This window comes from Oculina patagonica, chromosome 13 (assembly GCF_052425735.1).
Source record: "Oculina patagonica isolate OP01 chromosome 13, crgOcupat, whole genome shotgun sequence".
NCBI lineage: Eukaryota > Metazoa > Cnidaria > Anthozoa > Scleractinia > Oculinidae > Oculina > Oculina patagonica.
In genome coordinates, this window is record NC_135770.1 from 31,040,243 (window position 1) to 31,111,424 (window position 71,182).

The 71,182-nt window shown below is 37.9% G+C and overlaps 7 protein-coding genes and 1 pseudogene across 7 annotated transcripts in view; 3 read left to right on the top strand and 5 right to left on the bottom strand.

Annotated features, from left to right (window-relative positions):
- Window positions 1-979: 979 nt before the first annotated feature.
- Window positions 980-3,012, top strand: LOC144636056 (trace amine-associated receptor 1-like). Its single transcript, XM_078495199.1, has 2 exons — window positions 980-1,042; window positions 1,703-3,012. Exon 2 carries the CDS (start codon window positions 1,715-1,717, stop codon window positions 2,801-2,803), a length of 1,089 nt encoding a protein of 362 aa, XP_078351325.1. The 5' UTR covers window positions 980-1,042; window positions 1,703-1,714; the 3' UTR covers window positions 2,804-3,012.
- A 3,165-nt stretch (window positions 3,013-6,177) lies between these two features.
- On the bottom strand, window positions 6,178-19,395 carry LOC144636044 (histamine H2 receptor-like). The gene is made up of 3 exons (XM_078495185.1): window positions 19,190-19,395; window positions 8,392-8,477; window positions 6,178-7,405 (listed from the first exon to the last, which is right to left on the bottom strand). Exons 2-3 carry the CDS (start codon window positions 8,459-8,461, stop codon window positions 6,276-6,278), a joined length of 1,200 nt encoding a protein of 399 aa, XP_078351311.1. The 5' UTR covers window positions 8,462-8,477; window positions 19,190-19,395; the 3' UTR covers window positions 6,178-6,275.
- Window positions 19,396-23,840: 4,445 nt separating this feature from the next.
- On the top strand, window positions 23,841-24,552 carry LOC144637128 (uncharacterized; annotated as a pseudogene).
- Window positions 24,553-26,993: 2,441 nt separating this feature from the next.
- Window positions 26,994-32,641, bottom strand: LOC144636034 (uncharacterized). The gene is made up of 2 exons (XM_078495176.1): window positions 32,562-32,641; window positions 26,994-28,667 (listed from the first exon to the last, which is right to left on the bottom strand). Exon 2 carries the CDS (start codon window positions 28,657-28,659, stop codon window positions 27,187-27,189), a length of 1,473 nt encoding a protein of 490 aa, XP_078351302.1. The 5' UTR covers window positions 28,660-28,667; window positions 32,562-32,641; the 3' UTR covers window positions 26,994-27,186.
- Window positions 32,642-40,396: 7,755 nt separating this feature from the next.
- Window positions 40,397-41,444, top strand: LOC144637129 (adenosine receptor A2b-like). The gene has a single exon (XM_078496276.1). It carries the CDS (start codon window positions 40,500-40,502, stop codon window positions 41,442-41,444), a length of 945 nt encoding a protein of 314 aa, XP_078352402.1. The 5' UTR covers window positions 40,397-40,499.
- Window positions 41,445-42,759: 1,315 nt separating this feature from the next.
- LOC144636030 (uncharacterized) lies at window positions 42,760-47,081 on the bottom strand. The gene is made up of 2 exons (XM_078495168.1): window positions 46,951-47,081; window positions 42,760-44,413 (listed from the first exon to the last, which is right to left on the bottom strand). Exon 2 carries the CDS (start codon window positions 44,396-44,398, stop codon window positions 42,833-42,835), a length of 1,566 nt encoding a protein of 521 aa, XP_078351294.1. The 5' UTR covers window positions 44,399-44,413; window positions 46,951-47,081; the 3' UTR covers window positions 42,760-42,832.
- A 3,978-nt stretch (window positions 47,082-51,059) lies between these two features.
- LOC144636032 (uncharacterized) lies at window positions 51,060-54,212 on the bottom strand. Its single transcript, XM_078495174.1, has 4 exons — window positions 54,098-54,212; window positions 51,859-53,415; window positions 51,327-51,723; window positions 51,060-51,103 (listed from the first exon to the last, which is right to left on the bottom strand). The coding sequence occupies exons 2-4, from the start codon at window positions 53,345-53,347 to the stop codon at window positions 51,082-51,084; spliced, it is 1,908 nt and encodes a 635-aa protein (XP_078351300.1). The 5' UTR covers window positions 53,348-53,415; window positions 54,098-54,212; the 3' UTR covers window positions 51,060-51,081.
- The window catches only part of LOC144637130 (uncharacterized), a 24,981-nt gene continuing 7,732 nt past the window's right edge, over window positions 53,934-71,182 (bottom strand). The window contains exons 8-20 of the mRNA XM_078496277.1: window positions 70,253-70,324; window positions 68,708-68,779; window positions 64,429-64,500; window positions 64,128-64,199; window positions 63,781-63,852; window positions 63,506-63,577; window positions 62,733-62,804; window positions 57,360-57,431; window positions 57,007-57,078; window positions 56,349-56,420; window positions 54,570-54,769; window positions 54,098-54,223; window positions 53,934-53,989 (exon numbers count right to left, since the gene is read on the bottom strand). Of these exons, the coding sequence (XP_078352403.1) occupies window positions 53,934-53,989; window positions 54,098-54,223; window positions 54,570-54,769; window positions 56,349-56,420; window positions 57,007-57,078; window positions 57,360-57,431; window positions 62,733-62,804; window positions 63,506-63,577; window positions 63,781-63,852; window positions 64,128-64,199; window positions 64,429-64,500; window positions 68,708-68,779; window positions 70,253-70,324 (1,102 nt within the window). The remainder of the gene's footprint in view (window positions 53,990-54,097; window positions 54,224-54,569; window positions 54,770-56,348; window positions 56,421-57,006; window positions 57,079-57,359; window positions 57,432-62,732; window positions 62,805-63,505; window positions 63,578-63,780; window positions 63,853-64,127; window positions 64,200-64,428; window positions 64,501-68,707; window positions 68,780-70,252; window positions 70,325-71,182) is intronic.

The following is a 71,182-nucleotide window of genomic DNA, read 5'->3' on the forward strand; positions in this document are numbered from 1 at the left end:
TAAATTTTCTTGTCATGGGCGAAAGATAAACTAAAATATATATTTTTGCAAATTTCCAGTTCGATAGTGTCATTCGTTTTAAAACAGAGCATTTTGAATATTTGAGTTTTCCGTCGTATGTGACTCGAGCCGCGAAAACAGCCGCCCACGCTCCGATCCGCTTGCTGGGGATCGGAGCGGGGAAGCTGAGTGCCGTGACGCTGTTTTGTTTGAAAAAAGGCCTTTCCTCCAGTGCAGAGAACATCAGAAATAGTGGTGTAGGAAAGTCTAGCTCAAGCCAAGGATAGCCGTTACAGTGAGTCCAGATGCCTGACCCGGCGGCCAACTGTGTCCGAAGGACACAGTTATGGCATCCCCTAAGCATAAAGCGGAAAGGGGCCGCGAACGGACACCGCAGACCGAACTTGAGATTTTTTTCTTTTTCCTATATATTGAAATCGCTTCTTGTGTCGTATCGTGACAGTGAAAACCAGCAATAAATATCTTTTGCCTCGTTTTTTGTTCTACAACTCGGCCAGTAATAAGTTGATTAGTGACTGTCAGTCCATTTGTAGAGGGTTGTCTGAACAATTTGGGTACCTGCGTACGTTTACCTACAAAACAAACACGATTACAGTTTGTTTTCTTTTTACTTCGCTTTTTCGTATGCGTTCTTTGATCGATTCATGTGTCATAGAACTTTATCAATCTTCCAATAAGGTAAAATCTTAGTAGACCCGGACCAAAAACTTAGTTTGCTTGGAAAATTTTTTTCTTATAGTGTTCATCAGTATAAATATTCATCATCAGCACAATAACAGCTGATTAAATTGAAGTTTACATTTGATACCTTTCACAGCTCATCATGATAAGTGGTAACCGCTTTGTTCTTCTAGTGGTGCACTGCTTCACACTCAGTCTTCGTCATTTTAGTGCTAATATTGAACTCGACAAGCTAACAATAGGATATAATTGCAAAATTTCCTCGCCAACGTATCCGCTTGAGTCGAACATATCCCTATGGAGAAGTGTTTAGAGCGAGTCTCAGTAAAAACCCTGAAAGGTAAACGTTTGGATTTAGAAACATTTTATCATTAATAGCAGGAACAGGTTTATCGCTAATTGTTATTATTATATTCAGAACATTTTCGATCAAAATAGCATATTTGTTTTAAAAAAGATGCAAATTATATTGCTCCGATTTATTGCATTTATAACGATATCTGTCTTCCAGTAGCTTAAGTTATTCAGTTTGTGTAGAACATATGCTTTGTACATGTAGTTTAAGTTGAGATAGAAGAGAGCGCCTTTTTCTTTCGTCAAAGTGCGTTAGAGTAGTGCAATGTTTTTTGATTGTTCAAAGTGTAGTTCATAAGAAATTGCGTCGGTTCTCTCTAAGCTCTCTTTTTTTGTATACTTTTTTTTACATCAACTCAAGATGTAGCTTTATAACATTTATAATCAATGATTGATGTGAAACCCTTGAATTTCAAATCAAAGGAAAGAAACTTTATATTGTGCTAACGCTTAGATCAAAATTCGAAGCGCAACTAATAATTTAAGAGGTGGTAAATGGTCCTTCAAAAATTGTTCTCTAAAATTTTATTTTGGTTATTTTTTTCTTTTTTTTTTTTTACTCTAAAATTCCCACCCCTAATTTAATTCGAATACACTTCTCGGATGTTCCAGTTACAGTACTCATGAAAATTTTTGTTCATTGCAGCTGACTATCACAATGAACGAAACAACTAATGACGGATCAGGAACTGCCTTTCAAGAAGAGGACGCGAAGCTGATCGACTTGCCTCAAGCTTGGACAATCTTCCTAATGTTTGTCATGATCCTTGTTCTAACCTTGACAGTTGTTGGAAATATCACAGTCTTGGCTGTTTTACGCTATTCAAACGTTCTTAACACGATTGTCAATTCGCATTTGCTAGTTTCGCTGTCGATAGCGGATCTTCTGGTAGCTATCCTGGTAATGCCATGTGCCCTGGATGCTGTCAACACAGGTACATGGAGATGCGGAAAAATCTGGGGCAAGATCAACGGATTTGGAAACTTTCTATTTTGCATTTCTTCAATTATACATCTGATGATGCTGTCGATTGATCGTTATCTGGCAATTTCTCGTCCACTGTTTTATCCTGTGGAAATGACCAGTAGACGAGCTATTGTCATATGTTTCGTCGCCTGGGTATATTCCGCAGTTTGGGCGTTTTTGCCATTAGTCGGTGTAAGTTCCTATGAGTGCTTCATAAGCTACATAGGCAGATGCAATGATGAGGATTGGTCCAAGTACGGCTTGAATTTTTTTTTTGCGATTTCCGTTGTGTCAGGGACATATGGGTTGGCTTTAATCGCGATGGTGTATGTTTACTGGAAGATTGCGCGTGTCATCCGAAATCAAAGCCGACGGGTAGCAAATGTTTTAGCTGGAAATGATGCAAGTTCTTCGGGCAACAACAGCATAAACTCTACTTCTAGAAGTACGGTAGCCCTGCAAAACTTAGCAAGGAAACTCAGCAGGTATAAAGGTGTAATCACGCTCTTAATAGTGATTGTAGTCTACCTGATATGCTGGTCTCCATTTTGTTTTCTACTGTTTTATGAGATTGGAACGGGAGAGAAAGTTAAGGGACCAGTAGGCTCATTGGCAATGTTGGTTGGGTTTGCCAACAGCTGTTGCAATCCTATCATTTATTCCATTAAGTACAAGAGCTTCAGAACTGCAGTCATGCGTTTGATTGGAAAGAGGACTGTCAATCTAGACAACGCATATTTTGACAGAAAGGTGGAGAGAGTTGACTTTAAAACACACTGACGGAAATTAACTGACATGAAAAGTAATTGATTGTTACAACAACAGACCTTTCACGTACAAATGGACACTTTTAGCTGAAGGAGAAAGGGTCAAACATCAGGGAATTAAAACAAAAAAGGAAATAACATGAAAATAGAGATTGAAGTTAAGGATGGATAGACATTTCTTAAGTTTTATTACCATAAAACTCAGAGCCAAGTTAAAATCTTAAATTACTATATCAAAACTCGCAAATAACCCGTTTAGCTGATGGAAACCTGTGAAATTGTCTTTCTCTTTAAATATCTCGCCCACAGTTTACACATATGGTACCGTTTGAAATATTCTTTCACCACCCATTAAAAAAAAGAGCAGGAAAAAATAAATAATATTGTTTTCTCGTTTATTACATAGGATAAAATAAAACAAAGAAACGTTATAAGCTAATTGGATTGGTCTATTATTCTTCCATTCCACACAATAGAGCTTCTGTCTCGTATTTATTTTACATTGTAAAGCATTGCATGTGTCACGAAAAGGGCGCAGAGCCAGAATATCTAAACAGTAGAACAACCAATTAATATTCATTCCAAAATTGTACCTGTCACCATAGAGCCTTGTTTACACGCACGATGAAAGTTAAGCATGACACAAGGGCGCAAAAAAGGCTCACACTTGCGATAGGCCTAAGCACCAAGAAACGTACATAGGCACAGGGCCTTCGATAAACATTCATTCTCCACTCAAAAGTGTTGTACGCATATTAATAAAAGACTATTCGTATTCTCGTATGAACTGGAACCCGCAACTCCGCAGGGACGCTAATGAGGGAGAATATCGTTAATATCCTTCGAAATCGCGTGGAATAGAGCCTGATACTTAGCCGACGAGGCCCTATAGGGAGTTAACTAAAATCAGACGATATCCCGCAAGATTGAGCAGGACAGTTATTCTATTATTTAACGAGTTTTAAACAAAGCGCATGTTACAGCTAGAAAAACTGTGGCTACGCAGCTATTTGCAAGAATTCGCAGAAAAAAAGGATTTCCTGACCATATTTAGGCATTGTAGTAAGTTGTTGAGTAATAGCACATTGCCTACTGTACGATTTTTAAAATTTTGTCAATGTCACACACGTCAGATGAATGAATGTACGAACGAATGAACGAGCGAATGAATGAATGAATGAATGAATGAAGGAAGGAATGAATGAAGGAAAGAAGGAATAAATGAATGAATGAAAGAACGAATGAATGAATGAATCAAGAGTTAATTGAAAAATGTGTGTTACGCCTAAAGGTTCTTTACTCTCTTTTATATATTTGGACTATTGTAGAATTGGGATTTTTAGGAAATTAAACTGTCAGTAAACCTTGTAGGTCCTTTCAAGCTTCCTAGCATCCATTTTGGTTCTGGATGTGGAGCATGCGCTGTGAAGTCAGCTAAGGATTGGAGGAGCTTTGATATACGTTTACGCAGAGTTCCCGGAGCCTTTTCGTCCGTTATGCACGTACGCAGTTAAAAAACTAATGACTCTACAAAAGTCAAACGCAACTAGACTCGTTTTTAGAAAAAACGGAACATTCACTGAGAAAAATTTTAATTTTTAATTACTCATTTATTTCGTAAAAACATCGATGACGTCAGTTTGCTACTGATTGTGTAGATGTTTCACGAGGAGTGAGATCGAAAAGCAAGGAACGTTACTTCGGACTTTAGTTCCACGAAAATCCATTAGGGGGTTCGGCAAACTTCGTTAAAGAGTTTTCTTCGGAAACGTTCGTATGGCCTTCGGACAACAGTCGGACAATCTTCGGAGAGTGGTCTGTTTGGGGGTCTGTCGTGTCTAGAACTGCTGCACAAAGAATGTCTGCGTAGTAGGCTACAATAAGCTGTCATGAGGACATTATCTCAGACCTTCTCTGAAAAGAAGGGCTTCTGAGAAATTTTTATACTTGCAAATTACCGTCAATAAAACTAACGCAAATACAGTTTGTTTTTTTTTTACTTCGCTTTTCTCTGATACAGTCGTTGATAAATAAATGTACAATGAATAGTTTCAAAACTTTTCTCTAATTACATGCACGTACTGATAATAAATATTATAAATAAGGAGTTACTGTGGATACGAATGAGGATAGAATTCCAAGATTATTTCTCCCAGCTGCTTGCCCGGGGTTGGGTGAGGGCTACTTCCTACAGCGGACTATACGGGGAGGCTCCGCACGAAAGGGGTTCTATTTTCGATCAGTCTCTAGGTATATATAATAAAAGGGTAGGGATTTCAAGAGTTGGATTATTCAAAAGGATAGGGGAAACTGTCATTTAGGTATTTAAAAGGGCCGTTCAAAGTATCTCGAACAGACCCACAGAGAAGTCGATTCATTTAAGCATCTCAATTTATTCAAGTAAAAAATTAAGAAAAGAGACGTATTGAATCACCTTCTGTAGCTATTAAAGGGACCACTATCGAAGGATGTGAAAGGGGTACCTTTTCTGTCAAAAATGGTATATGAAAGGATAAGGGTTTGGACCTCGGGGTGGTGCCTCCCCGTATAAAAAAATTTTTTTTTTCCCCCCCGCGGTGTTTTTTTTTTATAACCCGGTCTGCTTTGAAATAAAAATTCAGCAGCTTGAACAATGATCGCAAAAGAAGTGCTTTTATCACGTACTTAGTACTTTTTGTTGAACTTTTGCTCACCGCAAGAAAAGTGATCAAGTGTTACGTGACAAGTTCATTCTTGGCACTATAAAAATGTTTTAGCCACCGTCACTGTGTTTGAAATAGACTAGTGTTCCCACTATCGTTGTCGTGGTCACACTGTCGGTGGGGAGAGTCTTGGTACTCTTGAACTAAGCCAACGAGAACTGAATTGCTTATAGCTGTCAATAATAATTTCCAAGAAAATGGTTGCTTTTGTCACCTTATATGGGACCAACCCTTAACTCTATTTACCTCTATTTATTTTATGCAGACTGTTTTACTTCGTAAGGTTTTAAAACTCTCGCTCTGATAGTCTAGTTGGTGACTGTTTTTGATGGCCACGTATTTGTCAGTGTTTTTTTCATTTCAAGTATTATCCTTTTTTCTTTAATAAATGCTGTTTTTCTTTCTTTATTGGGATTAACCCTTAACTCTATTTACCTCTGCAGATCGTTTTACTTTGTAAAGTTTTTTTTTTTGAAACGAGACTAAAAAAAAGGCAAAAAAAAAAATTAAAAAAACTTTCTGATAGTCTAGTTGGTGACTGTTATTGAAGGCCACATATTTGTCAATTTTTTTTTTTTATTTCAAGTATTATCCTTTTGTCGTTGTTATTTTTTAACTAAATAAAATATCTTCAAGAAAAAATAAGCAGGGTTACAAATACTGCAGTGGTTCTGCCTGTTAGTTTTGCCTGTTGTTGACCTGTCGGCAGAGCTGTTGCTGCCGATAACGGACTATTACTATCACTTCAAACGTCTTGAAAAATTGCTCCCCTTCTTGAGATTTTCACAGTCTTGATTCTGTTACTTCCACTTGATGTACTCTTCTGACTTGCTCACCAACAAACGTAGACATTCGAGCATTAGACACCGAAAATTTCAGGACGAAATTGGTTTTAACAAACATGTTCATGACTGCCAGTCTAAATCTCCTGTATTTTATCGAATAGATAACAGGATTGCAACAACTATTTGCAAATCCAGCGAGCATGGCCACAGTGCTGTAAGGCCCTTTCACCTTTTCGCCTGTTCCAATCTCTATGAAAAGCAAAATGCAAAACGGAGACCAACAAATCAGGTAAACCAAAGTCACTACCATTAAGGTGACAACGCCTTTGTTTCGACTCAATTTCTTGGCCATTTTGGCTTGATTGTTTGTATTTGAAGGACAGTTGTCTCCTTTGTTGTTCGCTGGCACTTTGAGCTCGCTGCATGTAACGTCTTTGATGCGTTGAAGCTGATGTCGAATTACCCGCGCAATCTTCCAATACACGTACACCATCGAGATTAAAGCCACGCCGTATGTGCCAGAGACAACGGATATAGCAAAGGCAAAGTTCAATCCATACTTGGACCAGTCTTCCGCTCTACATCTGCCAATGTAAGCAATAAAGCACTCGTACGAACTTACACCAAATAAGGGCAAGAACGCCCACAAGGCCGAGTAGACCCATAAAACAAAACATAGTATTACAGCACGCGACTTTGTCATTTCAAGTGGATAAAACAACGGACGAGCAATTGCCAGATAGCGATCAATCGACAACATCATTAGATGCATGATAGACGAAATACAGAATAAAAAGTTTCCAAATCCGTTGAACATTCCCCAAGTTGTTCCGCATCTCCACGTTCCAGTGTTGACAGCATCTAGAGCGCATGGCATCACCAATATGGCTACAAGGAGATCCGCAATTGACAGAGAGATTAAAAAGTGCGAATTTACAATGGAGTTGAGTACGTTGGAATAACGTAGCACAACCATAACAGCAACGTTTCCAACTATTGTCAACACAAGAACGATAGTCATCATGATGATGATGAAAATTGTCCAGCTCTGAGGTAGATCGATAAGTTTGCTGTTGTCTTTGGTCTCTGTGCTCCCTTGAGTCAGCAATGTGTCGTTCATAACGTTTTCTGTCGGAGAAATAAAATAATACTTCAGTGGGATCATTGTTGTAATGTTTTTTTTTTATAAAAATTTGTTTTTTTTTTCTTTTTTTTTTTGTGTGTTAAATTTTTTTTTTTTTTATGGAAAATATCTTTTTTTTTTATTAAGAAAATATTTTTTTTTTTTTTTTTTTTTTTTTTTTTTTTTTTTTTTTCTTACTGATTTAAATATATTTTTTTTTATTTAATTAAAAATTTTTTTTCTTTTTTCTCCCCCTTTTTTTCTTTTTTTTTTTTTTAAAATTTTTGTAATTTTTTCAAATTTTTTTTCTTTGACAAATTTTTAAAATTTTCTAATTTTTTTTTAATGGTCGGAAAAATTAAAAATTAAATTTTTTTTTTTTTTTTTTTTTTTTTCTTCTTAATTATATTTCTTTTTAAAACTCCAAATAAATTTTTTCTCCCCCCCCCCAAATTTTTTTTTCTACAACATTCACCGTATCCATATATAGATTCAAATTTATGAGAATTTGAATTGCATTGAAACATTTTATTTAATATAGTTACGTTTTGTTGCCAGCCGGGAAGTGCAAACAATCTTGTTGCTATGAATAGTGAACTCACAATATATACCCATATTTCAATCGTTTAAAAATGAAGGAGCATCACCCCTTTGTGTTTGACACGAGAAAGGGCGATAAATTCAGATGTTATGCAAAGAAGAATGGTTAATCAACAGGAGGAACGACTCGGACCTGAATTTGTATTTACGAGCTAAATGCTACATAATTTTCTCACTTTATTTTATAAACGGAAACTTAAAAGGTAAATGTTTGAAATAGAACAGAAAGTTTCAATCTCCCCTAAATTTTTACGCTTTGTTTCTTCCCCTCAGTTGGGCATTAGGAAAACAGAGTAAGATCATCTTACTTTGTTTTCCTACCAATATCAGATGATAGCTAGTTACATAAACAACATTGAATTAAGCCCAATTTATGGGTATTCTAACTCACCCTTCCCAAGCGTTGGACAAAAAGTTATTGAGATCCATGATAGAAAAACGAAAAGCAAGGAGGAAATCATACTTGCGACATGTATACTGCCAACTGATTATTTAGGATATTTTTGGGTTAGCACCAGTAAATTGCAGTCGAAGTAGATGCTCAAGCCAAGGACGACTATTGAAGTTGGCGCCAAGTTGTGACACTGTGGCTAACATAAATGGCAGCTGTCAGATATCAGTGAAAAGCTATATCATATATCAGTCAGGTGGTTTTTTCTTGCTGCTAAGTTGAAACTTCCCGTTTTAGTTATGTATTTTTAATGAGCGAGTAAAAATACTTTCTCTTAAACCTGGCACTTGTACTCCCACTCACGTACGGACTAGAGTTATTTAGCGTTTAAGACACCGTGAAAGCCTTATACCTTTAGTAGTTAGTATGGACATTCATCTATAATATAAGTATAAATTCTCGCACCTAGAGAAAGGGGGTATCTAGGTTGTATTCGCTGGTGCGAAACCCGAGGGCGTATTCACCAGGTGAGTTTCGCACCATGTGAATATGGAGTTTCGCACCAGGTGCGAAACTTTAACCGGTTATTTTATATGCAAAGAGCCTGACTTCGCTTAGGCTACAGTGGGATTTGTATTTGACAAAGCAAGAAGGGTAAACATATCTCTTTGTTGCCAAATTTGCATCAAAGGCTTTCAATCTTATGCTTGTGTGCATTTTGTTTGGTCACTGCTTGCCAATATTCTAATATTCAAGTTCCTTCACTAAATACTATATTTTAAATCTTTTTAAAAGTTCCTAAAGTCCCCTTTTACGGATGTGTATTTGTAATAAAACGAAGTAGAAGTATTATCGAATTGTTTAGATTTGTTTATATTCGCTTTTTTTACGCGGGATTTAAAGCTTGCGAGAGCAGTTTTATGAATTTAAGTTTTCGACGTATTTCAAGCATATTATTATGACCCAAGTTACACAACTTCAACACCGGTGTGTCATTTGTTAGGTAAGTCGAGTACCGCCTCTGGAATGACGCCAAAAAATACTGTTTTCTCTATATTCAGCTATTTCATCAGAGGTTCTCGGAAAAAAGTGCCCACAGAAGACCGAAAGATGGTATGGGTAGAAGAGGGGTACTTGAAGGAACAGTCCTTAAGAACTCTACTGGCAAACGCAAATTTGAGTTTTTTCTGATCACACCGCGGAACTTGATCTTTTAAACTAGCTGGAATATCAAATAAGTCGTAAATTTGAGTTTTCCACCATTCGGGACAATTTATAATTATGCAATTTTCAACCAAATTTGTCAAAATTGAAGTGAATACCATAGCCACCTTTCGGTCTGTCGCGTCACTGCTTTTGCTTATTGAAGCTCGGACACAGTTTTCACTAGCTGTATACAGATAGTTCCCGACCGGCAAATAACACTGATGTATTCACGGTATATATAAGGCAAACATTGATGTCGGTTTCAATGGCCAAGCACTTACCTTAACCCCTATCCGAGCCTTTTAGCGCGGAGTTATAGCAAATTTATCAGTTATTCAGCTTACACCAATTTAGCACGCTGCTAAAATTTTGTGAAACGATCACGAAAAACCAGGTCACAGCCCCTCGGTCAAAAGCAAAACCATTGATATCTAGATTATATTCTGGTAATGTCAGTTATAAAAGCAATGATACCGAGAATCTTTTAGCAGTCAAACAGTCTTAGGAGGCAGGGTTTCAGTTAGAATTGGCCTGGTTGCACTTAACCGTGCTGAGTTGTCGGAAACGATTTTCAGTTGTTATTTATATCTGCTAGGCCTATTGACTGCATGGTGCAATTACTGCTGAGCCTTAAACAATTATTTTAAAGAGAAAGATATATATATATATATTTGCTTCATCGCAGGTTCTTTTCATACAACTGTAATTTCAATATTGGAAAAGGAATAATTATGAAGATATAAAGTTTGCAAATTACAATGTTTAAGGTAAGTTATAAGGAATATTTAGATCCTGCTGTTACTGTTTTAACTGCACTGTTTCCTTGAATGAGCGGATTGTAGTTTACAGAGCTATACTAGCGAGTAAATGGAAAACAAGGCAAAAAGTGAGGTCATTTATTTATTTTCAAAAACTGATTTTATTATGTTAAGCCCACTTTGAAAGCTCATTTTAATAATTTTCTTTCTTTCATTTTCTTTAAATATACTGCCACTTTTACAGTTATTAAGGAAATCATTTTCTTGTGTTAGTGGAGATGATTTCAAAGACTTCCTCTAAAATAGGGGTACTTGACGTAGGTCTAACGGATGTAAGGTCAAGAAGTTTGGGAGATTTTTATTATTACAAGGATATAATCACCGGACAAGATCGGAAGATTTGCAATATGCCGTTGTTGCAGAGTTCAAAAGCTCTTAAGTAATTGATGTGAAAGCTTTAGCACCTAAAGACCATTAAAGGAATCTCCAGCAGCCATTAGAAGAAATGCATTTTGAACTTGATTGTTAGGGGTTTTTTTCTAGATGCCCTTTATAGCGTACAACTGCTTTCAAAACAAAGAGCCTTCTTTAAAGCGACTGTCAGTAAATATCGAACAGTTGGTGGCGAAGGCTTAAATTTTCGTTTATAGCCATTAAATAATATTCATTATAGCAAAATAAGAAACAACTACGAAACAAACAAAGGCAACACATCAATCAGAATAATCCCTGTTTTAGTGTATGTCATGAATTAAGTAAAGATAGTCAAAATGAAAAATGAGGCATTTCACAATTATGATGTTGGATGTACACTGTACGATACGATTTTCACATATAATGCAAATTTTCATTGACTTTTTATACGAAAGCTTGGTTTATGAACGCTTTCGCTAATTGCCTTTTTCAGGTTATTCTTGTAATACTTAACTGTTTTATGTTACTTATGCGGAGCGAATTCTTTTTCGAGTGCTATTCTTTGAATGTCGTGCAATGGAAGGATCGATTATTTACGTCCAGGGCACTATGTCGTGTCAGAATCTCAGTTATCAGAATAGGTAATTGTCATGTTCTCAGTGCTCAGCATATCTTGCCAAAGGAGAACAGAACAGTTAGTAGTAGAATAAACGGATTGGTACTAGTAACCTAAGGTAAAAATTTCGTATATCGATAGTAGTAGCTATAAACTTTTCGGGCTTGGCTCTTCATCACTGGATAATTGTCCATTGTGACATTAATAAACCGATGAAGGGCCTGGAAAGTTCACTTGCATGTCTCTTTTTTTGTAAGGTTTTGAACAATTTACTCGTGACTCATCTAAATAGATTCGTACTCTCACCGCATCGCAAATGAAAAGATTGTTTTGTCGCTTTTGGCCAAACAATGCTTTGTTCTGGAAACAAGACACTGAAATACTTTACAAAATTCAATGAAAAAACACGTTTCGCCAAGAATAAAAAAAGTACTTTCGCGTTATTTGGATTTAAAAATTTGACTAAACTAAATACAAAAAGATAGTTCCGAAATAAGAATTGACGACACCGTTAAATGCAATTTTTGCTTTTCTTTTGCTGCTTCGTTTTATTGCAAAAAACCATTTGCTGAATGTATGACCAATACTTTTCGAGAATAAAATAGTATATTTTCGCGTTATTTTGCATTTAGATTTAGAAATATGACTCAATTAGAGTCGGAAGAAAGGGACTTTCTAAATTAAAACTTATGACGCGGTTGAACTGTTTTTTTTGTTGTTCTCTCCTTTTGATGCAAACGTCAAGTGGCTGAATCGATATTCAACGAATACAATTTCGATTGGCCAACCCCTTTCTCATTTTTTTTTGTTTAATGACGTAGTTAGCCAATATATAAAGCTATTCATCTAAAACATATAACTTGTGAATGTTGCACGTATAACTAGTGGCGTGTTCCGCATTGTTTGTTTTTGTGGTATTTTAATTTTCATCCATGTGTCTACTAAATATTAATATTCAAATATAATATCGTTATTTTAGTTTCTTACAATGTAATATTAATTTTTATTAGGTAGGCTAGTTAGTCACACGTAAACACGACCACTCAAGCATGAATTTGCTATTAATACTGAGATCGTGTTAATTGTTAAATAAAGGTTATATTATTATTTCAATTATTATTCTTATTATTATTAAAGGAGACGGGTGGTTATTATTATTATTATTATTATTATGGCTACTGTTCGTCTAAAGCGACGGATTTGATTTGGAATTTACACTAGGACAAAAAACCGTCTTCGAGGATCTTCAGTCTTGTAATTTCTAACGTGAAAAAAGGGCATTTGCAAACTGATACCATAGCCGATGGAAATGACCATTCCGATTGGTTTCCCGAGCAGACAGAAAATGGACCGCTCACGAAATAATTCTGTACATGTCGGATTGCTTTCCTCCGAATATGTACAAACGAAAACAGTATGAAACCTTCCTCCCTCCATTTACCTAAGTGTATTACAGTTTTGGTTAAACTTGAAGGCATAAAGTGACCTCAAAAAGCGCAAATGATGAATCAACTTTTTAAAGTGCATTTTCCGAGAATGGATGCATTTGTATCAGCAAATTTTTAAAAAGGACATAACATTAAACCTCCATTTATCTACTGTAGTCTGTAGTGTAACCTTAATAATACAACTTAAAGCTGTTGACCTCGCCTTCGGCTTGGCCAATAAACTTGCAATATTTCCGAAGTACAGGCCCCTCACTAGCTCAATAACATCTAGCTACATACCGTTTTGCGAAATGTCTGGGACATTGCGTGGTCGGCCGAATGGTACAGAGTGTTTGTTTTGCCACTACACGGATTTGTTCTTGGTACAACTAAGTTCATACATCTCTCTAGCTGGCGAGCCAGCTCCTGTCAGTTGGAGTAGTATTAAACAACGCGTATAATTATTAAATTGAAATATACTGTCCCGTTAAAAAAGTAGCTTTTAGCACGAAACCTTGTTTTATAAAATAGAGTTGCTGTACTTTAAATACTAACCTTTCATGATCAATTCATAAAAGTGATGTTCCCAAACCAGTGTAGTTACATGTATTTGCGTCCTACTTTGTGTTAGGATAAATGAAATAAATATTTTTCTAGATCTGTGCTTGCTCTCTGATGTTAAATCAAGCTGAAGCAAAATTATTTTTTATGTAAATTCTGAAAAGAGAACGTTACATCAATATAATTATGCAAATGTTCACCTTTTGCCTTTTATGATCGTTGATTACTTCCTATGAAACAAATTTATCATCAACATCTGCCCAGAGACAACTAATAATTCCACAAACGATACCGCCTAAATCTCAACTCGGCGCTGTTCAATCTTCTTTTGAAACTAACTAATGACATTTTAATGGAGATTGTTTCAGGGTGCTTCACTTTTCTTTCAAATCGTCGAAACGCTCTTTTTATCAATGAAACCCGAACTGAAACCTTATGTACCAGTGTAATCAAGACTGACGTGTGTCGTAATCAGCCCTGCAGCTCTTACTCACGGAGTCTTAATTCGCAGCATGGGCTTAATGTAACAAATATTAAAAGTGGTTTCCAAACGTCCTTGTATAAATGACGAATTGAGCAAATTTAGAAACCTGAGTTTTTATTTTGTCAGCAAATTTGGTGTACATTACATTTTTTTTGACATGATTCAGAATTAGAATAACGATCGATAATAAAAGAAAACATACAAAAAAGGGCTAACCGGTGTTTTCTTTCGGTTCTTCAGCCGGCGCTTGTCATTTTATAACCTTCGATACACTTAGGTGACGCAAAAGGAACAATTATACTACAAGACCCTTAAAGACCTTGATGTTTGTTGGACAGAACGCTAATATTTATAAACTATCGTAAAGAAGGAGCTGGCAGCAAAGGAAAAAATAACACTCTTTAACAGAAGAAAGCCGAAAAAAAAAAAAAACCCTGAAGTATTTGAAAAGGCTCCCTAATCTGAAATTTATTTGAAAAAAAAAAAACTGGTCGCGTTTAAGCTATGATGCGAGGTGTTAATTTTTTGCTGTTGAATTTCGCTCCAATTCAAACCAAATTGCAGCATATGCTTCTCCGCCATATCGGGTGATTAGTTTCAAAGGCTGAGTGCACGCAATGCATAATTTGTCATCCGTTGACATTATTCAACTTACCCGACCGTAATGGCTTTACATCTGAATGATTTCCTCAAAGTTGATAGTAATTTTTGTTTTCCTAAGTCATAATTCAGATCAACAAAGATCCTTCAAGATCACTCCAACTGGAATATAATCTTTCAATAAGCAATGTCATTGGCCACTGGGTATTATTTTATATGGAGAAAAATTAGTGTTATACTAACCAATTCATAACAATGAGCGGATTATTGATTTAACAGTAAGTAAACCAGGAAGTTAAATTAATTTTACAAAATAAAAATTGTCACAAGTTAGGAACGGCTTAATGTATATTTGGGAATTGAGTTTTAAGTATTACATGACAAATTCGCATACAAGACTAAAATCTGAGCCGTCCATGCTTGTTTACGGAAAATTAAAAGCGTCTAATCTTAGCAATTTTGATTTCCATATTCAATTTGTAAGATATACTTGAAATGCAGCCATCCCTTTTCTTTTTCGAAAACATATTTAGAAACTTGTGCTTTATACCTACAAGAAATAGCAATTCTCATATACCTAATCTTGTCACACAAAAATTCCAAGTGTCTGCCAACCAGAGATTGCCCGCGGCACACCGAAGGTGCAACAGACAAAAAAAGACAACCCGAAAAAACGGCACAACGGAAGCAGACACCGAGAGAACCCGAAAGTTGCACTTTTCGGCTTTTTGCTAGACAGACGTCAGCATCGCTGTAAACCTTTCCCAAGTTTTTTAGCTTTTTGTGTTTTGTTTTCATTTGTTTTAAGAAATTAAAATTGCATACACTGGTCTTTCTTTACTTAATACATGATTATTATTATTATTATTATTATTATTATTATTATTATTATTATTATTATTATTATTATTATTATTATTATTATCATCATCATCTGCGGTTCATCATGGCACCAATTTCAATAATAGTAAGTGTTTCAAATCTGCCAATACCCTGACCACACAGAATTCAGCCATTGTTATTAGGTTTACATTTTCCTATAGTAGATATTTTACATGAAAGAGTTTCCTTCAAAGTTCCATAAAATTGCTTTTCTTTAGCCAGGTGACTTGATAGACTCGTTTGATTCGAAATAAGTCATATTCTAAAATTTGTAGGTTGGTGGCATACGAGGTTTTTTTTTTTTAACCCTTCTTGTGCTAAAACCAACTTTTTCTCGCATTTGGAGGAGCTGTCATCGAACTACTTGTGACGTCATTAATTTGCATCTCAGCGTACGGTTGTGATAAGCTACTAATACAGATAGGATAGGACCTGTACCACAAGACTGTCCATTTGAATATAAACTGCAACTGAATTCTAACAGAGCTTACCGAGAAAAACTGATGATGAGGTTTTGGTGAGAAATTGGTGGTAAAACAAGTCAATACACCTAAAATTATCAGCCACCTCCACTTCGGTGAATAATTGTTAATAAATTTTAGTGCTCAAATGTCTGTTCTATACTGTTACTGACAACTTGAAACCTCGCTTTACGCCACTTGTGTTGTTGTATGTATATCCATTACTAGGACTGAGTTGGGTCCGCTTGGACAGCCTGAATCATCCAAAGGAAATGGTCGAGAGGGAATCCACGATGTCAGAAATAAATTGATTGTATGAATGACAAAAAAAAATGCTCACAAGTAAAAATCTGTAGACTTATGCGACCAAAAAACAAAAAACAAACAAACTAAACTAAACAAAAAAGACGTAACTCCAAACAAAAGACATGATAAAAATGAATCTGCATTAGGTTTACCCCGCGCTCATACGAAAACCGCAAAAACATGACATTTTATTATGTTTGTTTGATCACATTTGCAGACCATATTCTAATAAAAGAAAATTTAATTTTGCTTCAGCCACCCCAACAGAATAGCTCATTGAAACAAATCTGTAATATACCGAACAACATCATAATATAAGGCAGATTAGCTCTGCTTGCCTGCCTGAGGGAAAACCTATAAACATAGTTTTTTAAATTGAAAAATACAAAGCACATGAAATAAATTATCAAGGTTGTGATTATCACAACGAAGAAAAAAATAGAAAAACAAACACTACTTGGTATTTTTCATCCGAAAATACTGTCGGCTCCTTTGGATATAATGTAAAGGAAATAAACTCTTAATAAAGTTTGTTTTCCTAAAATACAAATAAAGAACATGAAATTGAAGCGAGAAAGACGTTATGTAATAATCGTGTCACGAGCGTGGGGAGATCATTGAGAAAAATGTTACGTAACTAATCGTGTCACAAGCTTGGCGAGGTCATGGGTTCGAATCTTTTCGAGACTCAGATTTTTCTTTGGCATACGCTCGTGACATGATGAATATTGCATCTTTCTCGCTTTGCTACCGAGATTAAAATACACCATTTTGCTTTATTTTTTTTTATTTTATTTGGCAAGAAATTGAATTTTTCAGGTTGCGATTATATTTACGACGTAAAAAAATCATTGCTATAAAAAAACTTGCTGGCACTTTGTTGAAGTCAGGCAAATAATTTCATTACGCATTTAATTCATAAGATACATTGTCGAAGCCTCTACCATTTAAAACGCTGTTGTGTTATGATTTTCGTGTGACGGAGATTGTTCGTTGATTGACTGATTGATATTCTGAGGGTAGTAGGCGATTACAATAGGGAACATGGGGAGCACTTTTATACTTACTTGGCTTTTTTGTGGTTGGAGAAATTGCCACAGTGGCTCTATGACACCATTATTGAACACAACAAAGCAAGTTGGGTTATACACAAGTGGTAAAGACAATTGACTCGACTTGCACTTAAAATACTAAAACGAATTGATGAAGGGAATTTTTAAGCACTTGGGCAACAATTGTAAGAGCAATTTTCGTGGGCTCTATCTAGTGAAACTGAAGCTTGAATAAAACAAAAGTACAAAAGCCAGGCCTAATGCCGAAGATGACAACAAAAGATGAGCTTGTCCTAGTGAGAGAAAAGTTCATCAACTGGGATTCACAGTTCAAAGGCGCCAATGCACTTTGTTTCTCTGACTACGACTTCTAAGACTGGCATTACAATACATTTTGAAAAAATAAGTAAAACATACATCAAAGTTCGATACATCGTTTGTATGCTGACCGACCGAAAAGGTCTTAACTGAACTTATATTTCAATCTTGAGATGAAACACAATGCACAATAAACAGCCAAATCATGAGACGTACACGGTGCGTAAAGTATACATATCTTACGAAACATCGTTTGGATGCCCCATAATACATAGTTCAAATGAACAAAGAGGTTTTAAACGCGAATCCAGTTAGTTACTAACTATGATCGAGCATCTGTTCAATCAATAACTTTTCCGGGCCATACAGATTTCACGTTGATTTTTTTTATTAAAATGACGCTGGCTCGCTTAAATTTCATTAAAACACAAAATGAAACTTTAAGGCTTCAATATTTGCCTAGATGCATTTGTTATTTGTAATTATTTGTTTAGGTTAAGGTTTGTTATCAAGGTAATTTTCGCAGATGAAATTAGAAGATGCTAGTATTTAATAATTTCCTAGCACGTAATAATTCCTTTTCTTAAGTCATCTAATCACAGAAATCCACTTAAAATCACATTTTGAATTTCGCTTGATACAACTATAATTCCTGGTTTCCTTGAATTCTTTTTTGAACACTTTGATGGATTATATTTGCTGAAATTTACAGATGAATGGAATAATTTAGTTACGTACCGTGAGTAGCCGCAGCTTGCTCACAATTTTCTTTTTAGAATTAGCTGTATATTCGACTTAGTTTTACTGGAGATGTACATCTGCAATTTTCCGGCCGCTCTCAGAAACTTGAATAACTATTGGTGATATATTCTAAGCTACTGGTTAGATATAGTATGTGGTGTACAATATCTGAATAATTATTTTGTAGCGTCCCTTATTGCATACTGTACAAGTCCTGATATGGAGTCAAGATGACTCCGAAACGTCGAGCAGTATTAGATCTTTCTTGGTTCTTCTTAATTATTTTGTGATACTGACTATCCGAATGAATAAAGAAGGTATTCATTTTAGGAAATAAGCCAAAAAAATATAAATTATCTCAGCATCGACATGATTGAACAAATTCTATACAAACGTTGGTCAAAACATTTTAGATAAATATTCATATTGTGGCGTTGCAAGCGAAATTCCACGCTGGAAAAGAAAAACAATACATACCCCTCCGAAATCTATAATGAGATATCACAGTGTAAATAAGAGTATCACATATTGATTGTATGAGGTATATATTTCAGTTTTTGTTCGTTTTTGACGTTTCCTTTTTCTTAGTTGTTGATTTTTCAAGATAAGATAAAAGACTTACCATTGGGGAGGTAACTCTCCTTTCTGGTTCCGTGTAATGAAAAGTGAATTTTTAAAGATCTTTCTTCTGCAAGAAAAATAAATCACTTTTTCCATTTCCAGAAATAGGTAATACTTTGATTAGATTCGTATCCGACGTAATACAGTTAATAACCGGATTTTCCGCCATCAGTCAGCTTATCTAAATTTGTTTTCAACCAGTAACATGCTCAATAACCGACAACAGGGCAAGAGAAATAAGCATTCGCCGCTAGCTTCTCGTCTATTTTTATTGCACATCCGACTGAATGCGTTGTTTGACATCTGAAGTAATAATAATCGGGAAATGAGATAAAAACAATGTAATTTGACACTCACCGGTAAAAAATAGATCTGTTTTCTTCTAGCAAGTTCTCTATCCTTATTTTATCCTCGCCTTCTGAGAAAGGAGTAATAAAAAGCCTTCAAGAACGGCATTTCTAGTTAGTTAGGTTAATTACCACCTCTTGAGAATTAACATCTTAATTTGCATTGCCAAATTCAATAGTCTTTGGCAAGCACAGTTTTAACGGCAGAGTGATAGTGCGCTTTTGTGACGACAAAAGAACTAGTACATCTGTCTGTCTTATTGGACTGCCAAGCAAAACTTTTGAAATGGTAAAATAGGACTACTCCAGAGAGAAAAAAAGAAAAACAATAAATAAAACAAAGCTAATAAAAAAGTGTGCAAAGATCTAAGTAAACAAAGGCAAAATAGATTTTTATTTTTTCCTTTGTTAATATTTCATGGGCTACAATGTAAACTGCTGGGTTTACCAGTAATTGTGTTTTAGCCAATAAAGTTTAGTTTAGAAATGTATAGAGCCAGAACAAACTTAAGTTATAAGTCAGCTGATTATTTTCGCACTTCTAATGTATGAAACCATTATTCCTAAGGTTGCGTTTAGTTACTGAAATTAAATTGGAATTAAAACCCACCATTTTCGTGCGATTTTATTGACTGACTTTCATCACGTCCTAGAAGGTAGGATTGAAGTAGGATGGTGTGTATTAATAAACAATAACCTCCATCTGATATATTTGACCGCGGACATTATCTGTTCCAAGAAGCGAACAGTTCTACGATAGCGAAGCACGCGCGAGGAAACCTGTGATCTTTAGAAAGCAAGGACAAATATCTCTGCATACATGTGCATATTTTCGCGAAAAACAGTGTAGTTAATTTGCTTACTATCCTTCAAATATGTTTATAAATTCCTTTTTTTCGTCGGAGTTAAAAGCCATTGCTATTTTATGTACTAGAACCTAGAATGAAAACTAAACTTGAGAATGCAGACCGCATGTCTTATTAGACATTTCAGTGCGTAGTATCGCTGTATATTTTTACGATTGTTGCAGTATGTGTAAGGCGAGTCAAAATACAAATGACAAGTTAAAATGTACATCGATACTACACCCTAAATTATTTTTTATAAGAGCTTTATCATCCAACGTTTCCTCTTCCCGAAATGCTGACTTTTCATCAATTTTTAATCTTTCGCGCGGCCGGGAAAAATGGCCGTTTTTATGCTAGAGACGTTAAAGCCGTCTGAGACGTTAAGAGGCTGTGTCTGTAATACTGGTCTGCCCGATCTGGCTTGTTAAATAGATTTCGCTCTTTTCTAGTGTGTTGCAAGACTTTCATGTACTTATACTAAAACCACAATTCACTTGACCTAGCCTGCGAATACAGCCGCCTCTCATTCGCTCCCGCTACTACGTGCGAAACGCAAAGGGAGACGTCTGCGATTCGCAGCCAGAAATTCCATACTGATGACGTAAATCTGTCCAGAATCCGGACAGGAGCGCTGATTGGTCAGCTAGTTAATTTACATAATGTATGCGAAATATAACACTTCATTACACGAACGGTAAAAAACCGGATGTTATTGCGAACTAAAAGTTGACCGGGGGAAGGATCGTGAAATAATACTGAAGCTATACCTTGGAATCCCTAGAATTCATGTATATTTGGGAAACAAAAAGAAACTGCTTTATAACCAGATGAACGACCTCAAAGATGTACAGAAAGGATGCGCCACTGCGATCGTTAAAAATAGATCAATTTTGACACCAAACTTTTATTGTTGACATATTATTAAAGGCAGCCAGCAAAACAAACAAGCAACAGATAAACCTGAACCATCCTTAACGACCCTCAACCGAAGAATAAATGCTACAGAAAGACAGAATTTGACGAACAGCAGGGAAAGTAAAAACTAACTCGGAAGAATTGTTATGATCGTTGCAGTGTACGTATTTATGGCCCAACACCTGCGAGAGTTGCGCTCATGTTCCAAAACAATGTCATTTATTGATTTCACAGCTTATTTTTCCAAATCTTACTAATGTGAAACTCGTATAGGGATTCCTAATTTTCGCGATGAAGTTGTCCGGTGTAAGTGACCCGTAAATGTGTCCTTGACTGCCTAGAAAGTGTCTGTGATCAAGCAAGTACCTTATTGTTACTTATTTTCGCGGGAACTTAATTTCGCGAAAATGGAACGGGCATATTTCGCGGCACTTAATTTTCGCGATTTGGCCAAAAATCCCTAATTAGCATAAAAAATACAATAAAAAACGTTTGAAATAAATTTTCGCGGGTCTTTAATTTCGCGATTTTTTGAAGATCGCGAAAATCGCGAAAATTAAGTCCCGCGAAAATAAGTAACAATAAGGTAATGAGCGGCTGAAAACGAAAATATAATTATGCAAGACCAAAGGTCACCAAATGCGTGTGGTGTGCGGAAATCTAATTAGTTGTTAACGTCATCAGTATGGAATTTCTGGCCGCGAATCGCAGACGTCTCTCTTCGCGTTTCGCTCTTCGTAGCGGGAGCGAATGAGAGGCGGCTGTATTCGCAGGCTACACTTGACCGGATCATTATTTTTTTTTCGAGTTTTTAGGATTTTCGGTTCACCCGAACGAGCACTTGTAACGACCACTGTCAAGGCTTAAATTTACCACAACTTTGAAAATTAGTTAAAAAGAACTAACAACTTCTGTACCAAACAAACACCACAGCCTGTTAAACTATGTCTGTTAAATTTATCACACCAACTTTCACGAACATTGAGCTCGAATCAAGCTAGCAGCAAAACATTAACGACACCCCTATCACACACCTTGATGAAACACTTGAAAACGGCTCAGATTCAAAATTTATTTTTGAAAAAGTGAGGCGGTCTACTTCAATCAAACCAACGCAGCCGAAAAGTAGATGTAATAGAAAATGTTCTCATTGAAAAAAAAAACCTTCTGGTATCGTCTTAATGAAATATTTACAGCTGTGTAAACTTGCCCAATTTCGAAGATCTTCATGTTTACAGCCATTTTGAGGGACTCGTCAGGAGTTTCATTAACTGGCCTTGCAGACATACCTAACACCATCAGAAATAAACAAAGATTACATATAAATGCATTGCAGTTCAACTGAAAGAGAATAAATCGTGTTTTAAAATGGAAGTTCGACTTACATTTCAACGATTTCTACGGGCGTAAGGTCATTCTTGTTCGAATTTCGCTTGATGATTCCACAACAAATAACAATATTTGACACGCAGACTTTGACTGAATGTAGCGTTTGAATCAGTTAAAGGTAGTAACCTCGTGCTTTCCCTTCTTTACCGGCGTACAGCGAAGTTGTTTTCACGACAAAACAGCAAGCATCAGGTAAAGACCAAACCGTATGTGTACCGTATAATGCCTCATACATGAAGTAGTGACCGACAGGCCGTTTCTTCAGCTGTTTCTTCGACGTTCAACGTTTTGCAATGGAAAATCTTTGCTGTATGCCAGTAAGGAAGGAAAAGCACGAAGTTACTGCCTTGAGCTGATTCATAGGCTACATTAAGTCGAAGTTTGTATGTCAAACATTGTTATTTCTAGTGGAATCATCGAGCGAAATTCCAATAGTAACAACCGTACGTCCGTAGCAGGGACGGCGGAGCCGGGGGGGGCTGGGGGGGCTTTAGCCCCCCCACTTTTCCCGAAAAAATAAAGACTTATTAAGAGAAGAGTCTCTTAAGCCCCCCCACTTAAAGTCACTAGTCAGCCCCCCCACCTGGAAAACTGCTCCGCCGTCCCTGCGTAACAGTCAAAATGTAAGTCGAGCTTCCATTTTTAAACACGATTTATTCTCTTTCAGTTGAACTGCACTGCATTTATATCTATTCTTTGTTTATTTCTGAAGGTGTGAGGTATGTCTGCGAGGCCAGTTGATAAAACGCCTGTTTCTGACGAGTCCCTCAAAATGGCTGCAAACATCATTGAAGATCTTCGAAATTGGGCAAGTTTACACAGCTGTAAATATTTCATTAAGACGATACCAGAAAGTTTTTTCTGTAGGAACATTTTCTATTGCATCTGCTTTTCGGCTGCGTTGGTTGATTGAAGTAGACCGCCTCAATTTTTCAAAAATAAAGTTTGAATCTGAGTCGTAAGAGCGCCTGAACTTCGACGCTTTTAACAGACAGCTTTAACGTCTCAGACGTTAAAGGCGTCTACTATAAAAACAGGACGCCGTTAACTAGTATAAAAACGGTAAATAAGAAAGATGACTTTATCGTCCCTAGCATAAAAACGGCCAATAAAGGCATTATTTGTACTTGTTTCGCGCGTTATTTGTAATCCACGAAGCTGAGTGTGGTAATAACACCGAATTTTCCTACGTTTTGATCGCGTCACGTGAAGTGTTTAGACTAATCGGGCGCGAGAAAAAAAAAAGATTGATTATAACATGAATACACACCGTCCACTTCGATGTTTGTACTTATTTTCCTTATATAAATTTGTGACGCCCAAAACAGTATGGCTCTAGAACTGTTTGGGATTGAAAACTGTTTTGCAAACAAAAATTAGACAACGAGCTGAGACCAAAATATTATCATTCGATACGGTACGGTAAAGATTCGATAAAGCATGATTTATGAGATCCGGTAAAGCATGATTTACCCAGACTCGATTCCTAGACTCGGCGTCAATATGTGGGTTGAGTTTGTCGTTGGTTCTCGTCCTTGCTCTGCTAGGTTCCGCGTTCTTCGGTTTGTCACCAAGAATGTCGTGCAAGAATGCATTGGTGGTGACTGTGAGATGGCGTGTGAAGCAAAGTCGTGTTTTCAACTGTGTAGAGGGGGAGGATGTACCATGCGGTGCCTTGGAGACGTTGAAGTATGTTACCAGTGGTGTGCCAGAGGCGGCTGTCAACTTAATTGCATTGCTCAGAAGTGCTATACATTCTGTCAGTTGGGAGACTGTATCACCTCAAATGTGCGCCCGCAAATTCAAGCTCTGCCCTATACCGTAAGATGCTTCGTAGCTACCGGATTGTGCCAACACAAGTGCTTTAAAAAGCGAAGCTGCATCTGTCGAAGATATTACGGGTCAGTCCATTCGTGTAAACAAGTTTGTGACGAAGGTGACTGCCGTCGCATGACCTGCTACATGCACTCAAGTGTGCGCCGAAGGCGAATGCAAGTCTATGGTATGCAGGTCGGAGGAATGCGTGCAAAACTGCAAAGGAGCAAGCTGTAAGATAGAATGCCGGTCAGCTAAATGCAGGCAGCTTTGCCCTGGGGGAGATTGCAGCATGAAATGCAGCTCAGCTGTAGAAACTTGCATTCAAACTTGCAACCCACTTGCTGCGCCCTGTAAACACGAATGTCAAGCAAAGAAGTGCATCCTTATTATGCTATAAAATGCGCCGATAAAAAAGCCTCCCAAGATGAGTATTGGCACAGTAAAGTCGTTAGAACATCTGAAAACTCAAGTAAGGGAACTGCGTTTGGAAAACTAATTAAGTAAGTTAATTTTGAATGGTCGAGATAGTTCATCAAAGTGCAAGCCCACATACAATTTCAAAAAAAAACATCATTTGGTCGGTCTTGCCAAATGTTTATCTATTCTTATCTATTGAAATACACATTAAGAAACACGATTGTTTAATTGCAATTGGCATCACGAAGAAGATTGACCCAATATGAGTTGGTTCAATTTTAAAGCAGAATCTGCAGGATAAGCGTAATAGTGTCACAGTGGCGTCAACTTCCAATTTAGTTACGTTATCGATATAAGATCTGTGTGTCTATATTTTTTTTTGTTTACTTTGAAGTTTACGTCTGTGATCAGTTGTGATACACAGTTGTTGTAAAGAACTTTAATCTACGCTGAAGCTTCACCGCTGTCATGAGTGTCAGTATAAGCAAGGATAGAGATAGAAATAGTTGCTGAGTATAAGCATAACCCCATTTCCTCAGGTAAACGAGTGTTTTTACTTTTTAAATGTTTCGCATCCGAACCAAAGTGCTTTGACAAATGGTGCCGACAAGTCCGCATATCGCTATTTTCAAACACGTAGAACTTTTTTAGTAAAAAAAAACTTAGTAAACCCTTAGGATACCGGTAATGTATCGAACTTTGAACTGTGAAAATTAAAACCTTATCTTTGCAGTACTTTTCTTATTTTTTGCATATTTCTGTCGTTTGACCGCGCTCGGCGCTGAAGCATCACTTCAAGGTACTAAGTAGCTCTTGTCCAGTCCATGAGCTTTCTCTTCCGCGCGCCCTTACAGGAGTTGAACCCAGGTGTGAGAAGAGAGAGTCCAAGATAATTGCAAGCGCATGCTCAGAACGTACCAGTCGACAGAAGAGGAGTGTGGCGTTCCTTGCTTTTGGTGGGGGGAGGGGGGGGGGAGGGATGGAGAACGGTGGATTAGACTGGAGTAAGGTAGCTCACACCACAGTTGAAATGTGAATTACAATCATATAACTGTCTTGTCTCATTAGTAGTTTTCATTTAATTCACGTTGCGCATTGTACGATGTGCTTTTCTAGCTATCGCGACAGTCCACCAAGATCAAAATATGTGCAGCGTGAAACTATAGATGGTTTTGCTGACAACTTTTGGTGTACAACAGAGCATTTTCTTGGAATCTTAGCTCATCTTCGTCTTCCCTCAAATTTTTTAAATAAAGATATAAGTAAATGAAGCGCAACACAGGACTATTTAATATTTCAGACGACGCTTTAATAGGTCTACTACATGAAAGGCGTTCTTGATCGCCTCGAATGCCGCAATACATGTCGCTCCAGTGTAGATTTGTTTATTTTATGTCAATATTGGTGAGGTTTTAAGGACGCCACCTTGTTTGACTTTAATGATTATAAGTTGAATAAATAATTATAATAAACCACACACATACAAATTACGGTATTATATATGTTATAAAAATATAACGAAAATATGTCATATGCAGCCCGTGGTATTCAAATACCCGAAAGAAGAATATTATGTAAAAAAAACTTAAGACTTTGTTTTTTATTGTTTTGATATATATCATTTAAAGAAAAATACGATTTCCTCTGGTAATAAATGTTGCTAATATATTTTAAAGAAATATTGCTTCTGGTAGTGTTGATTGAAATGAATAACGTCATTATGAATCCTTTAAGCTTCTTCAGAGATACATCTCGTATTTCTCATCAGTTCCTTACGATTAACTGTCTATTAAAAAAAAAAAAAAATAGTTGTAGCCTGTTCCTAATGTTTAACCTAAGACCTTCCGAGAATATCAGTTTCCTCAAGGGAGCGCCCTTGCTTCCCCCGCCCATTCCATCTTAGTGTTTAAAAAATAAATAAATACGAAGCGGAGCTATTTTTTACATTTGTGCACAGTCGAATATCGATATAGATAACAATTCAAAACCACAAACACCTGATTATAGTGCAAGCAGTAGTTCTACTCTTTTTCTCAGTATAAAAGGGGTTTCTACATAAATAGGTACATGTACGTAAGAACTTATTTTATCAATACACTCCACTACACAAAGTTTGCAAGTGGAAATCAATGCCGTAAAATGCTGGTTATAAGCCCTAGACGTTGCAGGGGCGGATACAGGGGGAGTGGATAAGGTGGATATCCATCCCCCATTTTTCAGTAAAAAAAAATCGAAATGTCACTTTATTTGAAATAGAAAGTAAGTAAAGAAAGACAAATTAGCTCTCGCTCATGTCTGGTTGTTGTTACGCCACGTTTCGCCGTCTGCCGCCACTTAGGGTTAGGGTTAGGCCCTAATGGTCTGCCATCCACCCCCACCCCCCCCCCCCTTTTGAAATCCTGGATCCGCCCCCTGCGTTGGTAAGTAGGTTTTGCTTAGGCTTATAGCCGTAAGAGTTATGTCCGGAGGGGAGGGAATAGGATGCTTGCGATTGGAATATTCTTTGTTGTTGTTGCCAGACAGATGGGCTTATAACAAGTGAAAGTTATAAGCGCGGGGAGGCGTGGGGGACTGTGGAAACATTTTTGCTATATGAACTGCTTTTTTTCTGCTTTTACAAGAACGTAATTGTACAAGATTTCGCAAGGCAAACAATTCTGCAGTTTGAAATCTGCGAATTACATGACTGATTGCAAGTCTCCACGTTGTCCGCGCATTTCATATCGCACCCTCCTCCACGACAGAACTGAGTGCAGTGTTTAGCATTACACTCCATATTGCAGTTAGCTCCTACACAATCTTGCAAACACGTATAAGACGTGCAAGACATTAAGCCACATGCTCCTTCAAGACACGTTTGTGTGCACGTGTTTGAAGTTCGGCAGTGCATTGTTCGGCAGTCTCCCTCTCTGCACATCTGATTTATAGAGTGAAAAATTCGAACATGTATCCATCCATGAAAAGCACAACTTCGCTTTGGAGGGCAGGTCTGATGACATTCACGTGTCAACATTGAACAACGCACTCTCCTGGAGATTGCCTCAAGTTTTGGACCTCCGGCCGATATGACGCAACTCCCTGAGTCGCAGTAACGTTTGCATTGCTTAGCATTGCATCCCAGAATGCAGTTACCACCAGGACACCATTGGAAGCATTCTTTGACGTTTGACAAACAGCTCATACTGCAATCTCCTCCTCTGCACGTTTGAAGACAGGTTTCTGCTTCGCATTCCATCTTGCATCTTCCAGCAACACATTCTTGGATGCAAAGTTTTGAGTTGCAAAGGTATTTGACGCATTTACCGCCGGTGCAGATCTGCGTGCATCTTAGGGCAGCCTTGCAATCAAACTCACAGTTTCCTCCTGGACAAACCTGAAGCATTGAGCCGTGATGGGTGTGTTTGTATTTCATGTCGCAATTTCCTTCGGAACATTTCTGAACACAAGTGCTCCTACCATCCTTCTCGTTACAGTGTTTAACGTATCGAGGAGCACGATGTACCGCCTCTAGATCTCTAGCAACCTTCATGCTATACATGCACTCTCCTCCATCGCACGACCGTTTGCATGTTTCTGCATGGCAAATCATTGTACATTTTCCACCCTTACATGTCTGTGTACATGTCTTTACGCCGAAAGGACAACGCATAGTACATTTTCCCGCTTCACAATTCTGAATGCAACTTTCTGCTTTGTTCGAACAAATCATGTTACAGCCACCCATGAAGCAGTTTTGTTGACAATTTTTCCCGCCACAGTCGACCAAATGACAGCTTCCTCGTACGCAACTTTGACTGCAACTCTCTGACTTGCAAAGCATGACATTACAACGGCCAGCCAAGCAACGCTGTTCGCAAGAGACTGGTGCGTGACACTGTAAGCGGCAACTCGCACTGTTACAAGTTTGCTGACAAAACTGATATTGCCCGCTTTTACGGCAGATGATGTCATGATAGCCCACCTCTCGGTACTGATAACAAGAGTCCTTGTAGATTAAGTTGCATTGCGTAGTTTTAAAAGGCCGGAGTCCACCTCCCACTCGCTGAAACACGAAGGCAAGGAAAAACGGAATGCTGAAACTGAACATCTTTTTTCCTAAAATTAAGATGTAGTATGTCAACGGTTAGAAAAATATATAGGTACTTGCCAGCGCCACGCAATACTAGAAGTTTTCTTAATTGCACGTTGTTTACCTTACAGAAGACATTGTTGAAAAGACTCATTAAGAGTTTGCAATTTCGCAACTATCTTAATTAACTACTCCGAAGGCTTAGCCACTTTCAGCTCATCGTAGCCTTTTTACTGACCGATATCTAACAGTAGATGTAAAACAACGAAAAAAAGATTAGTTGAAAAGCAGTAATCTGCACGGATCTAAATTGATGTTTACATCGATCTGTGGTAAACTTGTGTGTTGTATGTTTATTCAAGATACCGAGATAACTAGGTTACTCGATTGACCCAAGGCCTTGAAAATCACATAAGCCCCTGCACTTACCTATCTTCCCATCTTCAAACTCAATGAATGGCGAGAGAGGAATTATACTGCAAAGTAGTTGTTACTGCAGCAAAATTGACGCACCACGAAGTGAAGTTAGATCTACCACTCTGATACTGTGTAACTTTGCTTTTTTTACTATAAACAGCCTGAAAAAATAACAGGTTTCTTTTAAAATATCGCCTTTCACCTCTTTATCTCGTGCGTGCGGGAGTCTATTTATTTTCATATCAACATTTATAGCCATTTAGGTTATTCTTTTATGAATGAACTTATAATTACCGGATATGTCGGCTTTTTTAAAAAGCAAAAACTAACAATTTGGTATAAATAAAATTAGCAACTGGAGCGAATGGCTAAAAGCTCATCTACACCAAAGTATCTTTTCTGAACTTGCTGCCACATCGAAATCTAAGTGGAATGTTACGTTAAAATGTTAATATGAATAAATAATTTGTATAAAGTGAATTAATTTAAGTTAGGTGATTCGAAAAAGTCGATGCAATTTTTAAAGGTCGGTGCCATATTAAATTGCATGGTAACAAAGATTTTCAAAATGAATGATGCCATATCTGCTCAAGTTCAGGACTGGACTACAGTCTCGAACAAAACGGTTTAGAAATGTTTTGGTAATGTACGCCAATTTTGGTACTACAGCTCATTTTTGTCAATCCCCCTTCCCCTATTTCAATGTTGTCAATGTTGTTGTGTTATGAAAACAAAGGCTGGTGAATTGCAAACCCCATTAAAAAAATTAATTCATTCAGTGGGGGGGGGGGGGGGGAGTAATAACGTGTTTTAACAAGCTTTCAAGTCAATACATTCGCGAAGAATCTGTAAAATGCGTTTGTCTCAACTGGTATTGTCCGAGATTGTAGGTCGAAACTGTGCTCTAATTTTTAGATGAAATTAGGCCTAGAAAAGGCTATTATTCGACCCAAGTTAGATTCACTGTTAGGTAAGGGATAGGGTCGAGTTATTATAGATGTGACAGTTTGGAAAGTCACCTCATGTTAATAATTTTTCGGGGGTTTGGTAGATCAACGTGGTGGTGTTATGGCGGGAGAGGGATCTTAGCATGCCAGAGGTTCCGTGTTCGATCCTGGGTGGTAAAAAGCATTTTTTTTTTTTTTTTTTTAAATGGAGAAGAATTCGATTAAAAACTGTAAACATTTCTGTTTCAAAAAATAGCATAGACCGTTATAAACGGAAAGAAAACGTGCTTATTAGGCGACACCAGTTTGAGCTGAGGGGAGTAAAATGGAATTAGCGGTCAGTACTGTGCAAACAGTGACTTAAATTTATGTTAGAGAGAGCATCGTTGACGATCGACATAGCAACTGAACGAAACAAATTCAGCGAAAGCAACTGTTAAAACAACCAAAACTGACTACGATAGCTGATGCGAACGTTTGTAAATGTAAACATAATTGACAGGACAGGTTTAGCAGAGGTCTTGGGACTCCCCAGACAGAACGTTCACGTCATAATTACTCTCATAACAGGTCCTTTAATGTCAAAATATTTCTCTGGGAGATTTTATCTTAACTTTACAAAGAGCAAAATGAAAATTAATTAAGCTATTGCACGCTAACAAGAGATAACCTTAAAGCCACTCAGGCAACAATTTCATTAAAATTCGTTTATCTTGAAACCGCATTGTTTATTACGAACTATCTAGAATAGTTTTGATTCAAAATTCCACGTCTATGAGGGGGCAGGTTGGTATGGGGGGGATTATCTTTGGAAGGAGTTGATTTTCTGCGTCTGAGATTAAATTGGGAAAGTTGGGGGGGGGGGGGGGATTTTCGGGTGGGAAGGGTCAAGAGTTACTTCCGAAATTTCCCGATTTTTTTTCTTTGCAGTCTTCCAAGTTTGCATGTATTGTCCTGCCCGCGAAAGCATTTGTTGTAGTGATATCCTTGTTTTCGATACCTGTGTATTCCCTGATATGGCGGCAAAGAAATGTGCTTAATACTTATGTGAGCTTTGCATGTGCAAAACCAGCCTGGCAAAAAGAACATTAAACACATCCAGCTACAGACCAGTGGCGAAGCCCAAGGAATGCTCATCAATAGAGAAAACTAAGCGATTAATTAAGCAAGGGGAAACCAAAAAAGGAGAAGGGGGGGGAAGGGGTAGGGAACAGGGCTCCCTCTGGTAGGTATACAAATCTACCACTGGTGCAATGACGTCATCGAGTGTCTTTAGCCCATCTCGGTTTGATGGTAATAATTTCTCGCCTCTGGGAATGGGCATCCACATTTCCCTGCCAAATCTCGAGGGAAATGCTACTGGCAACCTCGTACCCAAGGTCTTCGTTCCCCCTGACCAGCAGTCGGGAAACGAGCCGTTTTGTCAAGCTTGCGTAGCAAGGAATAAAGACTCGAGGTATAAGGAGGTTGACGTCTTAACTGATTAAAAGGAAATGTTAATTAGTGGAAAGATAACAACAATACTTCAACGGTGTTCTTTGATAAATGGTTTTGTGACACCGAAGACCTGAAAGTTGTTTTCAGTTGATTTACGAGCAGCAGAGTGCGTGGGAGGTCATTGTCGTTAATCTGTAAGGCATGTTTTCCCTGTAATTATGTTTCGATTTATTAGAGGATAAAACCATTGTTTTCTGGTTACATCGAGTTTGCTGCATCCCGAGATGGTGGAGGAATCTCTAACAGTTTAGGTCATGGTTTTGGAATAATTTGTTGACTAAAACAAGTTATAGATGTCAAAGTTTTCTTCTCGATCGATAAGTTCCAACTTTGGGGGCTGCGTTATTCGCTAATGAACTTAAGAAACTTTCTAGAAAGATCTACACTTACAATCTGATGCAAAGTCTCCATTTTGAATGAATGACCTCTGAAATTCCCTTTCCTCTAATCAATGGGAAAAGGGGAAGTAGGAAGTACTTCTAACAAACTTTTCTTTTCCTATTAATGTATATATTTTGGCTGGATCACGTGACTCACTTTGGTCTATTAATCAGTGTTAGCAAAATGTTAAGAAACTTAAAAAAGCAGTTTTAACTGTGGAGAAGGACTTAAAAAATAAGGCAAAGAACGTATAAGGGTCAGCTTATTTTAAATAATTTAGAACAATCGAAATCCTTTTGCTTTTTGCGCCCTCTTGTTTTCCAGCATCATCCTTGGCTGGTTGCGTATAAAACGGCCGCTGATTTCAAAGGTTTATAGATGGTAAAGTTTTTATGTTAGATACTGAGCTGATGAAACAATTACCTGATTTTCTAATACAGGTTTTTTGAACTTTTTCTAGTTCGGGCGCTGCAAAATTGAAGCTCGAAAGCTACAAACAGCTAGGCAAGTGGCTAATCTATCTGCCGCAGAGCGAAGCTCTATTTAGTAGTAAAGTAGATGCATTATCAGCACGGACGACGTATGGACTCCTAGCACTTGTGTGTTCTGTACTCATACTATAAATAACAGTCATTAAAACCCGCCGTCTTTCGAAACAGTGATGCAAAGTGCACTAACCTACTTATTTCATGGTCTGTGCATGCCACCAAGGCAACTGGTGTCCAACGGGAATGGTTGTGGTCTTAGTCATGAAAGTGCAGTAACATTCGTTAAAGGATACAAACCAGAGCGTTTCTAGGCATGCCCTTTCTTTTCCATTCTGACGACTTGAGTCTTTTACGTTTCTAGCAAATTCTTTTCAATCAGTGATTGGATCGATTAGTTTTGGCAGCGAGACAGCATTTAATTTGATAACAAGTAAGGTATTTTTAATTATCACTTCAAAAGACAAGACTTTTTCCGAAACACAGAAAGTTGGATTCTAAAGAATGTACTTATGTTCTTGCCAAGAGTCAGGTTAAAATTTTTCGTAAAAGAAAATTTAATTAAAAGCAGATCTTCGTGTACTGACTGAGGCATGCGTTATCAATGGCAGGTTCGAGAAGCCTCAGGCGAAATACTATCGGCACTAGTAAAAAGCTAGAAAAAATTATGTCACTGATAGTGATATGCAATTTGTCCCAACCATAATTGCTGTTAAATGCATTTGAAAAAACAAACAAAAAATAATATTGCTTGATTTCGAGTCATTTGTGCCTCGGTATAACTGTGCTTTAGAAATTTACCAGAAAGTCACTTATCTGCCTACATCCCTGTCTTCCTGCATGGATGTTCATTTTGTAAAGCTGAACATTTCTTACATTACATTCTTCATTCACGGCTATAAATAAAATTTGAAATTAACCTCTTCTGCACATTACGCAAATAATTAACTTTAAAAAAATAAAGTATTGCTGAGAAATGCAAAGTAGATACAGGGAACGGCACCAAATAAACGTATTGTTTTATTTTTGTTCTTATTAAGTCAGCGAGCTCCAAGTCACTATATATTAAGGTTCCTTTGAACACTGATATTACTTACATGACTTAGACCTGCGGATAATTCCCGTAGTTTAAACAACGTTGAAGGAAGCATTGCTTCTAGAAATAATATGATGACAGGCGATACGTGAATGTACACCCACTATCGTTAGCCATCTTCAGGGAAAAGACGTAACTATTTCGGGGCCTTTCAGAAAATCTCGAACAGACGAACCTAACGGTTGTTTCTTTGAGTTTTTTAAGGAGACCCAAGTAAAAAGTTTAAAAAGGGAGCAGTATTTCTACTGCCAGTATGAGAAACCGGTACTATTTTCCATGGAAGTTATATAAAGGGGTCATCTTTTTTAAGTCAAAAATAGTATATAACTTGGTAAGGGTTTGGGCTTTGGGTGGAGCCTCCCCATGTTGAACTGTTTTGAGTACCCCCCGGCGGAGGGGAGTAATAAAACATATGCCAATAACATGGTTACAAGCATGAAAGTAAAATCTCGTTTCGGAGAAAGATAAAATAATGTGCTTGCTCTACAATCGATACTGATTAGTGTTTTGCTGTTTTCATAGAAAGGGAAACGAACACGATTAAGTAATACACCCGTAATTGCAAAGATTTGAGTTGCATATACGCTTGTTGCATTTACCGCCGGAGCAGATGCGTGTATCTTACGGCCCTTTTCAATCAAAGTCGCATTTTCCTCATCGTACAACCTGCTCCAGCGAACTGTGATGGGTGTATGATATTACATAACGTAATTTTCTTCTGGACACGTCGTGCACAGCAGGTACTCGCGTCCACGTCGTCCTTGCAGATCGGGGTTAAAGACGTGTGCGCTTCGGATATCAAGGAATTCACATTCTATACGTGCACTGTCCTCCTAAGCACCACCGTTTGCATCTTGCTGCCCCAGTCTTTTGGTTCATTATTACCTTTTTAACCGCTTTACTACCTATTACCTTTTTCGATTTTTTTCCCGTAGGTTTTTTTTTACGATTTGGTGTCGAAATGGAAGGAAAAGACATTCAAACAACAATAACAAATTATCACAGCATTGTAACTTTTAGCTTTACAACAGAATAAAGCCGATAGTCTATAAATGAATTAAAACGTTGTCTTCCTACCATAAGGCGAAAAGACGTGCTTGCTGCTTCACAAAACGTGCGCCCTTCGGGAGGTTTAAGAGATATTAATTTTGAGCAATCGCTCATAAAATATAAAGTGGTTTATCTACTTTAACAAGAGCACTTAAAAAGAGGCTTGAACTAGATTGTTTTTCGTGATAAGACAATTTAAATAATAATTTGTTACCATTGTCTAATGGTTATCAGTTCATTTCGTTTTTGGCTTAGAAAAGGATTTTTTTAGAAAGAGACCCTTGTGAACAGTCTTCACCGAATTAATTCACATTTTTAGACAAGAAAAACATACACAAAGATATTTAAAACTTAATTTAAATTTGGATAATCTTATCTCATCAGAAGCAGAGGGTTCCAATTAACGTTTATCTTAAAACCACGCTGTTAACAGTGATATCTTGATTTGTGGTTTAGAATTTTCAAGTGAGGAAGTAAGCTCCAGGTAAAGGAATGCAAGGATGATTTCTTATCCATTTCTATAAATTAAGTATACTTCACATCACACACCTATGTGCTCTTTCAAGCATTTTCAATAACGCCGAGACTGCAACATCGAAACCATTCAGGAATTATCAGATAATGCCGTGGTTGGTCATGATTGATTATATAGTCATTTATTATTTTACTGATAAAACATGAACACTCCATCCGGGGTGTTTTCTCGAGCCGATGACAACTGGCGTGTTACTAAGATAAGACATCGCTCGACTTTGTCACTGTGTAGGCGGATTTAGGGTATTCAAGAAGCTTGAAGATTTTAAAGCATTAATCCCCAAAATTAATTCGTCAAGCCGCGCTTGTCTACGGGATTGCAAAACCGTCCAGTGGTGGGAGGGGAGGGGGGTCGTTAACCCTAAATTTCACATGCATATTCTCCCTATAACGTTTATCTCTGAATGACTTACATTACTACTGAATTGGATCAACTAAAGTTGTTTTATTTGTTTTCACTTGATGAGCTTCTTATAATATGGTATGAATATGTCGAAGTTCAAACATTATCTAGCTGGGCTGGGTTATCAATAACAGTCGGCCAGTTGGAGTTAGTGGGGGTGGAGGGGCTAGTGTTTTCTTATTTTATGTTTTTTTTTTTGTGGGTGGGAGTGGGCGGATATAGGCTCTTACAGATAGTGCTAGCACTTTTTTTGGCAATATTTGACTTCGCGAGCATTTTTTTTTCATACAGTTGGCAAGTGTGTAATCTTTCACACGGAAAAAAAAATCTTGAAGACAGCCACTTCCCATTTGATTTTACTTAAGCTTAACAGTTCAACAGACAAATTAATTAATAAAACAAGTTTTAGTGTCTCGTACATTGTATGTGCACTAAAGATAGAGAGAAAAAAGTCATAAACAACACGTAAAGAAACATCAAACTAGTTGAATATCCTTTATTATACAAAGTGGGAAAAGCTAAAAGCTCGCATTCTCTTATTATTTAATGATACCGAAAGCATATCTTTCTTTTTTTCTTTTTTGTCGCGTGCAGCACGTTGTTAGAGGTCAGCATGTCAGCCTGACACGAGCAGATATGAGTAATGTGTTTTATTACACGACTAAGGTGGTCCGAGGGCCAATAACTAAATCAGCCAATCAGATTGCTTTATTCCCGGTCCCGCGAGGGCCGATATTTTCCAAGTATTGGACCGGGTTTTGTCCCGGATGATCCCGCGCTAATTTCCGCGCGATTTAGCGCAAGATTTATGCAAGATTTTTGCAAGATTTTTTCGCAAGATGTTTTCGGAGTTTTTATTGCTTTAAAAATGAAATGACCTTAAACACAGAAATAATTATAACTCATTTTAATAGCGCGCGTAAAAGTTTTGCCGCAATTTTTTTTTTTATGACATCTACCGGGTAGCAATTCTCAGTACACAAAGTTTCCAGTCGTGTAATAAATCTCTTATTAACCAAGCTTGCTCGGGACCGTACTGGGCGAATATTGCCCCTCGGTCATTTTTGTAAGGACCTCGCTGCGCTCGATCCGTACTGTCAAGACCTCGGGCCAATATTCGCCCAGTACGGCCCTCGCGCATGGTTAATAAGATATATTTATAGCAGCACGTACCTTTGAGGGGTCATTTGTCATTTGGTTCGATTGTGATGGCACAGGTGAAAATTGATGTAACATCTCAATATCTTGACCGTCGATTTGAACTGACGTGATTTTGAAATGGAGGACCGGGTCGAAGAAAAAAAAAAGATCAAGCTGCAAGTTTGCGTTGCTATGGTGTCAGGAACTTTAGAAAACCCGTTTGAAAAACGTATGGTTAAACGTTTTTGGTATTCTTTCTCTTTGGAATTCAATCTACAACAAACTAGTCAAGATTGGGTTGTGTTATTAATACTTCTTATAACTATTATATTCCTACATACTGTAATGTGTGTTTACATGTAATAATCTATCTGCGCCTTTGAATTGTAAGCCGTTTCTCTTTAGAAATTACTTGAATAAAAAAGATGACACTTCATATGCAGCCTCCCTGTTTTTCTTAGGTTTGAAAATATTGGTTTTTAAGTTATTTTCATTGCTGACCATGATTAGCTCAAAATAGCTCAAAATTTAAAAACGTGACTTTTGCTTGAAATGGCTGTTAACGACTCAAGTAATTACCATCTATCATTTATTCCTATGACGCACGGTATTCTTACAGGTTTCTGTTGAGGAAAACAAAAGCCTTCCTAGGCTTTTAAATGCAAGGCGGCGATCGTTGCGCAACTTGTACAACAACAATAGAGTAATTGAAATGTGACGTTATAGTCGTTTATCTTTAAAAAGAAAAAGAAAGAATTTTTACAAAGTACATCTGATGTACTGCGCTACAAAAACGTAGGATTGCATATTGGATTACAATGCTAAGATCCCCTTAACGCCTTTTTTATTTAAGAGACTTAAGATAGCAAATAATAACAAATTAAAATTCCTTAACAGCTTTTATCTTAAAGTGCTTTCACTTTGCTCTTGTAATGACAACATTCAATAGCTTCTCATTTGCAGAAATCAAGAGTTGTAGAGTCTGAGGTTTTCGGGATACCGAGACCATATACCGCTGCTATCATGATAAGGCAGGTCCCAGTCTTAAAAACTGAATTTTGTCGAGATTTGGGGCACTGTCGGTATTTTCAGACTCGAAGAGAACTGGGCAAAGCTTTTTTGAAAAGAAAAAAAAAACAGCCTTTTTACAGTACCCCCGGATAAGTTATCACTCGGGATGCCCTTTCAGGTCAATAAAGCGCGCCCTCTACACGATATAAACTAAATCGTCATTGCGTAGCGATGCTGATGCGGGTTCCTGCTTGGTCAAAGGTAACATATGTGCGTTAACCTAAAAAGCGCGAAATGGCTTGAATCGGGGTTCATAGATAATGTACATGTAACCACAATAAAACACGCAGCAGTTAAGGGCTTACCTTCGTAGAGGACTAGCGTATGAGGTTTAGCGTATGAGGATATGTTTAAAGATAAACTGCTCATCTGGATTAATCATTTGCGGTAAAAAAAGTTGAACATATAATATCACTAGAACTTTCAAGAGCGCTATCTAATTAAACAGGGACGGGCGGAGGCTGGGATTGAACGACCTACAGGCTAGCGGATAAAATGACAGCCGTGCATTTAATGGCATGCAGACTATAATTATCTATAATGACACCATTTCATAGCCTACAAACAACTGGATTTTAATGCAGTTAAAGACTGACTTTCTCTTTCAAAGCGAGAAGGAGCGTTTTTGGTCAACCTCCAGAATCATTATCGAATACATTTTTTGCCACCACTTGATTCTTGCTCTGTTATAGAAATAAAAAAAAATAAAAAATTACCTTTATTTAGACACGGTAAGGACTAAAGCTATTAGCTTGTGGGCCGTATATTCCCGATCGAATTGGAATTTAGAAGTGTTGGTTATTTGTGGAGGGAGGAAAACCGGAGAACCCGGAGAAAAACCCTTGGAGCAAGGACGAGAACCAACAACAAACTCAGCCCACATATGGCACCGGGCCGGAATCGAACTCGGGCCACATTGGTGGGAGGCGAGCGCTCTCACTACTGCGCCATCCCTGCTCCCCATAATTTGTTATAGACATAGACTTTACCTTTTTTTATCTTTCACACAATTCTTAGTTATCGTTTTTTTCCTGAAATAGAGCGGTTTTTTTTCTTGTGTCGGACTTGGAATGGGTAACAATTTTCAGTTTTATCCTTTTATCCAGGGTTTAAGAACCTTTGCGAAACATACGTAACAGACTTCCAGCAGCTCATGAATCAAGGAAACCTTTGACAGCACATGAATCAAGGAAGTTTGTGACAGCATAATGAATCAAGTAAGCTTCTGACAGCATATGAATCAAGGAAACGTCTGACAGCATTCTAAATAAGTAAGTTTCTGACAGTATAATGAATCAAGTAATCCTCTGACAGTATATGAATCAAGGAAGTTTATAACAGCATCCTAATTAAGTAAGTTTCAAACAGGATATGAATTAAAGCCCCGCCCACATTGACCGGGGTAAATTTGAAAACGCATCTTTTTTTTTCTCCGGTTAGCCCAACCGCCCACACTGAACCGGCGTTTTCGGTCAACGAAAACGGAGCTTTTCAAAAACGCTCTCCAAAGTGGGTATCGTTTTCAAATTAACCCGGGTTAATGTGGACGGAAAACATTTTACCGTGGCGCTTTCAAATTTCTTCGTTTTCAAATTTAACCGGGTCAGTGCGGACGTGGTCTAAGTAAGCCTCTGGCAGAATATTAATCAAGGGAGCGTCTGTCAGTACATGAATTAAGTAAGCATGTAAGATTAGAGATTAGAACGTCCAAATGGTGTCCGGATTATTTTGCTTTGTCCCATGCCCCTGACAAACTGAATACAGTAATGCTTAAAATATACCAGCTTTGTATTCATACCATTTAAAACTGCATCAGAGAAAAATAATTATACCTAATCGTACCTTTTTGGTACGCTTCGGCGGCATATCAGGCGAGTTTGGTTGAGCCATGGTTCGTATTTTGGCGAGACGTAGTCGAGCCAAAATACCCATGGCGAGACCAAACGAGCCTGATATGCCATCGAAGCGTACCAAAAAGGTACGATTAGGTATTTACCGTACCCAAATTCAGAATTTAGCGAAAAATTTCAGTCTGAATGTTCCAGTACTCGTCGGCAAACATCGCGTAATTGGCGAGTGCGCTAAAATTTAGTTTTGGTTGGAAAGTTTTTACTTCTTCTACTAACGGTAAACACTAGCTAATTTAAATTACGAGGCTCTGTTTTATTGGTAAACCTCTTTTCAATTCATCGTACGTTAACACTACTTAACTTGAAAGTGTCCATGATATGGGGCATATCAGGTCAGTGACTTGATATCGTAGGATATCAGGACAGTAGATCACGCTTCTGATTGGCTACTTGCGAATTTGGGTACGGTAATTCGCAAAACAAATACTTAATCTATTAAAGAAAAGTAGCAGCTGGTTAAGGAGGACACATTCGCACACTGCAGCCAGACAATTTTCTTCATTCAGTTCTAATTTTGTTTTCACTATTTATTTTAGAAGATAAACATATCATGTTTGGGCTTCGTCGATTTCCACTGAAACAAAGAAGTAATTTAAATATGCCCCGAAACAGTTTTTGGTCTAAATTAACAATCGTTTGCTTTGCTTTTAAAAATCTGACAGAATGACAGTTCCTACTTAGGAACAATTTGCAACCCATCAGCGAGTTGAAAAGAAACAAATACAAAATCAACAAAAAAGATTAAATTTACAGTGGTGGTCAGCAATTAATCAGAAGAAACATTGTTCTCAACTTCAATTTACAACCTCCCTCGACATTTAAAAGTAAATTTCCTTTTACCTAGGAAGAAGTTACAATTTGCAAGCAAGCGAATTGAAATCACAACAAAACAATCAGTTCCCGTCACTGTTTATCATCATACTCAATATGGCCAGATGGATTTTGGTTCTAACATGGCTTCTTGGCATATTCGGGCTTTTAGGAAATGGTTTGGTGATTTACCTTATGGCAGTTAAAAAGAGACTTCACTCGTCAACGAACGCATTTATTGCCTCACTCGCCGTGGCTGATTTTTGTGTCGCATTCTTCACTATTCTATTTTCTTATGTCCGCGACGATTTCTCGGGATATCAGGGTAGAAGGATTTTTGCGTCTTTACATTATTTCTTGTTCTATTCATCGGCTTGCAACTTGTGTGTCGTGACAGCGGATCGATTTGTTGCCATTGCTCTTCCACTTAGATACATCAACTTCATAACATGGCGTCGTGTCCCCCGCCTTATATTAGCAGCATGGATTGTCCCATTTGTCATCTGCTTACTACCTTTAACATGGATATTCTCTTCTTCGCCAAAAACCAAAAATATCTGCGATAAACTTTTCATTGCTTTCTTATTGACGTGTTTTGAGTTTTTCCCCTGTGTTGTCATGGTGATGGCCACATGGCGTGTGTTGTGCATTTCGCGCCGACATACGCGCAGGACTATGACATTACAATCTCAGCTACAATTTAACCATCCAAAGCTCAACTTCGACGCCTTGAGAGAACACCGAGAGCGTAATATGTCTTCAACTAAACTGATCACCATTGTAGTTGGTCTATTTGTACTTTGCTACATTTCTGAGATGAGCTCTTCACTCCTTCATCTTTTGAATGTGTCCAAACAATTTTGGGGCAGTTACTTCAATAATGACGTAAGGTTTCTGTTTTTAGTAGCCAATTCTGCTGTCAATCCCTTCGTGTACGCTTTCCTTAAAAGGGACATTAAGACGGAGTTGAAACGTTTCCTTTATCGAGGTTGCTTTCAGTTATCTAAATTTAAACTTGCTCGATTACTACAATGGGTACATGCCTCATGGCGTCATGTTTAAACATTTGTCCATGTCACACCACCAAAGTTCTAGTTCATTGCACATGTGTATGTCGTGCATTCATCTCCCAATACATTTTTCAAACAGCTTTACTACAAAACCTGTAAAATACCCGCTAGTACTATCTGTCAAACCATCGAATAAAACGTACTTAAGGGGCAAACGCGACAAACGTTTGCTTTTTTTTCTTTAATTCATACATTGTTGTACTTTACAATTTTGTTACCAAAAATACGTAATTATAAAGTGATTAATTAAAGTCAAAAGAGTATCCTCTCGAAATGAGTTACTAAATGATATCAAAACGTTCCAAAAGGTTTTTCTGATTTCTCATCCTAAACTTAAGTATCGTAATTAATATACCTTTCAAACCAAACTGATTATACATTATGTTTTAAGAACTGTTATATATTTTTTTTGTCCAGTGTATGCTTCGTTAATGTTTCAAAACTTGCCAAAATAGAAAGAGCTAATACATTCTCTCCTCTTATTCGGTGGACTACAGTGGCGGATCCAGACCTTAAGCTAAGGGGAGTCCGCTTGACTATGAATATTGAATTCTACGAAGAAAATTCCGGCACTTCAAAGGAAATGCGCTATTTCCGAAAAAAAAATAAAGGGGGGGGGGGGGGAGGGAGCGGCCCGGCGGCACTTCAAAGTGAATCCGCCACTGGACTAAACGTGAGAACCGTCTGATTTGCTCAAACTTCAATTACACAAATATAAGGCTTTGGAATATTAAGGTGGGGGGGGGGGGGGGGGACTTCTTTTGTTACATGACTCATAGCGGTGCCGGGCGACCGAGTGTGCGCAGTAGCTATCGAATGGTTGCTAAGGGCGTAGTGAATAGCTTGACAAAGTTCATTGTTCAGTTCGCATGTTTTGGTCTTAGCCATACACAAAACACAATAGCTTTTTTCACTACATATATAATTTATTAGCGCGTCATGTAATATAAGCTCGCCTCATTCCTTTAATCCCGAGGGTCCGTGTTGGTAGCGTCTATTATGATCCTTTGCGGCCGTTCAGGTATAAAATCTGGCTGCGCGGCGCGAGATCTCGCAATTTGACGAGATTACCTTGGAAGGCGCTTTGCGCCCCTCCCTCCACCCCTGGTGGCGGTGACCACCCCTTGCCTAGCCTTGCTGCATATCTCTTGCCTCGGCGGTCGCGGATTTGTCCCATAACTTAGTTCTTCGTGATCGCGACAATATATATGCAGTGAGGATAGATTACTAGCATGAGACAAAGGAAACCAAAACATAGCGCCATTACCTTTAAATCTGAGTTTTGACATTTGTGTTTTAGTTGGCGGGAGTAAATAACAAATTTATGCAAAGTAACAGGTTTCCTGCTTAAATTTCAGTGTGTAAAATTTTGTATCTCATTTACAAGTACTGAATCATGAAAATGAAACTTTGCAGAAACATCAAAAATCTGACAGACAAATGGAAAGCAGGAGCGTGGTTTTTTTCTTTGATTTTAAGGAAGGTACATCCCACCAATCCCCTTTTCACTGGACAATCTGATTTGCAGTCCTCAGCTTCGCAAGTGAGGCGACACAAAGCACCAGCATTGCAGATCTGATGGCATTCTTTGACGCTAGAGGAGCAAACCATTTCGCATCGAGATCCGCCTAAGCAGTTCTGTTTGCACGTGTCTCCGCCACAAATCATAATGACGACTGTCCCAATTTTCGAGTTTTGGGTACAGGTCTCTACTCCAGGTGCACACGTCATGTTCATTCGCCCAAGGTCAACTTGCTGAGTACATGTCTTAACCGAGGAGGAGCACGTAGCGTTACAAAAGCCACGGCTGCAATTTTGGTCACACGAACGTGCCTCACATAACAAATCTCTTGCGGCTGCTGACTGGACGCATGTGACGGCATTCCTGGAGCAAATCATTTTGTCACATATGCCATTGTAACAATCTTGGAAGCAGTTTGGAGCATTGCAGATAACCTCTTTACACTGCCCGAATTGACAAGTCTGGTTGCAGGTTCCAGAGGCTACACAGTTAAGGGTATCACATTGGCTTCGATCGCAGTGCTGCTGGCAGGTCTCAAACGACGACTTTAGACCGCACTGCATCACACAAGGAATTTTTACACATGGTCCCTGGTTGCAAGTAGTTGGAGAACTGCCACGAATACTATTGCAAGATGTAATGTTTTGTTCTAAGCTTGTCAGGGTCAGGGGAGTACATCCCAATGATCCCTGTTTTGCAGGACAATCTGACTTGCAGCTGGCTGCTTTACAACTAAGGCGGCATGCAGCATGAGTACCGCAGATCTGTTGGCATTCTTTCACGCTAGAAGAGCAGATCATTTTGCACTGATAACCTGAGCAGTTCTGTTTGCACACATCGGCGTTACATATCATAGAAACGGATCCGCTTCTCGAAGTCTGGGTACAGGTCTCTACTCCGGGTGCACACGTCATGTTCATTTGCCCAAGGTCAACTTGCTGAGTACATGTCTTAACCGAGGAGGAGCACGTAGCGTTACAAAAGCCACGGCTGCAATTTTGGTCGCACGATCGTGCCTCGCATAAAAGATCCTCTGCGGCTGCTGACTGGACGCATTTCATGGCATTCCTGGAGCAAATCATTTTCTCACATCTGCTAAGGTAACAATCTTGGAAGCAGTTTGGAGCATTGCAGATAACCTCTTTACACTGCCCTAATTGACAAGTCTGGTTGCAGGTTCCAGAGGCTGTGCAGGTTAGGGTGTCACATCGGCTTCGATCGCAGTGCTGCTGGCAGGTCTCAAACGACGACTTAAGACCGCACCGCATCGAACAAGGAGGATTTACACATCCATATGGTCCCTGGTTGCAAGTAGTTGGAGGACTGCCAGGAATAGTGTTACAGGATGTTATGTTACTTCCTGACCTGCCCAAGGTAACGCTGGAAAAGAGGACTGCGAATAAAACAAACCATTTCAACTCCATCGTCCGCCGTGGAATCTATGAAAAATCGGAATAAGATTTAGCTTACCTCTGATCCAGACTATATGAACGTTTACATGCAATCCTATAGACAAGCCACGAAATGTAGCAAACTGTACAATTGCAATATAGTTTATAACCCACCCATTAATTTTTGCGTGCGCTCATTGGACAAAACGCATCACGTGGCACAAAATCGGACGACAGGTATCAGCGAATATACCCCGTCCGATTTGATATCCGTCGCCCGATTTTGTAAGCAACAAAAAACAAACGAATGAATTCGAAGTCACCTTACACTCAATTCTAACTTTAAATGAAATCACCGAGTTAAAAAATCACGTAAACAAATCCACTTACATTTGTTTTAACCACAGTTACGGAGGGTTCATTACGTAGGTTTTTCCTATAAACTACTGGCGAGAAAGCGCGTTGTAGATATTAATCGGAGGGTTATAAAATAAATAAACCCCTTTCTGGCTTCCAGGTATATTGGAGGATAATGCCCTTGGCTGAAAGATTGTCCTCAAAATTTCACAGTTGCCCTCGAAGCTTCGCTTCTCGGCCAAATGTTCATTTTTCGACAATCTTTCAGCCTCGGGCATTATCCTTCAATATACCAGCCGCCTGAAGGGGTTTATTTACTAAATACCCCAACTATATACAGTCAACTTGCGGACATCGCGCTATTACGGACTCTCGCTATAACGGACACCAAAAGACGCCTCGTGCGTATCCGCTATAACGAGAGTTGACTGTTTTCCCTTTACTTTTTACATTTGCTCATTAAGCTTTCTCCCATGCAGGCGAAAGGTTGAACGCAAACATGATGACACTGGTGTTTGACAGCCTGGCCTACTGTAGTTTTCACAAACCAAGTTGTCGTTGTTCAAATTTTTTATTTGCATGTTTGTTCATTGAGCGTTGTACGTACGTAGTTCATTAAGCTAACCTTTTTGTAAGTAATCTTTAATTGATAAAATAGTTACAACGAGATTTATTTATAGATCTTTCTCAAGCAAAGTTCGACCTTATTTCTCACATATTATAGTGCTGCCTCTTAATACTGAACTATCATCTTTTTGACGGAATGCAGACAAGTTATGTGAGTGAAGACAGCTGTTGAGCGTTTATTAAGACGCATAACAAAACCAGAAAATTTCAAGCTTCAATCAATATCATGTATTGTGAACCTTTATGCCCCATTTATGACATTCGCTTTAGTTGTTTTATTACCGCTGTTTGTTTGGTATGCAAAAATCCATGACGTACTATTTTTTCAGTGTAGTTATGGCAACCATTGTAGGTAACATTTGCAATGATATTGATTGATTTCGTTGTTTACAGTAAAAGTACTACAGTTGAAATTCTTTCAGCAAATATTCGTTGCTGTTATTTAGTGTAAGTAGTATCATTGGTGGACTATACAAGATTTAGATCGAATGGTAGAGATCAGGCTCTGTTAAAATTATGTGAAACTGTCACAAGCTGACTAAGTCAATAAAAATAATACAATAATACAAAATAACAAACGTAAAAACGACATGTCACGATCAGGCGTTTACTATGTATAAAATATTTTCAACCCAAACTGAAACTCAGAAAAAAATAATGCCAAACTTTGGCATTATTTTTTTCATCTGAAACAATTATTTGCATCTGAAACACAAGCATCGCAGCGAAAATTTAACCTACCTCATGCCAGTGAAAATATATGTTACAACTTGCTTAATTCGCTATTGGATTTGCATTAACGCTTATTATTATCTGTCCAAAGCTATGAAAAAGGTGCTGCTCTTTAAGCAAAGCTAACAATAACTGTTAAATTTCGTTTATTTTGTAGCTACGGGAAAAAATTGCTAAACTATTATACCAAAGAGTAAATATTTGTCTGGATGTATCATAATTAAACTTTTGAAATTAAAAAATATACACGTATATATTATTGGCCGCGGAACTTGAGAAAAGTGTGATGGAAAAATGAAGAGCTTATTCCGTTTGATAAAATTAATCCTTGTTTATCCTCTTACTAAGTAGTGAAAAAGCACACAAGTATAGGTTGTTTGATAAAATTGTTCACGTGGTAAAGAAGTAACGACTCATACATCACACTAATTCTAATTGCTTAAATCTGTATAATTTTCAGTGTCCAGTCGCGCGCAGAAAATATACAAATTTCATCAAAGATATACACAGAAACGCTGTTTATATGAGGTGTTGAGACTGCAAGACGATCAGATAGAAGCAAACAGACCACAAAAAGTCACTCGGGAAGTAAAAGGGGACTACGCAAGTAAACAACTGTTGAACCCCGTCAATTTTATAGAGCACCTTTTGAATTTTAACTGTGTAGAGTTTGAAACTGATGCCAACGGTACACTTGTGTTGCTACTCGCTACTATACGACAACTAAACATTTTATTACTATTTTGAAAAGCAGAGTGTAGTGAGCAAAATATCTTATATACAACCGAAATGATTGGGATCCTTCGACCATATAAAATGATAACAATGTAAATAAATTACAAATAAATATATAAGAATTGTTACATTACCTTTTTCAGTTGACAAAATCCAAAGAGAAATATCGCGAGTGTCGATCAGCTATCGACATACACACTGCGCTGAAATCTCGAAACAAAGTGTCAGTTAACGAGAACAACAAGATTTTGTCAATGCTTTTTTGCATCGTCATTTTGGAAAACTACGCCACGCATCACTTATGATGATTTGCTGGAGGCTGTAAGTGTGCTACTTAATTATTCATACAAAATAAAGCAGCATAATAAGCCAAATTAAATTCCCTCAGCTTTATATTTGACAAAATAGACCTGTTTGGAAAACCCTTTTAGTTAAGTCTTTACAATTCCGTTGAATAGCGAAGCGCGCAAGTGACGTCAATACTCAGACAGGACTCAGACAAACAAACAAAAATCGCGGACAATTTTTCTAAAACACTTTCGTAAACAGCCGGTGTTCCTAAGACGCTTTTATTAAACGAAAACTTTGCCTTTATTCCTTTTTTTCTCTACGGATACGCTGATGTTTTCTGAGTCTCGTGGTGGGCCGGGTTTATTCATTTGCATTCTAATTTTAGACCTCTCGCTCTAAGCTATTCCTTCTCTTATTTATTGCGCATGCTCGGCACGTACTTGTGGTATACAACTATTTTGAATTTATAATTAATTATTATTTTGTTGCTTACTGGATAGTTTTCTTTTGAAACCATCGAATTTATGCTTGAAGTAAATTTGAAAAAGCTGACCAGCATCAACCTTCCTTCGGGGAAAAATGGAGACTTGTATGTATGAGCTCGAGGCGCTCGTGGCAGTTTTCGTCACTGTCTGCTTGAATCTTCTTTGAGGTACACAACGCATCGCTGATATCAGAAGTGTTTCAAGTGGTACGTGGTGGTAGCCAACATGCAGTTTATTTCACCTTTGTTTAAATTCAGCTGGGTTTTGTTTGTAAGACAGAAAAGAAACCACTGTCTCCTACTGCATGAAGTTATCCTTGTTTTGACGGTTAAGTTATTTCGTTGTTTGGGCCTTCTAACAGAACGCTTAAAAAAAATACATAATTCGTCACAGTGATGACATATCATTGTGGTTTCAGCCACCTATCTACATGTAGTATACGTATGGACTTTGTTTTTCTTTTCACTGTGAACAACTAGCTTACAGTTATGTATTGTCATGCGACACCATTTGGGAAACTACAGAACGCATCGCTGATACTGAGGTAGTTCAAGTGGAGTTAAACCTTTTCGTATATTAATAACAAATACATATGGAGAGGTTATGGAATACTACCATAACATCAACCTTTTTTTTTTTTCAGCTGTTGTGGCAGCTGTTGTAGTCGCGTATATATGCGAATGTGTGTTGAAAGTAAATGCAAATGAGTTTGTTCAATATCAATATGATTTAGTAATACTTTCTTGGCTTCGGCGAACAGGATTTCATGAAGTTGTGACAACCGTTTTTTGTTTGGCAAACATTACTCTCATTCCAATTGTTTGCTGTGGTAAAACGACGTCAGCTAAAGTTCAAAGTTCAATTGTTTTTTTACAAATAAGCACTCTTTGTAGAAATTTGGACAATTTATAAATTAAGCAGTCTAATATTTATACCTTTCTGCAGCGAACAAAACTGATTGAAAAACGTCTACAGTCATGGAGAGGAAGGTTCGCAAAGGCTGGATTTCACTTTACATAATTAAGCACAAGCACAAGAATTAATAATTGAAATAAAGGGATCAGATAAAAAAAAATGTTTGTCCTTCTTTAGACTTCCTTACACCGGAAACGAGAATTAAGCGAACGACTTTGAGAAAGTCTAGTTCTTCTTGTGCTTATTTTCATCCTTATTCCACGTCAGAACAGCATAAAAAAGGAATGAGTTTGTTCTTTCGTGTTTCGCGCATATGGTAATTCTTGTGCTTACCTTATTCATCCAAGTATGTAAGTGGTTACTCAATTCAAGGATATTTATAGAAGACAGATTCAGTGTGCCTACAGCAGGTAATGAAAGAGGGTTCCATTTACTATGAAAGGTAGATAAAAGAGTTGCCTTTTTGTCAAAAAATGGCACAAAAGAGGGTAAGAGTTTGGACCTCGGGGCGTAGCCTAAACGTATTAAATTTTCAGTGTTAAGTACCGGCCCAGGGGGAGGTATAAAAGGCATTAATATTATGTCTTAAAATCTTCTTGTATGACGTCAAATTTAGAATTTCTAACAATCACTGAATTTTCGTAAAAGCATGTGAGCTTTGTGTTAAAGAAAAAGTCAGGATCCATGTTCACCCGTTTGGCCTTGCGGTCGCTTATTATTTTTTTGAAGTGACGACCGCAATTGAGCCAATTAAACGGGTGAATATGGACCTTAAGAAATAGAAGGGTCATCGAAAAGAATATGACATAAGACAGTACATAACAATCGGAAACGGATTCGTCTGTGAGAACCTACAACGCTTTATTTGACTTTTAAAACGTAATACAAATTTAACTCTCTCTACACGTCCTTGCCTTTTTTCTAACAAATTCACATATCACATATGGAGAGGAACCTACTTAGGCATGGTTTACAAAAGCATCTTGTGATTTGGGGGTTGGACACATTACTAAGGGACAGACCATTATTTTTTTGGAGGGAGGGGGGGGGGGGAATGAAAAATATTGAAACAAATTGTTTGCAGGGCCTAGAAAGACAAAATAAATTGTTTGCAAATACGATATTTATAACAAAAAATAGTTCGAATTTCAAAAAAAAAATGTTTTCATAGGTGCATAAACTGAAAAAAAAAGTTTGCAGAGGAAAATTTTTCACCCCCCCCCCTCCCCCCTCCAAGAAAATAATGGTCTTTTTGCGTCCCTAAGTTTTGTGTTTTTGGTACTAGTGTGTGTTATACTATTGTGAGCCAGCGGGAATAGTTAATACAATTAAAGTTATACATTGTAATTGAAAAAATTCATTAGTTTATGAATTTATTTTTCCCGCCTTTTCGCGTAAAACTGGATTGAGGAATACGAATACGTTGAAAACACAGACATTTGTTGTTGTATATTTCTTATTAACTAAATTGTATAGATGCCTTTTACTAAATTATCTGCTTCTTTTGTCATAAAGAACAGAACTATGAAAAAAAAATTAACGAGCAACGTTTAGTGATAAACAACATCATTATATATAGCCGTATCTCAAAAGAACTGGAAACTAGCAAGTTCGCGAATTTGGTAGACTATCAATATTGACCGCGGCAAAGATTTTCTCATCTATTACCGGTCTAGGTGTTACAACAATTTGCTGCGAGCAAGTAAATCAATTTAAGAGAAACGGCATTTTTTTCTTAAAATACTTAATAGGAGAGCCAGAAGACCTTGTCCAAATTTTTAAATCTTTGTTCCCGAACATATTGCAAAGAGTTACGAAGTAGCTACCTTTACCAACCGTTTGTCAACGGACAAACAGACAGACAGACAGACAGACAGACAGACAGACAGACAGACAGTCAGACAGACGGACGCACTGAGGAATGGAGGGTTTCTGGCCTAATAGTGAGTACGTTTCACTATCCATATATCTTTGGCCTGAAGACATTTCAATTTGAAAATGCAAATTACTAATCATAGGATCGCTGCAGTCATATACACAAACCTAAGAGTTGCAACGAAAAGATGTAACACTTTTATCTAAACTGGTGTGGTAGAAACCTTTGTATGTTCTAAATCCAAATCCTACTTCTATATAATTATCGTCCAGGTGCATTTTCTGTTATATCTGATAAAGCAATCCAGATGGGTATGCATCTGACGCCGAGTACTGAGACCTGTTTTTAATCAAAAATAAAATAATTATTTTGAGAGTGGAATGTAGTAGGCACACGAAAGTCTTGCATCGTTCCTTGACTTAAAAAAAATGAACTGACAGGTGTTGCCTCGATGCAAAGGTATGCTTAATATACACACATGAGGAAAAATACCTGATAAGGGCGGGGATACAAATTTTGAGTTTCTTTGAAAAGAGTAATTCCAGTGCAATTTCTCAGCAGAGCAAATCCTTTAATTTTTCGATAGCAATTTGTAGCACTTGCAAAACGTTTGGACAAATTAGTTTTGAAAAGAAATGGGACATAGATAGTCAAACATATATCACTTGCCTCAATATGGTAGTCTGTGTGATGTTTGTCTATAAACGTGTGCATTGCCATCTGAAAAACAAACAAAAAAACAGCATAACATTTTGATGGTGTCCTGCTTTAATAACAAAAACCCAAGCTTTAAGTGGGGAGGGTTAACAACATCTACCTCCCCTTTCTTTGTGCGGTCATCGAGGCATGAATTAAATGTTCGGCCGAGAGCTCATTACACCGATTACAGTAAAAAACTATAAAAAATATATGAGACATTCTTGTCGGTGCTTATCTAACTCACAGAGATTTCTGCTGAGTCCTTTCAATTGGTACGTGTAACACGACATCAGCCTCTGCCAGCCAAGAAAACTCTGTTTGTGACCCTTGATGGCATTTTGGACTGTTGTACTCGCCATTTGAAAGACTCTCATCTTGCAAATCTACTGCCTTGGTGTCATCTTGTGTATCGTCTTCAAGAGTAATATCAATCGCTCCACTGTCTTTGACAGCAGCAAAAACTGTGGGCATTTCAACTCCTGTATTTAGCCGGGTGTGTAGAAGGTTTGTCCCAATCAAACCACTTAGTTCACCCTGCAAATCCTGGAGAGGGAGAAACACAGCCAGGCAGCATGAAAAGGAGCAATGTGGATTTTTGCGCCATTCCTTTAGGTAGCCATAAAGGTACATCGCATACTGAGCTGAAAACAAAACAAGACTTAAGTGACTTGGTTAACTTAAGGCATCATAGAAAAACTTGTTTTCGCATAAACGTAATTACAAAGCCTTCGTTCTTCATGTCAGTCTTATCAATGAAATTTCATATATTATCTTACCTATGACCAAGATGATCACCAAACTGTTAGCTCCAATAACCAATATCTTCAATACTACTGCGTCTGTGTCGCTATTGATCGCGCCTGGTATATTCTCTGCTGGAATTCGACTCACGGCTCCAATACCCAGGTTCACAACAGTAACAGCCAGGGACGCCGACATCAACCTATTCTCGAACGCTTCTTGTATGGGTTTGACCCAAGAGAATAGCATTCCATACATGCCTGCCATGACCCATGCCAATCCAATGTAAGACCTGCTTTCTTGCCCCACGAGAATGAGACCAGTTGTAAGGATTACTTTACGAGACATTTCAACCAGTTCCCAATACCACGAATGAGTTTTGTAGTTTTCGAAAAGAAAACGCAATCCAGTGATAATTTCTGTGTTAGAGCCTGACGAGTCAGTTTTAGTTGGGACTGAAATTAATCTTCGCTGTCTCCAAAGAGCAAAAAATGAAGTCACAGGTAGGGCAAGGATGTAGGCTGTAGAAATGTAACCGAGGATAACCAGATTGCTGTATCTTTGTCCTTGGCATTCTACACTGTAATCTGCTTTGAGGTACTTGTAACAAAACTCTTCTTTTTCGTCACTGCATATCTTACGGCAAGCAAGTGGTAGTACGCTGGCAGTCTTGGAGCACGTGCTCAGATATGTCACATACAGGAAGAAGAACAAATTCCTGTAGGCAGTTTCTTTTGCCTGAGACACTTTCCCCAGCTTTTCCACCTCCCCGCAGTTTTTGCTGTTTAAAATAATGGCTTTACGAATTCCAAAAACAAGGCCGGATATGCCAATAACAGCAGCATTCATTGACATAATCACCAACAAGTTCCCAAATGCATCCACGTGCAATCCTGGAAAAATGCAGTGAATGGGTGCTATCTGAAGGAAATCCATCTGGAGTATTCCTGAATACTTGGCTATAACTTGGAGAGAACCTGGCCATTTTATGTAAGAGAACGCTTCCAGCAAACCGTAAGTAACCTGATAAAAGCCAATTACGATCTTAAGTTTAGAGAAGAACATGTCTATTAGCTGGCGACCTTCGCCCTTCTTACTATTTCGTTTGTTCGTCCAAACCAAGAATGCAATGATTGCCAATAAAACAGCCATAACTATTGACAACTGTCCCACAATCCACCGCTTTGATGGACATGGTGTGCATATTTGCAATTGCTTAAAGTATCCTGTACTACAAACTGCACACAGTGGACCTTCATACCCATTCTGGCACGGAGAATCTAAACCACCCTCACAAGACTTTTCTACTGGGCACTTGTAAGGCGTTGGAATTGGATAAGGGTACTGTACGGAGAAATCATCCAATAATGGTGGAGATGCCAAGAGATTTTTAATAAAATATAGGTAGCGTTCTTTGTATGTTTGATTGCTCCATTTCCACCAGTAGCCAGGTTTCAAAGAAGCATAATCATCTTTACATTGCAGTCCACCTTGACTTGCACATTTGTGGCATTCCTCGAACATATGCGTCCTATAAAACTCTTCCAAGCACCGACACGCACGGTTTCCAGCAAAGAAATCAGTCTCTGTACCTAGACGAAGAAAAATGAGGTAGGCGTATTAAGCGGCGCCATGGAGGAAATGTTTTTGTCAGAAGAAAGTGGAATTTAAAATGACCTTTATATTGAAAGCTCAACAAACATGCGTGCTGCTGTTATTCTAGTTTTGTGCACTGAGTTAGTCATGTATTACAGCCAGAGTTTTCTGGAGAATGATCAGCGTATAAACTGTTTTGTCAAAACGTCATCACGCAGGGCTACGGTTAAACCCTGCAGAAATGTATTTTCGTAAAGAAATCTTTTGTGATCCATAGTCCAGTTTCGATTTAACCAGGACTGATGAGTATTATATTAAGGCGATTCTTTGCAGTCGGACTAAGTCTGATGATAAATATTCTCAATTCCCTGCAGGAAATACTGTATTTTACTTGGGATGGTACAGACGAATCTCGATAATTATAACAAGGGACCTCTATCAACTTTATTGGTGTCATAAGTAAATCAAAAAATATAAACATATATAGTTAATCAAAAGTATAGATAGAAAAATACTAAATGGGACTGTGTGAACGGGAAGAGTATCCCATGCGATGCGCAACCCTAACATCTACAAAAGATCTGATAACCGCGTATGTTTTATCATTATGGGGAAGATTGAAACCGTTCGTTATACTGTACCAAGGACTTCTTTATTTGGAGGTTCCTCTGTACTTACCTTGGGGACAGGCTTTGCAATCCAGAACCGATTTTCCTGGTGTTAGCTCATATGGAACAAATGAACCATTTGGACACCTCTTACATTCTTGGGCCACGCGACCAAGAGTATCAGAGTAGAAACCACCTAAAGGAAGAAGACAGTGTAAACTCACCAATGACTGTTCACAAACTGTATACGAGTCTAACAGTTAATAACATCACAGCTGAACACTATCTACTGACAACAAGGTTTCACTTGATTCTGAAGATGATTTCTGCTTAGGTTGTCGAAATGTCAGTCAGTCGCCAACGGCAGTTCTTTACGGAAACACTCTCGCCCGGATGATCTTACTTTGAGATATTTTTAATCTCCTTTGGGAGAAAAGGGCCCTACATCACGCTACACTAACTTTGATACTTCCGAGTTCAAATCGTTTACTATGTACCTAGTTATGCTAAAGCGAGTATAACTTGAAGCATAATCATCGAACCTGGAGGGCATTCTATGCATCCTTGTCTCCCTTCAGATGAAGAGTTGTAAAATGTTCCAAGTGGACATGGTAAATACGTATCAATTCTTGTGCGATTGTCAAATATTCGCATAAATCCCGAGGCCAACAGAGCGGACGCAAATTCTTCATTGGAGCCACGTCGGAGTTTGATAGCTTTGCTGTCGGAATTGAGAGGATTCCTGAGAAAGAGCAGTTTAAAGTTTAGAAAAGCAATAAAATTATTCGATTGTTCATGAGGAAGAATACAGAAACTGTGTCACCGTTGAAGCTACAGTTTCGACTAGGGCTTCAGCATGATTTTTTTCTGTGTTTAGTCTATTTAAGTAGTGCTGTCAACCTATAGGCTACTGTACGTTTGATATATCGTTAAAATCCTGGATCCTGTTCAGAGACTTTCATGACAAAATTGCAAATTAATTTTGTCAGGTTTCCTTCAATTCCTATCACGATTCTTAAAGAAACTTGGACGAAACCCAGATCAGAGAGGATTTTTTTATGTAAGCCTAAATAGTACATTGATGAACGCACGGTAAAAGATTTGTCTAAAAACACCCACAGATATATCGTGCAGTTCTGGGCGTTGGAAATATATTTCATTCTTCCAGTCATTCTTTGCCTTATTAAGCTAAATAAAAAGAAGTTCAAGAAAAAGTTTAGTCATAAATTGTACAATTACTTAATTGAAATACATTTATTACGGGTAATGAATAAATGTCGCGTATGTGAACTGATCGGAAATTATTAGTGGAAAGTGATTTTTGACGACAAATAGTTTTGCGTTTGTGCATTTTTCTCTTTTTTCCGATAATGCTCTGCCGTTAGGTAAGAAGCCGCTTCAGGGAACACAATCCACTGTAAGGGAGTTTCTTTTTTTGCTTTTCCTTGGATGTTTAAGTTGTTGGCGTACATTCCTGCAGAAAATTTAATTTACATTTAAGTAACGAGAGGATCGGCGATTGAATCGTATTAGACTTGCGTGTTTGACATTGCTTTTAGCTCTCACGCCAAAACAGAACATGCCAATACAGGAGAATTCCCAACAATTGCAACAACATCAGGCTTTAGACATGAGGCCCGTTTCTTTTCTCCTCAGAGCGTCATTATTAAAGACATTATAAAATTTTATAGTTGAGTAGTTACATTTGGAAATCGTGACCATGAAGACCGATAAAGGACTCAAGGCTCAATATCTTCAGCTTCGTCCGTAGCAAAAATCTAAGCAGATGCAAAACACAATTAAGGCAAGAAGGTGCTAGGAAGTCTCAGATTTTTATTTTTACTTTCCCTCATACTTCTTGTTCATACTTTTAAGCTTTGCTTGCAATCTTAAGAATTCTCTCGACAATATATTATTCTTTTTAACACAGTTATGAAAAAAAAAACCTACAAACCCGAAGTTTAAAACAGATCAGAAGCTTGTTATTATTATCCGAATCAGTGAGCTAATTAACAATCATATTAGACTATGACCCCGGGTTTTCTATGAGCGAATGACTATTGCTCATTGCATAAGTAGGAACTAAAGGGTTGCAGTCCAAAACCTACAGTTGCACTTTTATGCCAAAAATCTAAAAGAATTGTATTTAAAAAAATGCACGTGCGATTATGTTTTATCAGCGAATAGAAGACGATGGGAGAACCAATCAAATTCACGGATATCCAATAGAACAGGATGAGTTTCTACTAAAACAAAATAGGTGATTTCACTTGCTCCCTTTTATATGACGTTATAAACTTGGTGTGAAGTAAATAACTTACATTTTTAAGCTTAAACGGCCGAGTTTAAATGCCTCTGGCTCAATTGTCCTCAGAGGGTTATCGGAAAGCATTCTTTGAAGATGAAAAAAAAAAGATGTAATCATTGAGCAAGAGCTGAATTGCCATTATTTGGTATTTTTAGTTACCGGACAGACAGAAAGGTTTTCTGTAAAGCAATCTAAAACATGGTCACTTAAAGGAGCGTAAGATGAACCCTAAGTCACCTATCAGTAAAAAAACATATATGGCGTTGGAGCAAGATACGACGGCTTTTAGCTTTGAGATACTTTATAAACATCCCTGTATGAATTCCATTAGTAATAAAAGCAAGGTATGTCAACATTTTGTTTTTGTTTAATAATTTACAATTATCCTGACAAAATCGATGTTCGGCAAGATTGACTAGCATAATTGTTTTATAACAAGCTAATTGTAAAGAAAGACGTTCCCCAGCCAGATAAACTGTGCTTATGCAGCCTTTCGCTAGTCATCGGACAAACCGTGGCAAACTACGTATATCGCGGAATATCTGTTATGTACGAATGACAGATAACCTGGGCTTCATAACCATATATGGACATTGTGACAATTTGTTGAAAATTAAAATAGAATACTCTCTACTACATTCCTCAATCAGATTTATATTATAATTACTTACATTATATTAACCTGATGCAGATAAAAGAAGGCTCGAAATGGAATAGTCTTTAATTGGTTGGCGCTTAGAAACCTTAACGTGGGAATAAAAGGTGATAAAAGCTTGTTAGCATCGCTACTGACATAGTGGTCACAACAAATTTATTTTTACACTCATGTTTGCCGGGTTAACCCTGTTTTGCCTGGGTTTCCATCTATCGTGGTACATGTAAATGAAACTTGTTTGATATGTAATAGTATCGAAAATTTGTTTAAGTTATTTTAGTGGTAGTCACGTGTTGATTATTACGTCATATCACAACCAAATGACGTAATCGATTTAAAAATCGGACATAGCAAAATAAGGGCACGTACAGATATTGAAGTCCTGTGGCGATGGTGAAGGTTTCATTGGATATGAGAGGTATCCTGTTATTCTGCAATATCCTATAAATCATTGAAAAAAATTTAGTACACATAAACAATAACCTCCATTTTGGCTCGAACTTGTGTACTGACGTCATCTGTTCCGACAAGCGAACTGTTTTCTGGGAACGAAGATCAAAGAAACGTGTTACATGTATCTTCGAGGAACAGATAATTTATATCAAAGGACAAATATTTTTGAAGCCAAATGGAGGTTATTGTATTTATCATCCTAAAATATTTTTACACAAAACCAAACAAGGCCGCTCATTTGGGAAAACTTTTCATGGACTTTGAAACGTCAAAGTATACCAGGCACGATTTACGTTTTGAATTTTTGTGTAAGCCCTGCTGTAAGCCGGCTTACAGGCTTACACGATTAATTTATCACCTGTGCCAAGATTACGAGATGGAAATAAGTAAATTGGTAGCTTTCTTGTCTGAGGTTAGGTTATGGATTCGTCTGTTGCCATGGCAACCAATTTATCTTTCCCCAATTTCCCCCAAAAATCCTTAGTTCGAAATCTTATTCTAACCCACATGGAATTACAGGTTTACAGAGTTACATACAGGCTTACAGAGTTACAGGCTTACAGAGTTACAGAGTTACAGGCTTACAGAGTTACAGGCTTACAGGCTTATAGGCTTACAGGCTTACAGGCTTACAGAGTTACAGGCTTACAGGCTTATAGGCTTACAGGCTTACAGGCTTACAGGCTTACAGGCTTACAGGCTTACAGGCTTACAGGTTACAGGCTTACAGGCTTACAGAGTTACAGGCTTACAGGCTTACAGAGTTACAGGCTTACAGGCTTACAGGCTTACAGAGTTACAGGCTTACAGGCTTACAGAGTTACAGACTTACAGGCTTACAGGCTTACAGAGTTACAGGCTTACAGAGTTACAGGCTTACAGGTTACAAGGTTACAGGCTTACAGGCTTACAGAGTTACAGGCTTACAGGCTTACAGGCTTACAGGCTTACAGAGTTACAGGCTTACAGGCTTACAGGCTTACAGGCTTACAGGCTTACAGGCTTACAGAGTTACAGGCTTACAGGCTTACAGAGTTACAGACTTACAGGCTTACAGGCTTACAGGCTTACAGAGTTACAGGCTTACAGAGTTACAGACTTACAGAGTTACAGACTTACAGGCTTACAGGCTTACAGGCTTACAGAGTATATACGTAGAAAGAAAATACACGCACTAATAATATATAAAAGATGGGGGAAAAAGTAATGTAATAATAATAATTATAATAATAATATAAAATAAAAATGAAATAAAAGTAATAATAAACTAAAGCTAACTTTCATATAGCGATTAAAAGATATAACAGATCACTGTTCAGAGCGTCTATTAAGGCCATTAGATTCAAGAGTTTTGCCTCAGTCTATGAGATATGCTTCTCTTGCTTTGCGACGAGAAGTACTTTTAGTGGGTAGCAATTCAAGAGGAACTATAGACATGTCTGATGTGCAGTGACCTGGCATGTTGAAATGAGTAGGGACTGCAGTGGCTACTTTCTTGTGCCTTGGATTACAAAGCACTTTGTTTTGTTTATTTGCTTTTTTACTGTTTCACTATTCCGTGTTTAGAATATTCCGTGTCGTTTTGTCATTCCTCCGAGTAGGGTCACCTTGCATATGAGTTCTTTCGTTAGATTCAACACTGTCCAGTTAAGTTTTAGAAATTTGTTTTAACTACACTAAGCACCCGTTTGTTAACCCTGTAAGCTTGTAACCCTGTAAGCCTGTAACTCTGTAAGCCTGTAAGCCTGTAAGCCTGTACGCCTGTAAGCTTGTAACCCTGTAAGCCTGTAACTATGTAAGCCTGTAAGCCTGTAAGCTTGTAACCCTGTAAGCCTGTAAGCCTGTAAGCCTGTAACTCTGTAAGTCTGTAAGCCTGTAAGCTTGTAACCCTGTAACTATGTAAGCCTGTAAGCCTGTAAGCCTGTAACTATGTAAGCCTGTAAGCCTGTAAGCTTGTAACCCTGTAAGCCTGTAACTATGTAAGCCTGTAAGCCTGTAAGCTTGTAACCCTGTAAGCCTGTAACTCTGTAAGCCTGTAACTCTGTAAGTCTGTAAGCCTGTAAGCTTGTAACCCTGTAAGCCTGTAACTATGTAAGCCTGTAAGCCTGTAAGCCTGTAAGCCTGTAACTCTGTAAGCCTGTAAGCATGTAAGCCTGTAAGCCTGTAAGCCTGTAAGCCTGTAACTCTGTAAGCCTGTAAGCCTGTAAGCCTGTAAGCCTGTAAGCCTGTAAGCCTGTAACTCTGTAAGCCTGTAAGCTTGTAACCCTGTAAGCCTGTAACTATGTAAGCCTGTAAGCCTGTAAGCCTGTAAGCCTGTAAGCCTGTAACTCTGTAAGCCTGTAAGCTTGTAACCCTGTAGGCCTGTAACCATGTAACCCTGTAAGCCTGTAACTCTGTAACCCTGTAAGCCTGTAAATATGTAAGCCTGTAACCCTGTAACTCTGTAACCCTTTAACTCTGTAAGCATGTAAGCCTGTAACCCTGTCATTTCATGTGGGGCTAGAATAAGATTTCAAATTAAGGATTTTTTGGGGAAAATTAGCATGAAGAAATTGGTTGCCATCGCAACAGACGGATCCTTAACCTATCCTCAGGTAAGAAAGCTACCAATTTACTTTTTTCCATCACGTAATCTTGGCACAGGTGATAAATTAATCGTGTAAGCCTGTAAGCCGGCTTACAGCAGGGCTTACACAGAAATTTAAAACGTAAATCGTGCCTCATTTGTCGTCAAAGTAAGTCTGTCGGCGTTCAAAATATTGTTTACCATTGTTAGTGTGTTCAAACTGTTCAGTTCTTTTCAATTAAAAATTACTCGCCATGGAAACTAAACGTGCAAACATAAATCGCTTAGCTCGAAACCTGGGGAATATCACTCGGGGAAATATTTAACAATTAGACGGCAAGCTCAAGGTTTCTACCGGCTGATAGTTGACTCGGGGCTTCACCCCTCGCCAACTATCAAAAGCCGGCAGAAACCGAGAGCGAGCCGTCTTATTGTCTTAGCATAACCCAGCCGCCGATCTATTAAACACAAAATAGAGCTAGAGTTGATTTTTTAAATGTTTTGTTGATAAAATTCCGCCAAAAAACTGAGCGCGCGCACCAAGAGCCGTCTAAATAACAATTAGACGGCAAGCTCGAGGTTTCTACCGGCTGAAAGTTGGCGAGGGGCGAAGCCCCAAGCCAACTATCAAGCCGGTAGAAACCGAGAGCGAGCCGTCTAATTGTGTTAGCATAACCCACTGACCGATCTATCAAGCAAATAAAAAATATTTTTATTTCAATAATTTTGTTACATTTGTGCAATGAAGCATGCTAACAAGCTGGCGCATTTGTAAAGTTCAGTCACGAATGTTCATTCATCACAGGAACAAAGCTACACAGTGATCTCGTACATTGCGCATTCTCAAAAAAATTCTAAACCGTCGAAGTTAAAATGGTTTGTAAAGCTTGAAAGGCTCAAACTAAGATTTATTTCAAAGTTCTTTTCGTCTCAAACGATGAAAAAGTGTTTTACAGCAAACTACCATTGGCTCAACGAAATATAAGTAAGTGTAAAACCAAGCTGTTCGCTGTAGTTGCTTAGGATCTTTCGTATCCGCATTTCCCAGTTGACCACTTTCAAACAGCTTTTGTAGTTGCTCGCTTGTGATGGGAGTTTTATGGACCACTCCTGCGACTTTTCCCTCTTTCATGAGATTCTTGCAGACTTCATCATTTGCCATCTTAAATTCCAAATCTCCGACAATGGACCACGGTTTGTTATTTGGTGCTTGCTTCAAATGTCGATCGATGGCCGCTCGGATGGCTTTCAGTGAAGAAACTTTGAAGGGTTCTCCATTTGTTCGTGTCACTGACACATAAAACTTTTGCAAACAAGTATTTTATTCGGCTTTTGTTTGTTGTTAGATGGGTGTTGTAATTTCCTTTTGGGTTGAAAACCAGTCTTTGGCAACTTTGTTTTCGTTTACGTAACCATCTGTCGTTGAATGTATTTGATAACTTGAAAGGTTTTTTTTCTCGGAAATTTTTCGTCACTTACCTTTAAAAATCTTCATTCCATACTTTGTCGCTTGCTTGGTTTTCTCAGGAATAGCACTTTGTAACACGCTCTCTATGTTGTCTTCAGAAACTTCACGAAAACGCGAAGTTGAAGCCATTATTGATCGAGGAGCTCAAAGGTGCCTTCTACGGATCGATAGTAGGCACCTGTGTAGCCAATCAGATTGCGCGATTACCAATAGTAGGTCAGTGTGGTTATGCTAACGATCGATAGAAGGCACCTGTATAGCAATCAGATTGCGCGATTTGCAATAGACGGCAGCTGTGTTATGCTAACACCTGTTATAACCCACCGATTAATTTTCGCGCGCGCTTACTGGACAAAATGCATCACGTGGTACAAAATCGGACGACGGCTATCAGACAAAATATCCCGTCGGATTTAATATCCGTCACCTGATTTAATAGCCAATTATAGTTGATCCGGCGCTATTTAAACCCGTCAAGGGAAACAAAAAGAAAGTTCGAAACAGCAGAAGTTCCAAATAGCCGATAGTAAATAACTGAAAAGCAAATCCAAGGGAAATGGGTTTAGTTCGAAATAACGGGGAATTCAAAATACCGAGTTCGAATTAGCGGGGTTCAACTGTACAAAACAAACGAACAAAGTCATCTTTTCATGCCTTACTTTTTAATCAAAACACAGTGTTACAAAAATCACGTAAACCAATCAACATGCATAAGTTTCAACCGCAGTTTCGCCGGTTTATCATTGTTGTTTTTTCCCAATTAACCTGCGATAAAGCGCGTTTAAAAATTGATCGGAGGGTTATACAATTAATAGACCTCTTTCTGGCTTGCTGGTATATTGGAGGATAATGCCCTAATGGCTGAAAGATTGTCCTCAAAATTACACAGTTGCCCTCGAAGCTTCGCTTCTCGGCCATCTGTTAATTTTTTGGACAACCTTTCAGTCTCGGACACTATCCTCTGAAGGGGTTTATTTACAAAATATTGCCCGGTTTCAGCTGCATCTCGTGACGCGTTTAGACCAATCGCGCGCGGGAACAAATATTTGATGGATTATATTAAATTAAGTTTATTTTGGTTTCAATATTTTAACAATTTAAATAAACTTGATTTATCTGTCCATTGTGGATTTTCGATTTATTTGTTTTCTAATGAAATAATCCAGCCAACCAACGCTTTCTTTGTCGTAAAAATTTGAACAAAATAAACAACAATTTCTCAGGCTACGAAGAAGCATTCTCATAAGATCCTTACAGATGTGATAACCTTCCCGTACAACAGAATAATTCATGTGGCAAGTGTTGAATTTTGTTGAAAGAAAGTTCTCTGCAAGGAAAAATAGAAAAAAACCCATTTATATTCTATCATCAGTAATCTTATGAATTCCTAACTCTCGATGATATAATGGGTATATATAGTTGTATCAAAGCACAAGTTCAGTATAATCATTAGGAATAAGTTGAAAATTCCAAAGTATTTCAGCAGAGTGAAGCGACACTAAAGATTTTCCCCTGGTGCAATAAGAAGGTAGAATTAGAAAGGTGAAGGAAGGAAGGAAGGAAGGAAGGAAGGAAGGAAGGAAGGAAGGAAGGAAGGAAGGAAGGAAGGAAGGAAGGAAGGAAGGAAGGAAGGAAGGAATAACGTTATTTATGTGTCAAAAACCACATAGGTAGGGAATATTCCTTAAGATATTTAAAAAAAAGAATAAAAAAAACTTTATAAAACATCAATTACAATATAGAAATCTAATACTAAAAATACTAATCTAATAATTTGAAACTGGATGGGCTGGTCTAACCATGTTAATAATGTAAAAATTAAAAAAAGAATCGCAAAAACGTTGATTTAAAATGATAAGGTTATAAAATAATTACCATGACGATGAGCACGGGGAAAAGCCCATCGACTTGTAAACTAGTAAACTTAACTAGGCTCACAGTATGTGCGTATGAACATTTGTTAACAAGAGCTCAAGATACACATTTCATGATAACCCATTGGTGTCTCTCAACTTTTATTGCACGTACAGGTAGAATAGGCTAGACGTGTTCATGAACAACTTGGCAGGTAAGCTCTGGATATCGTTTGATGACAGGAACCTGAAAAACGACATATAATAGGTAAGCTAAAGAATATGAGTCTCGCTACTAAATTCCAGCAAGTCATGAAGAAAATGTTTTTTGAGCTTGCCGGCTAGAAAGGATTTTGAACAAGCGAATTTAGTTATTATTTTATGTTTTATTTTTTATACTATTTCGATATTCTAATCTTGCAGTGTGTCTCCACCCTTTTTAATACTTACAGCATTTGCAGACCTTTTTGGGTGGCAAATATTCTCTCCGGCAGAAATGTAATTTCATTTGAAGACAATTGCCTGAAAAAAAGTGTTTAAAGGCATTTAATGTAATTTTGCTTTTTCACGGATACCGTTTCAGGACAAAGAAATAACTAATTAAGAGGCTGTCTTTTTGAAAAACACCCACTCAAATTCGCGTCAAGAAATAATTTTGCCTGAAACTCTGAAGCCTCGATAAAGTCTTTCAGTTGCCAGAGTTTCAGGCGATTTTTTTTTTTGATGCGAATTTGAGTGGGTGTTTTTCAGAAAGACAGCCTCTTATGTTTGTGTTGGGTGCACGTATTTTTACTTACAGCCAATGCAGTCTTCTCAGGTTGTCAAACACTCCATCAGAGAAATTTCTTATAGAATTGGAGGACAAGTTCCTGTCAAAGAATATAATTCAGTAATTAAAATGGAAGCAATGTACCATCCACTTAGATTTAACTACTGGATTAATTTTATTTTGTCATAGGTATATATAACTAGTACTCCATAAATTCGTTTTTATTGTTTTGTTGTTGTTGTTGCTGCTGCTGCTGCTGTTTTTGTTGCATTTTTGATAGCAAAATTCATCGTCACATGCAAAAAAAATAACAAAATTAATTTTCTTACATCCTTCTCAGAGATCTCAGGTTGGCGAACACGCCGGGTGGTAAAAATTTAAGAGCATTTGAAGACAAATACCTGCGTAAAGATATCATTAGGAAAGACTGTGAAACGTGACCCTTTTTACACATAATTGCCCCCGCAGGGTTCCGGCCCAGAGGCCGGAACCCGAGGAGGCACCTTAGAAGTCCCCGCGTAGATAGATTAAATGTGTGCATTCAGTAAATGGTACCGGAAAAAATCTGGATTTTGGTCAAAGCGGCTCGCAAAGGATTGCCCAAATGCTCGCAAAGGATTGCCCTAATGCTCGCAAAGGATTGCCGGAAGTCAGTGTCGCAAAGGATAAAAATAGCTGCCTCACTGTGATCAAAGGAAACATCTGTTGCTTGAAGACATAACTGAAACGTGTACGTGAAATTCAAATGATATCGAAAATGACATGGAAAGTTTCATTCAGGGACTAAGAGTTTCCTATCTTAGTCAGCAACTAAACGTCGTGAAAAACAAGCGGAAATCGTTTATATCACACGATGAGTAATAAACAAAAGCGGGTGCTTTGTCATGCAATACAAGGTAATACATTTCGCTAACAAACTGTCAGTTTATTTGAACCAAAGAGTGGGTTGAATAAGGATCAAAAATTGTTTTCTCAAATCTTTGAATGTGCCATATTTTGTTACTTGTTGAATTGTTAGGTTTTTTGGCCTGGAAATTATTGTAAGTTCATTTTGAATGTCATAAGCCCGGGAATAAGCTTGCGTGTTGTTACCACGAATAATGTGTTATGTGTTATTTCCGCTTAAGGACGCAACGGTGCCATACAACAAGGAATTCCGCAGCAAACAATGTCGTGACGTACATGGCACAGTAAAAGAAAAGCCTGTAGTCCATCGGCATATTTAAAGGCGACAAAAGACTCCACTAAACTTAGAATATTGCTGTAAAAGAAATTATAAAAAGGCGGGGGCAGCTTAGCAAGAGCTATTACTAGTTAGTTTTTATTACTACTCAAAGAAAGATGAAAGTTTCAAATGAGATAAGTTTCACCGAAATCGGAGTAACCATAGCAACATAATGACGTCACCACCCATTTTACACGAGACTGATTTTCTTGTAATAGAAAATCAATATCTGTCTCAAACCGCGTGCATTTGTAAATTCCAGTAGATCTTGAATTACTTATTATTTATAACTGAGAAATTTTTGTGAAAATTCTGCCTTGGCCTTGCAACTGTTAGGAGCTGAGAATGAAGATATTACAAGTTCTTTACTAGCCTTTTCCGCGTTGTTATTTTCTTTTGGCTTGTTAAATTAGCTTATTTCTGTACAGTTTTCGGAAAACAAGCAGCCGTTAAATATATTCAAGATGTGCTAAAATTAGAAATTAGAAAATACGTGTGCGTTCGCAGGCTCATTAAAAACTGGTTTACACGATACTTCTTATTTTTGTTTTTGTTTTCAATTTTCGGGAAAGCGCTAAATAAAATAGTCGCTAAATCTTGCTCAGAAAAAATTATTCAAATTAGAATCCGCTAATAATAGTATATATACACTAGTAAAATCGGAAGTAGCCATTGTTCAATCAGCGTGCATGCATCGTCTTAGCTTACTGAAGTTCAAAATAATCATGTAGCAGCTGAGGGAATAGCCATTTATTGTGCTTATTTGTTGTAGTGAGTCGAGAGGTTTCTTTGCTCTTACAGGTCTTTTAGACGTGCCAGATTGGCAAATATTCTTGGATGAAGAAATGTAATTGCATTTGAAGATAAATTTCTGTAAAGGGCAAAATGATTGAATTATGCACTTACACTTAACAAATTCTTTTCTTTTACATCGCCCCTACCCGCCCAGGATAAGTACAGGCGCATTGGTAAAGAAACTTATACACACGAATGCCGTGGAATAACCTTCCGGAATAATTCCTTTAATGGACTTTTCAAATATCTTGGACAAACCCACCAAACGCTTGATTCATTTAAGCATTTATGGGGCTATTTAAATGGAAAATTAAGAAAAGAGATTCAGTGTCCCTTCTGTGGGTATGTGAAAGGGGTACCATGCATTTTCTATCAAAAATGGTTCATGGAAGGGTAAGGGTTTAGTCCTCGGGACGGAGCCTCCCCGTGTTAGATTTAAGTTTCCCCCCCCCCCCGGGGGGGGGGGACACTCCCCTATATGGCCTATATGGGGACGTGCCGCTGGATAGGGTATGGTTTTTAATCCTCCGGCCCTGAACAGGGTATGTAATTTCAGCTCCTCTGTCCTAAGCAGGGCCTGAAGTAACCTGAAATCATACCCTCCCTCCCTACTACTGCTGCGGGGGAAGGAGGGCATGATACATTTGCTTGTCGAAAGTCATGTAAAAAAACCAGATTCTGGTTTTTTGTCTTATTGGTCGAGAAACAATACTCAATAGAGCGGTGTGGACTGATTGGTTGTCGTATTTCAACGAGACTTCCGGTCAGAAGCTGGTTATGGCAAAGACGAGTCACGTTTACTGCGAGCCGGGACTGTGAGGACGAGCTCTTTTCTACGTTAGCTGAAGCCCTAACAGATTTCAAGTGTAACTCTCTGAAGGCAGAACAATTAGAGTGAGCGACAATGCGTAATAATTTTGGTTCCGTGAAGATGTTTTTGTTGTTCTTCGAAAACAATACTCCAGAGATGTTGGAATGTTTACAAAAGCGACCGATCCTATCTGCCGTAAAACAGCTCGTGTCGGTGAATTCCTTTTTGTGTGTGTGTAAGCTGAAATAAAGGGACGGCATCCAGTACAACTGATAAATATATGTTCGCAAGCGCCATCTCACCTTGCTACTAAAAGCATTTTTATCTCAACATGGCGAAGTTTAAATACAGGCTGTACATATGTACAATTTTTCTCCAGACGTTTTTCACGCCTTGTGGAAATCCGAGTCTCGAATTTGCCGCCAACTACAAAGAGTGGTTTGACAGTTCGATGACACATTAGTTTATTTAAATTAGGGGGCGGCTGGCGGCCGGTTAAATTAATGTATCAGGCGTTCTTTTTTCCCTCTCGCTTTCGTAAAAAGAAAAAAGAACGCCTGATCGCAGGTTAGGCCTGAAGCTGTCCTAGACATGGTATGGCTGCAAGACTGTCGTCCATGTATTTACATTGTTTTCGCTTTCGCTTCAATAAAAAGCATTATTTTATTTTGTGGGAACGGTGTTTTTGCATTTCAATGCGTCAAACATCGCGTACGGGACGCAATCACAATAAAGCGTAAATGATTGTTGATGCTGTCATTTGTCCTAAATAGGGTCTTAAAATTGTCCTACACAGGGTAGGCATTTTAAGTTTTTATTGTCCTAAACAGGGTCAGGGTTTCAAACCCCCAGCGGCACCCCTATACCTAAACTTAGGTCAAGTACCCACCCCGGGAGTTTCCCCCCTTTGGAGGTTAACCTGCCTTTTACCTGCATCCTTTTTCAGAAGAATGCTGGGATTCAGGAAAAGCTCTAGCAATTGCAGGCTACTAGGCTGGCGTATTCTTATATTTTTAACATTTGAGTTTAACTTTTTTTATACTACTTAGTTCAAATTTAAATTGCAAGCTACTGTACCCGGTTACAAATATCTTCTACTTTGACTTTTCATATAAAACATGAATGTCTGAGACGCGTGCTTTATGAAAGTATAATGAAGTCAAATTGACCAGTCATAGAGCGCGCAATTCCTCGAACATTTTATAGTAGTGGATAAATAACTGAACTTACTAAAAAAATACTTATCAGTCATATTTTTAGCATCGATATATATTTAAGACTAAGTTTTATTTCACGCCACTGGCCAATTTTTTTGGAGAAATGCAAAAAATGGTGTGCATTGTATTCATTGTCTGAATTTATTATCAAAACCGGGTCAAAGAAAAGTGACGTCAGTATTCTTGAACAAGTAATCTACTGCGCGAATTGGCTTAAAACGCCACAAGAAAGGGGAAAAAATACAGCGCTGAAAGGTAGAGAAGAGAGAGGAGAAGAGAAAAAAAGGCTGACATTCCCTTTAGTTTTTCTATCATCGAGTTTGTTTCTGGCGAGACAAAAACGCGTTTACAGCGATTTGGGCTTAAAACGGTGAAAATTTCCTTGATCTGGTTTTGATAAATTTACACATATATGTAAGGCAGTTACAAAACCTTTTCATTTTTAAGGCATTTTTTACTGGTCATGTTCTGCATTCAAAACCTTTTTCAGATCTTGTTTGTTTATTTCGCTTGAAATTTTTAGGAATGCAAATAATTATCCTGCGAAACATTTTACATACAATTCTCGCAAAAGAGTCAGCCTTGCAAACAATTTTTCTGGTAAACGTGTAATAGCATTTGACGACAACGACCTATGGAGAGTAAGGAAACGATAAAAATGAGCACTTTACTATGTATATAGAAACTTGCTTAAAGGGACTATATCTCGAATTTAACCAGATTTTTGTAATGCCAAAATTTTATTTGTGTCGCAGGAAACCTAAAAATAAATACACCTTATTCGATGGTTTAACATATAATACGCGCGGTATTTTGGAGTTCGTTGTATTTTTGGAGTCGTGGGGGGGAAAATTCTATAAGGAATTTATTATTCCACTAATTTTTCCACTCTGTTTGGGCCAGTATTCCGTAAGTGTGTCCGCCCGTATTTTTTCCTGTTCTACTGTGTAATAACGTGGCATATTTTGCGCGTTCTTTTGCCGTAATATGGTAAAATGGCGCAATAGTGGAATATAAGTATCTTTATTAAAAATTGCTATATTAGAGCCCTGAAACTGTTAACGAGCATCTTTGGCTGCAGATGGCTCGGATGGAAATGGATTGCAATTTGAAAAAGTTAAACAAACGTTTTCAAGTTGTTTCCGTGCGTCTTCGAAATATCGATATTTATAGCCGTAGCTTGATTTCTATCCGCAAATTAAGGTTATATATTCCTTTAGATGTTCAAAAATGATGTTTAGTTAGGTTTACGTTGCCTAGCACTAAATACAGAACAGTTAAGACCAAAAATCTGCGAAGACCCCGTGACATTTCAGTCCCTTTAACATGACCACCAACACCCAAAGTTGTTTTAACTAACTTAATTAGTTTCATTTCACGGGCTCTATTTATTCACCCATTCATTTATAAAATTATTTTAAGATATGCTATGGTTATATTGGAAACGTATTTTTCACGAGTGCGGCTTAATTAACATGTAATGTAACTGCTTTTTTATATGGAGTTTCTTTTTATCCTCTGCGTATTCTTATATAATTTAAACAGGGATTTGACTTTTTGTTCTACTGGGAGGCATGAAAGCGACGCGGATTTGAGAAAAATGGCTGGAAAATGATATCAATAGCCCAGGGGTTCATTTCTTGGGTTTGAAATTTTCGATTCCGGGATTTTTTTGGGTTGGAAAATTTGGCAATATTTTTTTGGGTGACTTCATTTAAAACATGAATTTTTTGGATATTAAAAACGAACTGAAGTGCCTAGGCGTATTTATGGTATGATGAATTAACAAACACGGGCGTTCAATTTTTTATAATTTACCTTGTGTTATATTATTGCCCCTCCTGGTAATTTGACAAGGGAATTTTTTGGGGGTTATTTTTGGTCCAGGGTTTTTATTGGGTAATGTCGGAAGACCTAGGGATTTTTTTGGGTCCTGAGTTTTGCCTTCATTCGATCATCCCCGTCATTTACAAGCCGGAGTACCCCCCCTGGGATCAATAGACCACCCCCTCCTCCTCCATGACGCTCTTTTTTTAAATTATATTAAAATATATAAAACAGAGATAACCAAAACTAATCTTTTGTATACGCTTCTTTCCACTTACAGCTTCCGCAGATTTGTTAGGTTAGCAAAGACCGCGTCGGGAAGAAATGAAATGACATTGGATTGCAAATATCTGCGCAAAAATAACACGATAAATGAAATTGTAAGCCAATCACTATTCCTTATATTTAAGTGTTAATCAAACTTATAACACCGAAAATTCTCTGTTGGCAGGCCCTGTTTGATCGTTGTTAAAGACGACAATGTACTCGTCATTGCTGAGTAATCAAACAGTACGTGGCGTCATTGTCTCACGGCTGACGGAAAACAAACATAGTTCTTTTGGTTTTTATTTAACTTATTGTTAAGCTTTCAGTCGTATGATTACACACTGAATTTAGCCCCACCTGGTCTGTTTACCATGACTAATTTAGTTCATTCTGCTTTCTTCTTTTATCATTTATCATTTCACAAACATGAAGGAACGATATGATTCCTTGTGATTAGGTTAAGTTTAACTTACAGCGTCCACAATTTTGTCAATGTTGCAAACGCTCTGTCCGGAATAGCTGTAATAGCATTTGATTGCAAATACCTGTTAAAGGTATTACACAGCAAATGAAACGAGAAAGCCTGAAGCATTCGAAGACTGACTGAAGTATTACACTGCAGTTTTTTTTTTTTTAATCCCGAACGTAAAGGGTGGCATGGGGACAAGTAGATGGTGTTTAATTTGCAATTTTTAAAATGTAGTCAAAAGTTTTAGTATCTGTTTACTCATACTTCGGAATTATTTCGATGCGACAGCTGTCTCCTCAAAGTTCTTGACATTGTCATGGTAACCGTCCACCCAAATTTGAAATTTTCAGGCAGAGAATTTTGTTCTTAGTATATTTCCAAGTTCTGTTAAGTAACTTTGCAGTATTAGTGTATTTTATGCTAAAGGCGGGATTCCAACACCCAACAACTCCTGTACCCTCCCCCTCCCCAC

Coding starts and splice junctions, on each gene's coding strand:
- LOC144636056 (XM_078495199.1), top strand. CDS start 1,715: ATGAACGAAACAACTAATGACGGATCAGGAACTGCCTTTCAAGAAGAG.
- LOC144636044 (XM_078495185.1), bottom strand. CDS start 8,461: ATGATTTCCTCCTTGCTTTTCGTTTTTCTATCATGGATCTCAATAACT. Junction 7,406..8,391: donor TTGTCCAACGCTTGGGAAGG/GTGAGTTAGAAT, acceptor TTTCTCCGACAG/AAAACGTTATGAACGACACA.
- LOC144636034 (XM_078495176.1), bottom strand. CDS start 28,659: ATGTTCAGTTTCAGCATTCCGTTTTTCCTTGCCTTCGTGTTTCAGCGA.
- LOC144637129 (XM_078496276.1), top strand. CDS start 40,500: ATGGCCAGATGGATTTTGGTTCTAACATGGCTTCTTGGCATATTCGGG.
- LOC144636030 (XM_078495168.1), bottom strand. CDS start 44,398: ATGGAGTTGAAATGGTTTGTTTTATTCGCAGTCCTCTTTTCCAGCGTT.
- LOC144636032 (XM_078495174.1), bottom strand. CDS start 53,347: ATGTTCGAGGAATGCCACAAATGTGCAAGTCAAGGTGGACTGCAATGT. Junction 51,724..51,858: donor GGTGATCATCTTGGTCATAG/GTAAGATAATAT, acceptor TTTTGTTTTCAG/CTCAGTATGCGATGTACCTT. Junction 51,104..51,326: donor AGGACTCAGCAGAAATCTCT/GTGAGTTAGATA, acceptor TTTGTTTTTCAG/ATGGCAATGCACACGTTTAT.